This window comes from Lemur catta, chromosome 19 (genome assembly GCF_020740605.2).
Source record: "Lemur catta isolate mLemCat1 chromosome 19, mLemCat1.pri, whole genome shotgun sequence".
Classification (NCBI taxonomy): domain Eukaryota; kingdom Metazoa; phylum Chordata; class Mammalia; order Primates; family Lemuridae; genus Lemur; species Lemur catta.
In genome coordinates, this window is record NC_059146.1 from 15340569 (window position 1) to 15412657 (window position 72089).

The window sequence follows — 72089 nt, forward strand, 5'->3', positions numbered from 1 at the left end:
CATTTTCAGGGCTTTTAGCCTTAAGAGTGGGCGTGAGAAAAAGGTGTGGGTGGTTTGCAGCTCTAAATAGCCAAGGCAGGCTGTGAGCTGGCCTTCCAGAACTCAGGGAGTGCTTGTTTTTTTCTTCATTTCTGATTTAGGCTCCTCAGAAACCTTGTGAAGCAGAAACCATATGCAATAGAGATGCAGTCCCCATAAGTTGCAGATTTTACTCACCTGGTCAAGATGAGCTGCCGAGCAAAGTCTTGTGTTTTCAAGAAGAGACACCCCTGTTTCCTCATTTACTCTCTTAGCACTCTTAGGGTTTATTAAAGTAAAAAAATAGAGGAATACAAGAAAAACCCTTTTCCCATATTCCAATCATGAGTGATTAGGAAAAAATCACAGTCTAGATGGACTGGGGTAATTTACTATATTTGGGTTTACAGTATGTTAATATTTATGCATATTTGAGGAAGCTAGGAGAATTAGACATGACTAGAGATGAATACAACAGTCATGACATCAGATGGACGGGCGTTGCTTAGAATTGGGTGTGGGAGGAAGAAGGATGAATTGAAGAACTTTGGTAATTGTAGGGAAATGGTATCCTTGGAAAATATAGAAAAATTTCAAAGAAATAACAGTTTAAACACCTACCTGGGAAACCTAGAGTTTTGTTCTAGAAATTTCTGGGGCAAACTCAGGAAGTATCACCAACAATGACAAGAGAGAAGAGTGCCTACCTATGTACACACACCAAACTAACTCCCTAGAGACTATTTTCTGTAATTAATCTAATTGCACATAGTTAACAAGTAAATGATTTTTCATAAAATAGTTAAGTTGTGCAATTTAAATTGCTGGGGATAGCGTCGTAGAATGTAGCACAGCCAATTCATGTAAATTCACTGAAGAGAATCAATGCAGGGGGGTGTGGGATGAATTGCTCTACCGGGAACATGACTTCAGGAACAGAAACTCACAGGCAATGGTGTGTGAGTAGGGGAATACAAGTGTGCAGTTAAAAAAAAAACCTAAACAAACAAAGTAGGTTTGTGCTTTGGCAAAACAGGTTGGGGCTGGTTAGGACTTGGGTAAAGTTTAGCAATGGCCTTGGGAAATGTTTTCAAAGGTAATAATTTCCTTGAATGCCTGAATAATTTCCTTAATTACCTGAAGTGGCTTCTTTTTTACCTATTCAGCTAAACTGTACATGTGCTTATGTTAAAAGTCATGTATCTATAGTCTAGTCAAGAGTAGGCAAACTATAGCCCCTGAGCTAAATCAGCGACAGTTCCTGTTTATATAAACAAGGTTTTATCAGCAAATAGCCACACCCGTTTATTTAGGAATTGTCTGTGGCTGCTGAGTTCAGGCTACAACAGCAGAATTGAGTAGCTGGGACAGAGATTGTACGAACAGTAAAACCCCAAATATTTACCATCTGGCTCTTTATGGAAAATGTTTGTTGACCCCTGGACTAGCACAAAATGAATACATAATAATAACCTATACTAGAGTCCATTTATTTATTTTAAAGCCTTTTTACTTCTTGTAAAACAATCAGAAAGCATGTTTCCACCTGAGTAACAGCCTGATATCCACTCAGATAAATACTTCTGCAGAAGGGCCTGGGCCTGCGAGTTATTTGTTAAAGCGTTTTGCTCTGGAGTTTGAAAACGACTCATTCAAATGATTTCGCCAATGACATTCTGGGAAAATTCCTGGGTACTTTTTCTTACACTTTCTGCCAATATCAATCTTCATTCACCTTAATGGTTGAAAAGCCCAAATATTGTTCCCTTCCCTCCCCTTCTCTCCTTTCTCTTAGGATTCCTCCCTGAGTTAAAGGAGAAAGTCAAAGTTTATCTGAAGACTACATCATGCTAATTAAAATTTTCTAGAATTACTTCTTCAGATAAAATGTTGATTATATGTAATGATGCATAATCTCTAAAGTTTGGTCAAATTTACTTTTGTATGATTATTCTAATACAATAATTCTTAAATTTTAGTGTGGCATCGGAATCATCTGGAAAGTGAATGTGTTCCACTCCCGGAGTTTCTGACCCAGTAGATCTGGGGTGGGGCCTGATAATTTACATTTCTGCAAAGTTCCTTGATGCTGTTAGTGCTGCTGATTTGGGGAACCACACTTTAGGAACCGCTTTTCTAAGGTGAAGGTAGGAAAAACAAAAAAATTGTTCCCCATTTTCCTCCCAATGTTTACGTATATCTAACTTAGTGAGAAGTTAGAACCAAGGATAGTAACAGAAATAATGGAACAACTGGAAAATAACATATTTATGAAAGGAAATGAAAGAATTTGAGGATATTATACATAGGGATAAAAGGGCTGAAATATTTGTTAAGTAAGCTTATAGCATATGAAAAGTCTCAGCAAAAAAAGGTGGGGATAGATGATTGAAATATTTTGGAATCTTATCGTTAAGAATGTATGTAAGTCTCTGGCTTCTATGTTTTTGGAAGGAGTCTAGATTTGACTATGGTAAAAAGGAATTGTACCTACTATAATGCTTCCGAGAAGTCTCATGGAACCCAGACCCAAAGAGTAGGAGGTGGTGGTCTGTGGATGTTCCCAGAGCTGTCAAAAACTGACCACTCCAGGAACCTAAGGGGCATTTTCTTAGTTTTCTTTTCTGAGATAACAACAGTCAATTATGTGAACCTGTTCTGCTTGCTAAAAGAGAAAGTGGGCTGGCTTGAGGACTGCCTTTCTAGCTATGGCTGTTGGGAGAGGGAAACATTTTTAGACAAGATAGAAGACATATTTCAAGAAGTAAGCCCAGAATGATGGAGAGTTCCAAGGAGAAAAAAGAGAACCAAAGTCAATGTTGGAACGTTTGCAAGAGTAAGAGGAAAACATAAAGAAGGAATAAAATAAAAACTTGGCCTATTCACCTATATACCAATACCTCATCTTGAATTTGAACCATTCAAAGAATTGTAGCCATTAGCAAGATCAAGAAAAAAATTGTACTCACAGATGTTCTTTCTTTCAGATCAGTGAGGAATGGTAATTATAGCCTAAGATATTTATCTATTATTATTTTTTTTTTTTGGAGACAGAATCTTGCTCTGTTGCCCGGGTTAGGGTGCCATAGTGTCAGCCTCGCTCACAGCAACCTCAAACTCTTGGGCTTAACCAATCCTCCTGCCTCAGCCTCCAGAGTAGCTGGGACTACAGGCATGTGCCACCATGCCCAGCTAATTTTTTCTATATATTTTTAGTTCTCCAGCTAATTTCTTTCCAATTTTATTAGAGACAGGGTCTGGCTCTTGCTCAGGCTGGTCTCGAACTCCTGAGCTCAAACGATCTGCCTGCCTCGGCCTTCCAGAGTGCTAGGATTACAGATGTGAGCCACCATGCCTGGCTTAACAAAATCTCTTATCTTCTCCTTGGATTACTGTCCTCATCTATAAAATAAAATTACAAGATTAAAATTTCCTCATGGGATTTTAATGAGCATTAAATGAGTTAATATATGTGAAGTGCTTAAAACAGGGCCTGGCAAATGATAAATGCAATTAGTTTGAACAATAGGAAATTGCCACCCTTTTAGGACAAATATTGACAATTTCTAATGGTTCAGTCAGGTATTAGATATTGTTGATTTAGAAGACAAATGGATGTCACTGAAGGGTTTTGCCCTCCCTAATCGCATCCTATTTCTCTTTCTTTCCCGTGCTTACACCTCAACCTAATAGTTACACCTGCTGTCTTTGCCATTTTATCAGCTGCCTTGCAAATGGACTTATCTTCCCTTCAGTTCCTAAAACCAATATGAACACCCTTTAACCACATTCCACAGTAGTAATGCCTAACCGAATATTTCATGGAATCAAGAGATGATGAAGTATAAAACTATATTAGGGAAAACCATATATAAAAGGTTCTACATATTTCTTCAGCTACAGGGCCAGACTTACAAAAAAGGAGGCATATGTACAGGGGATTTTATAAAAATATTTCAGATAATTCATTTATTCATTCATTTATCCAATTAATTTTTATTGAGCACATCCTATGCATAAGACATAATATTAAGTACAACAAAGTATACAAAGATGAATGTGGCAGGTTCTCTATCATCAATAAGTATATTATATAGATTTTAATTTTAACTAATGTGTAACCGATAATGAAATATTTGGACCACCTAAAGCAAGGATAAATGGTTTTGTGAAAAACACTTATATTCTTGTATTATATAAAACTGATGCTAAAATAAACAGATTTTTGTCTCAGAAACTGTACAAGTTATCTATTGCTATGTAACAAATTATCCTAAATTTAGCAGCATACCCCAACAGACATTTCTTATCTCACACAGTTTCTGAGGATCAGGAATCCAGGCCTGGTTTCATGGGATTTTCTGGCTCAGGGTCCCTCCTAAAGCCACTAGGCAGGGCTGAAGGTTTGACGGAAGCTAGAAGATGCACTTTCAATATGACCACTCACGTAGCTCTTGATGGGAGTCCTCCATTCCTTGCTGGCTTTGGGCAGAAGGTCGCAGTTCCTTATCCAGTTCCTTAGGCTTTGCCCAGGGCTAATCAGGACTGGCAGTTGGCTTTCCCCAGATGGAGTAACCCAAGAGAGAGCAAGGAGGAAGCCACAGTGACTTTTATGTCCTAGTCTCCAAATCTCACACTGTCCCTTCTGCTTCCTCTATTAGAAGACACTAATTTCCCAAACAGTAGAGTTTTCAATGTTCTCACCACAAAGAAATGATAAGTATGTGAGGTGATAGATACGTTAATTAGCTTGATTTAATCATTCCACAATGTGCACATCATAACATCCCACTGTACCTTATAAATACATGCAGTTACTATTTGCAATTAAAAATAAAACGAAATAAAAAGAAGTCACTAAGTCCAGCCCACTTGCAAGGTGAGGAAAATTAGATGCCATCTCTTGAAACGAGGAGTAACAAAGACTTTAGGGATATATTTTGAAACTACCACAGAAATGATGCTAATGTTTCATTTGAATACTTGATTTGAACTTTTTTGCATCTAGTAGAACTCTGTGATTGCATATACTGGCTACTTTCTTTTTTGTTGACAATTTTTAAGTAATAATTTTTTTATTTCCTGATTTAAGAAGTAATAAATATTAATTATAGAACATTTAATAAATATAGAAAATGAGACAAACATGAATCGTTCATAATTCTACAGTCCAGACATGACCACTTTTATCAGGTTTTTGGTTGTCAGTGTGTTTGCATACACAGATATTAGCATACACTCATACACATATAAACACACATATTATATATACCTTATGGATATAATAAATATTTCAGAATATATGTGTATATATTCTTATTTTTATATATAAAGAAAACTTATCCCTATAATTAAAATTTATTTGGAAACAATTCTAATGGCTACATAACATTCTATGAGTAGATGTTTCTTTCCTTCTTTCATCTTTTTTTCTATTTTTTGAATGCTTAGGATATTTACTTCCTCTTGTCATAATAAATAATAATATAACAAATATCTTTTAGGGGTTACTATTATATATTTTATTGTCTCCCAGCTCCAAATTCACTGTTACTTGCTCCCTGAAAATGTTTCCTTTACAGCTTGCACGACGTCATGCTTTGTCAGTAGAGGGCGCTGGAGAAACAGTGCAGGAAGAAGAGATCTTTCCAGATTCCTAGGTACTGGCAGACCAGGATCCTGAAAAGCAGGCTTTTTCCCCCTATTGCTCTGCCCAGAGTAGTTTTCCCAGGGCTAGTTGCCTGTAAGGTGCAGCTTTCTCCAGCATTTGTTCCCCTACGTGCCTCTCCAGCTTTTGATCTGGGCAGTGGTGGGAAAACCTAGAGCCCCAGGCTAGGCTGTCCCTTTGCTCCAATCACTGCTCTCCATGTCTTCACCTCCGCTGGGTGCACACTCATGGAGACAGTCCTGTGAGGCCGGCCAACTAGGGAGCCACTTGCCCGACCTTTGTTCTACGCAGCCTCAGAGATGCCCCACCCCGAATCACAAAGAGAGCTGTACTAGATTCCTGCAAAGGAGGTCCCTCCAGCTCTCAGTCCCAGCAGAGCCTGCAGCAGCAGCCCTGACTCCTTTGTTGCCACCTTTTAGCAAGCCCCAAGTTCCTCCGCACATCTGCCCACCTGCCTCAGGTCACCTACACTCCAGAGGGTTGTACCTGCTTGCCTGGCACCCGTGGTCCTGCTCTGGCCTGGGCAACCCAGCAAACTTCTCCTATCCAGTGGGCTATAACCTCTGAATTCAGAAACCCCTGTTCCAAGCTTTTCGTTTTCAGAGTTCTCTCCCTCAGCGTTAGAGTTCTCTTTCCATCTTTATCTTTACTCTGCTATCACAGCTTAATAATTCGTTAGGTTAAATTCCCCCTATTTAAATTACTGCATGGGTTCTGTCTCCTGATTGGATACAGATTAATACAATTAATCACTGTTAAGAGACTTTTTTTTCATATATTTAGTAGCTATTGCATTTCCTCTTCTGTGACTTTTTTTTCCCACACCATTGACCTTGTTTTTTTTTTCTATGCAAGGCTTTTTTTCTTATGCAATTTATAGACTTTCTATCTATTAAAGATTAATCTTTTGTCTTGTTTATGGCAAGCACTTGACACTATAACTTTTTTATAGTGTTCTGAATTTTAACTATTACATTTATCCTATTTTAGTGAGATGAGACTGTTTTCTTATTAATTAATAGATAAAAGGATAAGCCTCTGTTTTACTCAGGAAGAGAGATTTCCTAGGATTAAAAAGGCCATAGTACACTTTTATCTTTATCCAGTTTAGGTTTTGGTCATACTGAGAAGTAATACCTTTGTCTTAAAAATATTTCAGATTTTAACATTGATAATTAATCTTCCAGCTGTGTTTATTATATACAACCTTATTCCTTAGTACATGTAATGTGATCAAATAATTTGATACAATGCTTATTAGGAATGCAAATGAAATTAGTTTAGAGAATGGAAGAATGCTATGTAAAACTCCATTTTAATATAGAGCTCATAATGAAATCATAGATGATACTTGCGGCATTTCTTCATTCTCAGTGTTTTTTCAAATGGGTTAAGCAGACCTGCAATTACCTTGAGAGCTGTCTTGTAGAATAAGAAAGATGCCAGGAGGGTAAAAGCTCCAGATTCTCTGCCTAGCTTCAGCTACAACAGCTTTGCTTTATCCATTCCATTGCATTCATTCAGCAACAAATAAGTACTTGTGGACCAAGTTTTGTTTTAGCTGATGCAATATATTAAGTATCTGTGGTGTATTTGTTTGGAAAAATAAAGAAAGAAAAAGAGTTCGACTAACCTTTTTAAAAAGGCTTAAGAATAGTTTGGGAAGTCAGCAGTAGAATAGAGAGAGAAGCAAAAAGAAGAACCCAGGTTGAGAAACTGCAATTCGGATTTTTTAACAGAGTCCATAATCTTTTCCTTCCCAAAGGACAGACAGCTCTGATGTTCCAGACAGCCAGAAGTCACCTACCCATATAAAGATAGTCCTAGATGTTATGAAAATGCCAGAGTTTTCAAGGAGCTGTGAAACGCTGTCGCCATCAGATTCCTGGACAGTGTAAAAATGTACTTCTTTTTTATTTCAAGAACTGGCAGCTTTTACTTCTGAGTCATTTCTGAGTCGGTTGATGATGTTTCAGTTCTCTTGAGAGTTCAAGCTAAAAGAAGATTAATCTGCCTATTTGAAGACACCATTTATATTCGAGTTCATTACATGTTTTACTATAAAAGAAATTTGGAATACACGGTATCCAGGCTTATTTCAGTTACTGAAACTAAATTCAAGCTCATTTTAGTCCAGTTGTGAACCCTAGGGAACCTCATCACTTCAAGGAGAAACAAGCTTTTCCGACACTCAATTTTCTATAGATTCAAGGTCATACATACTTGTATGAATGCAAGTACAGAGTTTACGCATTCATCAAATAGTAATATCTCTCTTTGTTGAAGCGTTTTAGCAACAGTGGCCTGTACTGTTAAACTGTAGTCTCTGTTTTCACTGCCCGTTTGCTCTGAAGACATTTCAGTATAATAGCTTTTTCTGTATTGAATCTGAAAATGAGAAGAAGAGAAAAAGTATTAAAAATTGGACACATTTTGTGCATTGAACCTATTAAAGAACCAAGCACCCAGCGTGGATGCTCTTGACTTACTTTGTTACTGTCCTTTCAATCTCTCTTTTCTCTTCTTCATTTAGTCTTTGAAGAATGGATTCCAAGAGTGAAAAATGAAAGTTAATGTACTGAGCCACCTAAGACAGGAAAAAAAACAAAAGCAGAGTGTTCATGTGAAAGGTGCTGAGTCAGAGGGAAGCAAAAACAGATTTAGGGTGACAGTATCCGTACATCACTGCTGATTTCTTCTGCATCTTTATCCATGAGGAAAATGCGAGCATTGTTTTTGGAAGGTCCCTGTAGGAGCCTCTGCAGTAGGGGAATGTCTGTCTCTTTTAGCCGTCTCTGTTCTGCAAGTGAAAACAAGAGTCAACCACAGTCAGGAGTTCACACTAGAGGAAAAGAAGGAAGACAATTTTCCCATTCATTTTCTTTCTTTAGTTTACATGGAAAGAAATAATACCATATATTTAAGTTTTTAATTTATAAGGACTTTGATTTTTTTATGTGCTTGGGGATCCAGCTCTCTGTTTCTTAAAGTTGTTCTGACATCAGAATGTGTTATTTTATTCAACTTCTGGCTCGAGCATTGTGGCACATTAAGTTATAACCTGGGCTTTTTCTACAATGTGACATTTAAAATTTTTCATTTTTGAGGTTTTAAAAAATTTCACTATCGCCTTATATCCTCTAATCTATCACGCTCTGCTGCTAGCACCCCACACATAGTCACAAAATGCCTTTCCAGTGTTCTGCTTCTAACCGTTTACCCCATCATCGAGTTCTAAATATGCTTCTCTACTGAGGAAGAGAGAGCACCCCCACAGCGTGTCAGACCCTGTGCTAAGAAAGAGGGAATAACAAGGTCAGAGAGAGATCGAGAGAGAGAGAATAGGTGTGCAAACGTGAATCCCATCACAGCCAGAGCAAAAAGTGAAAGCCCAAAAGAAAGAAGCCCAAAAGACAAGGGCACCTAGCAATTCCTAGAGAAGCCTCCATGGATTCCCAGGGGTGCTGGTCTCCATTCAGATAATTTAATGTCTGACTAACGAGAGAACTCTTTTGTATCATAAACTCTTATTATTCTTAGGTTACCTTTCCTGAAATTGTAGAATATAAATAATGGTCTAAAACCCCCTCCCCTCCCTCCCTCCCTCCCACCCTTCCTCCTTTTTTCCACAGAATGAAATAAACTGCCCTTCTGCCTTCCCGTGGGCAGAAAACTAACACGCTGGATCAGGCACAAAGAGTGATCAAATTTTCTTACCTCCTGTTGCAAAAATAATGTAAAGAGCAAAATCCTGGGGACTATTTTCAATCTGTCAATGGAAAAAAATGAACACACATGAATTCTTTGTTGTCATATAATGTATTCTAAGCTGACTAGATCCAAATTATGCATCTGTTTCTTCACTTCCATTTTTTACTTTCAGACCCAAAAGCTTCTCTGCTCCCCTGGGGATAATATAATTTCTCAGGGAATAGTTACTAAATGGTGCTATACACAAGAAAGAATCCTTCAGAACTGAACATCCAATTTAGATTTACATGTTCATAGATCTTTTTCAGAAGAGTGCATTTATTTGTCTGCAGTTAAATTATAGGTAAGATATATATAGCTCAGTTTAGTGATGAAGATTACCTTAAATTTTTGGAGAAGTTGCTTTATTACTTCTTCAGTTCTCATGGTACTGTTTATTCTGACCTTAGTTTCTGATCCAAAGGCTGGAGTAAAAATTGATGTCTAGAAAAAAATTATCATATCAGTCCTTAAAATTATATCAAACTAACAATAGTTAATACCTTGAACTTTGGTCTTCCCATGGGGCAAAAAAATACAAGGTCACCTGTTTAAAAATATTTGGTTTTTTGTTTTTGCTTTTCTTTGTTGTTGTTGAATATTATGTATTGTTTTAAGAAACTTTATATTATTTAGAGAGTAAGTCAGGTGAAACATCTTTTGAGGATGTTCAGGACATTTTCACCAGGTAATCACATCCCTCTTCAGGGTAGTTTAAGATTTCAAAATAAATCAAATATTATAACCAAAAACAAACTAAAAGCAACATGAATAGGCTTTTTCAAACTCACATGCCATGCCTTCCTACTGCTTGAGAATAATCATTCTAAATTGTTTTTAGTTTGAACCATATGAAGTAACTGCATTTTGGTAGGTCAGAAATGTTCCAGTGTTGGCAATTTCGTATGGTTCAGCGTATTTCTCAACTGAGTGTTGGGGTAAAAATACTATCAATTGAGGCTCTAGGAGAATGTTTCCTACAAGTTTTTCTAATCAAGAGTCAGTTTTTCAGATGACACTTGGTAAAAGGTTTCTATGATCAGATAAATTTGGGACATTCTTCTCAGGGATTAGTAATGTACCATAAAACCATCATAACAAATATATAACCATGGATTCTTTACTCACAATTTGATCATTATCTTTATTTTAAAATAAATAAAATCCCTTTTAAATATAATACGTATTAATAGCCAATGGAAAACACTGGCAAAATGAGAAGTTTGATTTATGGGAATAAGTAGGCTTGTGGCTGACTCTTTTTTTATGTAAATGTTAGTGTCCAAATGTCCTTTGAACCAACCTCTATCGTAGCCCTTACATTATTCTGACATTATTGTTGGCATGTTGGTTTCCCTTCCCATGCCCTGAGCTCCATGCTGGCTGAGGCATCAGCTGACTCATCTGTATGTTTCTAATGCGTGGCACAGTGCCTGCCACTTAGGTGAAGTTCACCTGTCCCGTTGGTTAAGAACTTGAGTTCTGGATCCAGACAAGAGTTCAAGTTCAGAGTTACTACTTCAAAGTGGTGTGATCTAAGACAAATTGCTTAACCTCCATGAACCTCGATTAACTCATATATAAAGTACAGAAAATAATGGTACCTGCTTCATAGGATTGTTTCAGTGATTAACGAGATAATTCATTAAACGTCTATTTAAAACACTAAATACCTAGAACATAGGAAGTGCCCAGTAAATGTTAGACATAGTACTACTATTGTTATTATTTTTAATTCTAAGTTAAATTGAGTGGTATTGTTAGTGCAATAGGCAACATTATTTTAAATTACATTAATGGAATTATCACTCACTTCATGGTTATAGAAGTGTCCATTAATAGAGGCCCTATGGTTCTGTCTGTCTTTTCTGCCCATCATTGGAGACTTCCTCCTTTTTCTCACCAGGGTGGCTTCACTCATGGTTCTATAGAGCAGTGGGGATTCTGGCTCTTCATTTGCATGTGGCTTCAGAGTGCTGCTGTGATAAGATAAATAGTCTGGGAAGAATAAAGATTATAAGCCCATATCATTTAGCTGCCTATCTCCTTGTATCCTGGGTGGATTTGTATATGTTCTCTATCAATTTTAGGAATATTGCTACTTCCTGGCTTTTAAAAAGCATTATAGTCAACTGCTTGGCTATATGTCTACTTATTAAATGGTGTTTGACACTGACTCAGCAAATCCTCCCCAGTGTCTCGTCTGAAATTCTTAGGTCTCATAAGAAATGACCATGATGATCACATGTTTGGTGTTTGAGCATTCTTTCAATCTTAATTTATTTTGAGGGGAGTGCATTACATGGCATTTCAAAATATTAGAGCTATAAGAAACCTGATACTCTATCAGAGTATGATCCCTTATAGTTGAGATAAAGTACAATGAGTTGAAGTGGCTTTCCACGGACACCATACTTATCAATGACAGAAGCAGGTCTAGATCTCTATTTTACTTTGGCCCTCAGTTCATTGGGCCTACCCTAAAAAAGAGACATTGGGCCTTGTTTTCCCTATAGAACTACAGAAAGATCCTTGAGAAGCTATTTATGTGGTATGTAGAGCCTTGGAAGAATTTTATTTCCATCTTTTATAAAAGCAAAAGGAGGCCAGGCATGGGGGCTCATGCCTGTAATCTGAGCACTCTGGGAGGCCGAGGTGGGAGGATTGCTTGAGCCCAGGAGTTCAAGACCAGCCTGAGCAAGAGCAAGACCCCACCTCAACTAAAAATAGAAAAAATTAGCCGGGCATGGTGGCGCATGCCTATAGTCCCAGCTACTCGGGAGGCTGAGGCAGGAGGATTGCTTGAACCTGGGAGTTTAAGTTTGCTGTGAGCTAGGCTGATGCCATGGCACTCTAGCTCACGTGACAGAGTGAGACTCTGTCTCAAAAAAAAAAAAATCATATTTTTATATTGCAAAGTAAGGTTCTTAAACATCATATAAGCACTGTAGTGACTTAGGTTACTATGCTTCTAAGAGAGTTTAAAAAAAATATATATATATATATAAAATGAGTTTATTGACTAGTGGCATGTAAAAGTGGTTACATGTCAGGGAAACAGTTAAGAGTCATACTTTACATGGATACTGACCTTCCTGGGAATTCTTTGTTTCAGACACTGGAATCTGGGTCCTGTCCATCTCACTAATACGATAAAGATCATCAAATTCTCCCCAGCGTGTCATTCTCCTGAAAAGTAATAAATCTTGTAAATGACATCAATTCCATTCATATGAAGGCCTAGGATGGTATTTAGATTTACAATATTAATATAATACTACTTGTGGGCCTTTGTAGATAGATACATCATAAAGTTGTAACAATTACATGATATTATTAAAATTATATTCACACCAGAGTGATCAGCATGTGTTCTAAACACTTCCTGTACTATTAAAAAAGCATGTCTTGTCATCTTGACACAATAATTCAGTTACACACTGCAACACAAGTTCACATATTATATATTCTGTAAAATGTCCAAATAGAATTAGTAGAAGCCAACCTGATCAATCGTTATAAAGATATTTCATAATATTCTTAGGAAAGTTTAAATATAAAAGTGTCCTTCTGCCAATATGTATTGAGTACCTATCGTATTCAAAGCATTGTTAGGTAGAGTGGCTCTAAAATAATAAGATATTGTACCTGTCTTTAAGGCCCTTGACTATCATGAAGGATGCAGTTCACAAGGGAGAAAAATATATGATAAACTTTTTTGATGGAAAATTGATTTCATACAGAATACCAGCAGTTTTCGATGCATTCTAGTGCCCAGAATAAATAAATCCTGACAAATGCTTATTTTTACATCTGGCCAACACTCATTTTTATTTTATTTATGTGGCCTTAAACAAGTTACTTATCCTTCCTGTGTCCCAGAGTCCTCACCTGTAAAATGGGGATGATACTAGTATGAGGTAGAATATGGTAGTCGTGAGGATTAAAATAATTAATTTGTATAAAATTCTTGAAGTAGTGCCCTGCATAGAGTAAGCATTGAATATGCATTATAAATCATTGTAATTATCCTCATCTTCATTGTCATCATCATCATCATCACCATCATCTATAACCATCTCATTCACGGTGGGGCAAAAACCATTAGGGATCGAAGCATTCCTGGATCCTTCTGGGCAAATGGACACTATTATTTGAGAATCTCTTTTATAATGTCTGTTTTCCTTATAATGAAAAATATTCACCTATAGGGAATTTGTGGCATTAACTCTACCCAAATATCATTGGTGGCAACAAAAAATACTTATTAATACTAATAGTAATGAATATTTAAAAAAATCATCCTTTTCGCCCTTTACTTTTGAATTCTTTTGAAGTCTTTTTGTGCTTATTATATCATTTGACTCTCACAATAGCCTTACGAAGTATATAAGGCAATTCCAATATATTTGTTAAATTTCTAGCCAGCTTTACTCTCCAGAATATAGCCAATCCAAAAAAATGTCATGCAGTCCAACGATAGGTTATAGTTTTAACTCAAAGGAGAACTATTAGGTCCTGACTCAGAATCTCATTACTTTTAAGGCAGATAGAGTTATCCATTTTCTCCAGTCGATAGCAGATTTGCAATCAAAAGGGGGCAGGTATAATTGTCATAGAAAGAGGGTTAGCAACAGAAAAGACAGAGTACTAAGAAAAACAGAAACTAAAAACGCAAAGCCACCTGATGTTTCCACAGGGGGGAAGATAAGAAACACGAAGAGAGCCAGACCCATTCTTGGTGACATTGCAAGATGTGGCAATTGTCCTCCTCACTTGCTTACAGCTTTGTGGTGCCACATGAATACAGGGGCCAAACATAGCTTGCCATATTCAGAGTTTGGTTCCTTTTCCTCTCTACCATCTACATCAGAGCACACCAGTTTTCAGCTCTGCATTGTATAATTTGAAGTCTCACCCCAACTGTGCACATGACTAAGCTTGAGGGCAGTTATCCAGAGTTTTCAAGAGAAAACTGGTTAGAACTTTATGTAATATCCAATATTAATAGCTTAACTTGCCCAAACACAGGACTGTTTGTGTTGCTGTGACCAAACTTCAGGATGTAATAAACCATTTGCAAATTTCAACTGTCGGGAAGTTTTCTATGAGTTGCCAAATAAAAACGAGGTAGAAATTTGACAGACAAATAGAATATAATCACTTCTCCACGTTTATTATAGGAAAAAAAAACACTATTGACATTATTCAAATGTACACCTGTCCAGTTTCTGCCGTTTATGTCATTCTGCCATGACTTGTCAGAAATATGCAAAATCTGACTTTGGAAAGATATTAACAATAGAAATGGAAAAATAATGTAAGCAAACATAACCTTAAAGAGGCTGTTCTTTTCTTTTTATTAATGAAAAATTTCCAAAACACTTGGACCAGATCTGAAAGATCAAAGTACTGCCCATAGAAACCTTCCCATAAATGATAACAAGTGGTCAGAGCTCAAACAAACTGATTTATTTTTAAGCTCCTACCACTCCCATGAAGTTGATATTTCCTCAGTGTGATTCATTTCAAACATAATTAAAATAAACAAGCATGACAAGACTGACGATTCTCTCAAAGAGTGAACTGAAAGACACACACACAAGATGGCAGCTTTTCTTGCAGCTGAATAGACAACTCCTACATCATTCACTCTATGTTCACCCACTGGGACATCAAATTTGTGGTCCTGAAAGAGCAGAGGTGCAAGTTCTGCCCCCAGATGCCCAGTATGGGAAAAGGAACATGGGAGAAGTTTAAGAATAAGGAAAAGTCCATTTCTTTATACAATTCAATATGAGGCTCAGAATTTAGATAAATGTTACCTTAAGGGTGGCAGCCAGAGTAAGGGTGTCTAGGACTGAATTGAAAGATAAAAAAAGGACCTTAGGTGACTAAGCACCCCATTAGAGAACCAGAGGCCAGGAAAAAGTCATTCCAAATTATGCTGTACCTGTCTGTCTGCCTGAATGTTCAGCTGATTCTTACGAACTATCACTGGCTAATAAATCACAACTGAATCTAATGTTGCTCTTGTGTGTATATGAGTCTGTGTGTATGTAAAAAGAGTGAAAATTTTTTTTCTGCTAATTCTTGCCCACCAGAAAAAGCTGATGCACTGCGAGTGTGTATAAACAATGCAAATCCAAATGGATTCTATAGAACTGCAGTCCCCAACCTACCCACCCGCTGCTGCAAACCAGCTGCTGCAGACAGTACCGGTCTGTGGCCTGTTGGGAACCAAGCTGCACAGTGGGAGGTGAGCAGCCAGTGAGCCAGCGCAGCTTCGTCTGTATTTACAGCCGCTCCCCACGGCTCTCCATCCCTCCCAACCCCCACTGGTCTGTGGAAAAATTGCCTTCCATGAAACCGGTCCCTGGTGCCAAAAAGGTTGGGGACAGCTGCAGGTGTGTCATGAGGATATTATTTTATAATCTGCTACAGTATATGAAGAGCCATCAATATTATCTTGTCTACTTGGGCTCTTGAAACTCATCCCAAAAGTCAGAATTGCTGGGAACATGTGTTTTGAATTTGAGAAATTAGAAAATACCTTGGTTAATAATAATATATTGCATATTTCAAAATAGCTAAAAGAGGATTTTTTAATGTTTTCACCATAAAGAAATGATAAATCTTTGTGGTGATAGGTATGCCAGTTTGCCTCTTTTGCTCCTTCTACAATGTATACATGTATGAAAACATCACATTGTACCCCATAAATATATATAATTATTATTTGTCAATTAAAAATAAAATACAACCTTAAGATATCTTGAGATAGCCTCAAAGTAATAATAGCTTAATGTGATATAAGTGTCTCTTTGACATCTTTCTTTAATTCTCTATACTTATTAAGTTTTCATGAATCAAAAAATTAGAATGCATCAAAAGGAGCTGGCTGCTCATAGAACTTTGTGATGAGTTCTTAGATAATATGAAGTATGATAGCTAATTTTGTGAATTCATATTTTGTACAGGTTTCTAAAAGCAGGGCCCCTGGGTAATTTCTCCTTTTAAGTGCTGCTGCTAGACATTTAGATCATCAGCCCCATCCATCACCTGGTACCTGAAGTGAGGGATGCAGGGTTTCCTTGGGTGGCCTAAGGCCACAGCCTCTCTTCTGCTCTTCCCCAAGCACTGGACCCTGAGCTCATTGGCAATGCTTAGCTTGTTGGGAGACCAGTCAGACAAGGCAGAGAGAGAGACAGAGTTGTCACAACAAAGCAGAGGTAATTCAACCACACGCTTCTGGGGGCTTTGCTCTACACTATAATTTGAAGTCCCACTTTGTGCCAGGCACACTGCTGGGCACTGGGATGCAAAATGAATAAGGCACACTCCCTACCACCAAGAAGCTTGCACTATAGAGAGGGGAGATAGGTGCATAAAAGTATAATTGACTGTGTGCTCTGAATGTGATATTGAAAATTTGTCAGTGCACCTAGTGCAGACTGAAGGATCAGAAACAGCTTTCTGGAGAACATGTTACCTGATCTGATTCTTAAAGGATTGATAGAAGAGACTCAGCAAATAGGTGTCAAAAAGCCAGTAGACTTCCAGGCAGAGAGTCAGGAGAGCAAGAAACTGTATGATATGCACAGGGAATTGCAAAATGTTTAGCATTGCTGGAGCATGATGTTTAGAAAATATTGGCAAGGTGAAAATCACTGTGGAGCTTAAATATTTTCTCCAAAGGAAAAGCAGACTTCCCTGAAGGTGATGTCTTGTTTTCCTTCATTGTGGCCAGAGATCAGAGAGGGAAAATTGTCCTGACAGCATTTTCTCCATCCTTCCCTCTGATAGAACTCCAACTCATCTAATAATGGATGGGAGGATGAATGGTATGAAGAGCAGGCTTAGTATCTCAATGTGTGCACAAAGGCGAGATGAGTTGGAAAGTTAAGGACTAAAAAGGATGGCAGGAAGGAAGAAGAAAGAAGGAAGGAAGGACGGGAGGGAAAAAAGTAGGAAGGGAGGGAAGGAAAAAGGAAGGAAGAAAGAAACTTTTGTAGGTATGATTCTTGCTGAGAATATTAATTTTTCTAAAAATTGTAAGAGGTAATGAAAAAATCAGTCCAAACTGGATATCAAGGTACCGTTGCATAAACCCACAAAGGGAACAGTTTTGTCTGTTTATTTAACTTCGAATGTGCTTTGCAGTCCTCTGTTGAATGGGATCAGGGCAATTGGATAGAACATAATTAAAAGCCCTTTGTTCCAAGAAGAGGCGAAATTTAAATTTTATCCCCTATAAATTATAAATTTGGGGGGAGAGTAGGCCGGGACTAACCAAATTCTGCCTTTCGTTGTGTCTTTTCCAATGAAGGAGCACCGTCCCCAGGAGAGACGCGATACAACAGAGGGGCCCAGAGCACAGGCTCTATCTGGAGCCTGTAAGGACTAAGTCCAGTCCAGTTACACCACGTGGTAATTTTGGGATCTTGCACCAATTACCTCACTTCAAAGAACACTGGTTTCTGAACATCTTCTTCATGGGGTTGCTGGGGCATTACTCAAAAGCTTAAGCTTCCCTCTTTGAGAGTGCATACAATAGAAGTAGGTATGCAGATCATCTTCCAATGAATTAAAACCATGAAAGACAGCTTACCCTCCGCTGGAAAGGAAGTCTGGTGATGTCAACATCATAAAAGAAGGGATTTGCTTCTCATCTTGTATTTTCAGCTGTATAGGTCGTTTTACTCCCCAGAAAATATCCAGCATTCCTTCAACAATTAGTTTGCCATCTTCAGTCTAAGGAAGAAATCAATAATCCCTCCAAATTGCTTTTATATTATTTATAAAAGGTAAATGTTTTCACTGAGGATGAACTGAAGATGTAGAAATTAAGTCCAAAAGAAATATTAATATGTTAAAAAAAATCAAGGGTAGATTATTTGCCTTCTGAAAATTTCTCTGAAAAATAATTCTATTTTTAAAACATTCTTTTATTTTTGAAAACAGCTATGCCAGCAAAGTTATAATGGTTATGGCATGTCCAGCAGAGGGCATAGTATGTTAAAATGTTTTCTGATCTCTGACACTTTGATTAAGTGGAATTTTAATTCCATAATTCTGTTTAATTTAAAATTAAAGCAAATTTAAAAACTATACTAAACTAGAAATCAGAAGAAACAGCTATTGAGAGATTTAGCAGCTGTTTCCTCATTTCTGAACAGAAAAAAATGCAACTCACAAAGTTATTATGCAGAACAAGTAAAATAATGTATATGAAAACACACTGTAAATGCAAAACCTTATAGAAATATTTTTGTAAAATCAGTAGTATTTGAAGGATTTATTTTAAATTAGAAATACTATAGTATAAAAAAAGAAGGAAACATCATGCAAACAAAGAAGTATTAGCAAACATGGATTGAACATTGCTTATACTGTGGATATAAGGAAGTATAACCAAAGCACATTCCCATAGGATTTATTTTCTATAAAAATATAATCTATTTTTCTCTTTTATATGTAAAAGTTCTTTTTTGTTGTTAAAGTAATGTGTTACTATTATAGAAACTTTGGAAAATATAGAAACTAAGAAGAGTCATATGCCAATCATCGAATTACTGTTATAGCATCCATTAACTACTATTATGAAAAATCAATTGTTAGACAAGATACATAACTCAATTCTTATTTGAGAGCATAAAGAAAACTCCAGACTCTGGAATCAGCCAGACCTGTGTTTGAGCCCTGGCTTTGCCACTTACTGGCTGTGTGGCCTTGGACTGATCACTGACCACTTTCAGGCCTCAGCTTCCTCTTCTGAAATATGGACATTGTAATAATCCCTAATTCACTGGACCTGGCACTCAATAGATGCTCAATAAATATTACCGCTTATTATTTCTTTGGCTGATAAACCTACTTTGGAGTTACTCCTGAAACAAAGTTTTGTTCCTTCTCCCACTTTTGAGTTCACATTTCAGATTACTAAGAGGTCAGTTATTTTCAACAAATATAATTTATTCTTTGAAATGGCCAGATGTGATGCAAATTAAATGGGTTAGTTATTTATGTATAGGATCCTTTCTTTGCCTAATTAGATCCCAATTAATCCTTTACATCAAAAACTCAGATTAATTGCTCTTCTGAGATTATCTAATTCTTGCTTTCAAGAAGAAATATTCCAACTGTTATCAACAAGGCTATGTTTTTTATATAAGGAATTTCAGAATATTTTCTAATATCAGAAAGTATCTCCTCAGAGATTAACTAAATAAACCATCCCTGAAGGCTTATTTACACTGTCTAGTCTCATTGTCTCAATTCTTACACCTCTTCTCTTCTGAATCTATTCTGCACCAACATCCTTGGTCATCTCAAGGATCCTTATATACCATTTCTAAACTAACAGCTCCAAATTTTATATCTCTAGCCCAAACTTTCCCCCTGAACTCCAGTTATCAAACAGCCTACTCAACATCAAACTTAATGTGTTCCTAATTGAACTCTTGCTCTTTCTGACATAGATATTGTCCTCCCTCACCCTTCCCCAGCTTGGTAAATAGCCCTTCATTCTAGTTGCTCTGGTCAAAAATTTTAGATCCTCCTTTCTTTTTTCTTTCACACCTAACATTCAATGCATCAGCAGGTCCTGTCAGCACGACCTTAAAAATATATACCTAATCTGGCCACATCTCACCACTTCCCCCACTACCGTTCTGGTCCAATCTATTGTCGTTGCCAGCCTGGATTACTGCAATAGTTTTCTAACTGGTCTACCTCATTCTTCCTTTGCCCCTCCACATACTCCCGGTAGCTAGAGAGATCCTTTCAAAATGCAAGTTAGATGTTGGTGACACCTAAACTCAAACATTTTCCTAAAGGAAACAAACTTACAGCATGAACTTTGTGGAGAGAGTTGAATGAAAGCATAAATCATTGTTTTCCTAAACTTTTACTTTTCCCTAAATTTTATATTTTTACAATTACATATATTAAAGATATAAGATATGGGACAACATTTAAATAATTTAAAATTAGGCCCATTTCTTTATAAAGGGAGTAGTGATTTGCTTCAGTATATTATTAAATTTGGGAAAATAATTGAAATGCCAATTGAATTAATCATGTAAGCTCAGTAGTAAAGGCCAGATTGCTTTGCAAATTTCTGTCTGTCCAAACTGCAGATTTAAGCTAGATCTTGGTGGCCTAATGTCCATGCTGTGCCATCAGATTTGAAGATTTAAAGTCAGGAGTAGAAAATTCTAATGGTAATAACAAACAAACAAACAAAAAAACCAACAAAAATAAAATGTGATAACAGTACTTTCAGCTCATAAAGGTATGAGATAGAAAGAAATGGTCCAATGAAATCTTTACTGTTTTATCACTTTAACTTAATGTAGGTCATTGAAAACTGAAGCATTCTTAGCATATCAACACATGCTGAAGAATTATTATGATACAGTACACATTGATTGACTCTAACTCGTTCATTTTAACAACCAGATTAAAAACTCAATATTACAGATATGTCAGGATTTACTTGAATGATCCACCATTGCTAGAGACTCAAGATATCTTCAAATTTTCTCAATTACAAATGATGCCTCAGTGAACAGCTTTCTGTATGCATCCTGGTGCATTTGTAAGGAAGTAGTATGATAGATTTCTAGTGGAATTGCTATTCAAAAGATATTCATACTCCATTTTTTTTTGAGACAGAGTCTTACTCTGTGGCCCAGGCTAGAGTGCCTAGCTCACAGCACCCTCAACTCCTGGGCTCAAGCAATCCTATTGCCTCAGCCTCCCAAGTAGCTGGGACTACAGGCATGCACCACCATGCCCGGCTAATTTTTTCTATATAGTTTTAGTTGTCCAGCTAATTTCTTTCTATTTTTTTAGTAGAGACAGGGTCTTGCTCTTGCTCAGGCTGGTGTCGAACTCCTGACCTCAAGCGATCTGCCCGCCTCGGCCTCCCAGAGTGCTAGGATTACAGGCGTGAGCCACCACGCCCGGCCCCATACTCCATTCTTAAAACAGAAGGCAAACATGTCATTAAAATTGTTTTAAAATGCTTTCCTATCTCACAAATGCCTAGAAAGTCACAAATGTTCCAAGCCCGGGATTTTGTGATGTAGTCTAAAAATAAAAATCCTAACCAAGTTAAACCTTCACCTGTTTCTCCCCAATATTTTTTTGTGAATCAAACCGCATTGTATTTCTTTGAGGAACTTACCTGATCATATAAAATATGTAGATTCTTCTGGTTCCCATAAAAAATGTTATAGGTCTTCAATAAAGAATTAAGTTGTTCTCTGAAAAAAAAAAAATACATTCAGTAACAATCTGTCATAGGCTTTGTACACTATTCTGGTGACGGTTACACTAAAAGCCCTGACTTCAGCATTATACAATTTGTCCATGTAACAAAAAACACTGTACCCCCTAAATCTATTGAGATTAAAAAAGATAATAAAATAAAATAAATAGCCAACAAGAAAACAAACAAAAAAACAACAAAAATAAAAATAAAATGCGATAACAGTACTTTCAGTTCATAAAGGTATGAGATAAAAAGAAATGGTTCAGTGGAATCTGTACTATTCTATCACTTAATGTATGTCAGTAAAAACTGAAGCATTCTTAGAACATCAACACGTGTTGAAGATGCTAATTCATAAATAAATAAGGGAACATAATTGAGGGCAAGAGTGGTGAGGAGAGTGTTAAGGAGGCAGCCATGGAATAGAAATTTGGTTTCACGTTTCTTTTTGTTTTGCAACATTTAACCAACCGAAATTAAGCCCCTAGAGCGTGCCTGATAGTGCTGGGGATACAGCAATGGTTAAGGAATGGTTGCTGCTCCTGAGTGATCTCACCCTTAGTGGCAGGTGGGCTCTGGCAGTGGGAACATTGGCTCCTGCCACACCTTGATCCCCTCCTGTCCCCTCTGCGTCTGCAGATCTTGAGATGTTTATAACTCTCCCCAGGATTATTGCAACAGCCTCCTAAAAGCCTCGCTGTATCTGCTGTCTGTTCTCAACAGCAGGAACTATTTCAGTGCAATCCTGATCATCTCTCTCTTTTGCTCAGAATTCTCCAATGTCTTCCAATTATTCAGATTTAAAAGCCACATTCTTACAGTGCCTTAAAAGGCTGCATGTGGTTTGGTCTTCTGTTACGTCTTCCATCTCATTTCCTGCTATGCCAGCTGCAGGCCTCCCTGATATTCCTTGAACCACTCAGGGCACACTCCCCATCCTCAGGACTTTGTACTAACTGGTCCCTCTGCCTGGAATGATCTCCATCTACACTTTCACGTCACTAGATCATTCATTTTCTTAGATTATTTAATCAAAAGTCACCTTCTCAAGAAATCCTTCCTGATCACCTAATCTAAAAGTTCACCTTCTCCCAACATTTTATATCCTGCTTTCTTCCTACACCTCTGTCCCTGAGTGACCATCTAACCCTCTCTATATTTTACTTATTTATCTTATGTTCTGTCTCATTCTTGCGTGTAGCTCCACGAGGGTAGGGGTGTTTGTATGTTCTCTTCACACTTATTCTGTGCCTGGAAGAGAACTTGGCACACAGTAGGAACCAAGCAAATTCTGGTTGAATGAAATTATCAGAAAATTCTCATTCCTAAAAGACAAAAAAAGCAAAAAACAAAGGTGGAAAAGCTTTTTTATGTGAGTAGTTTTATTAATATGAAAAAAATCCAATGGTAATAAAAGTCCAAGTATTTCAAGTGGAGTCCCTTTCGTCTTCAATATCTGTCTCCTTCTCATAAGAATATTAGCTTCATGAGGGTGGGGAGGTTGGTCTATTTTATTCATTCCTGTATTCCTAGTGCTTAGAGCAGAAACTTACTTATAGTAGGCTCTTATTCAAAAGACATTTGCTGAATACTGAACGATAGAATTCATACATATTGATTTTTACATGTTTGAAATCATATAAATGTGGTTTTTGCATTGGACTCTTCGGACTTGTAATTTTCAATGTGCACATTTCCAAAGATCAACACAAGCCACATAGTTATCATAAAAAAGATTCTACAGACGTCTTCCATGCTATTGTTCCATTTCCCAACTGGATTACATTAAATTTTTAATGTTAATGAACATTTCTCTTCTAAATATCATTGGGCACACTGATTTTGTTTCCCTGGGATCATTTCTGTGGGATATTTTGTAAAAATTATGCTACTGCTAAAGAGCATGAACACTTTTATAACTCTCATTATTTAGTGCAAGGGCACCATCCAGAAATTGCAGGTTCATTTGGGTTTGTAACTCTTGATGTGCTGAGCTGGGAGAGTTGTTATGACAGCAAATGAAGTTTTACATGATCATATTCCCTCAGCTTCCATCTCTGATAAAACTGCATTATATAGTGTGGTGCAAGTAGCCTTTGAAGTCTGTACCTCAGGACCATGTATGGTTGGAAAATGTTTCTGTACCTGAACAGAGCCTGACTAAATCTATTTCAACTGCAGTAAGTCTCCAGATGACCCAGGGGGTTGATAAACTGTGGTCCCAAGTTGCCTGTTTCTTTAAATAAAGTTTTATTGGAATATAGCCACTCTAATCTGTTTGCTTATTGTCCATGGCTGTTTTCCTGCTATAACTGCAGAGCTGAGCAGTTGTCCCTAAAATATTTATTAATATAACCTGGCCCTTTGCAGAGAAAGTCCGCCAACCCACAACCCATGTGTAATAGGATACAGAAATCTTCCATATTTCTCTCACCTTGATCAGGATATTTCTGATTAAGTATTAATGGCACTTTGAAGCATTTTGAAGTGTGGAAGAAGATCAGAGCTCAGTAAACTAAAGTACTGGAATGAAATTAGGTAAGCTAATGGCAAAATATAAAGTAAGGAATTAGAAAAGAAAATTTAGAAGTTGAGTGAACAAATTGTGGCAGTGGTGAATGCATTCCAAATATTTCTTTTAATCATGTATACCCTACCAGAGGATCTTTTGAAGATGATTAGTTTATGCACCCAATGAAAAAATGGGTCTAATATAATGTGGGAATAAAATATTAGCCTGTAACATTCTAATTTGACTTGTTGGCATCAGGGGCACAAGGAGCAAGGAGTTATGGTCAAATTGATCATCTGCATCTGATTCACATTTCCCTCTCTAGCAGAAGACCTGCACTAACGGCCTTCATTCATTCAGCCATGCCAGAGTTGCTGTGTGAGCACAGGCAAGAGGTCTCAGTCATATTTGGAGGGTGGGTGAGAGCTTAAGGAATAGATGCTGCCTACGGTGAAAGTTGGTAGATAGCAATTAAACAAGAAAAGAGTGCAAAGAGCTTACCAGGACATGTAACTATTTCTACAGTTTGTGAAGAGAGCTCAGAAGAGTTGGGACTCTAAGACTATAACATGTCAAATGGAGAATGGTGAGCACTGAGCCCTGTGAACCGTTTTAAGAAACTTAGAATTCACTCTGAAGGGATTGGGCAGCTGTTAAAGATTCTAGGCAGGGGAAAGACATGATGATACCGCTAGATGGAGTGTGGAAGACAGAACTCAACACAAGACAAGATGGAGGCAGCAAGATGAGAGGGATCATTGTGACATTATTAGGGCAGAGGTGCAGGAATGAGGCTGATGTTACAGGAAAGGTGATTGAATGTCTCACATATATGGGAGGATCCAAAGTCTATAAGGGACCTAAAGTAATTATAGGCACTGTATGGTTTAGAAGATTAAAAGGCAATCACCACAGTGTTATCTGGGCAGTCCCTAGTCAGTAAGTGGGACACTGATTTAATATACACTGTGACCGATCAGTGGTAATTTTAACAGATTTGTCTTTCTAGGATCCTCCTAAATGTTACATGTGGACCCCCTCCAGAAAGAGAAATAAAATATGTGCGCCTTCCCCCTCAACCCATAAAGAGTTTGCCACCCGGTGTAGAACGGACTGCTGAGCAATGGCTTTACAAAGCCTTAAAATGGGTGATAACAAGTGGATTCGATTAATATATCCGGTCTTCTCAGCTGACAAGCTCCCAGCCTTGTGATGTCTAGAAGCCCCAGGGATGCCCAAGAAATAGACACATGGTTCAGACACATTTTATATGTGACACACAAGGAGTTGATTTTCTAAGAAAAGGCCTTATGTTTTTGGAACATAAAATACTGCATCCCAATATATAACAAGGATATTGTAAACATCATCACACGCTATACAATAGGGATGGTGTTTTCATCGAACTGAGGAATACCAAACTTTCAGATAAACTGGACTTCTAACTAAATGAAGGCATGAATCGTAAGTTTCCCCAGGATAGAAGCTGGCACGCTGCCACAGGCAGTGCAGGGAGAGGATGCAGGTAGACACTGAGGGACACCCAGCATTCTTCACCCCTGGAGGACAGCTAGCCAGGGAGGGACGTACCACAGGGGTAGCAGGTGACGGGGATGAATGCTGAGGCGCCCCCAGGGCTCCTGTTCCTTTAAGACTCCAGCTTGGTTTTAATGAGTAATAATGGCCCCAGAGTCAACGGTAAAATGCTTAAATGTACTTTGTACTTTGTGGCCTGAATTGCAGCTGCTCAGCAGATGGGAATTACCCACATTCTGACGTTTGCCATGAATAATGGACTTGGCAAGAACTGAGTTTCTTAATCTTATCAGGCTATTTACCTGGCCAGAAGAAATAATTTTTGTTTGATTTTATAAAACTGTAATCTGCATGGGCATAGGACAAGATGATGGGTGGCAGGGAAATAGGCCTTGCAGCTACCAATATAGAATGGATGTCAAATATTAGTTGTCACAAAGTCTTTCCTCTTGTTTTCATAATGATTTACAGCAGCATTAATTGGATATCCTATTAATTCCCTGGAAATCAAAGAACCTTGTCCCACTCTTTACAAAGTGATTCTTACAACCTGGATCCACTGAGGGCAGAGCAGAGATATTGTTGTAACCCAACACGTACTTCAGACACTTCCACGTGATACAAATAAACTTCAGGGGAAAACACAACCCAAAGTAGCCACCAAAGGCATATTTGGCCCTTGGCCATGCTTGGCCATGTGTGCTTCCCGAGTTTGTGTGATTTCTGCTTCTTGGAGACTGGCTGAAAGATGTTCATAGTTCAAATCAGGCAGTCACTGAACTGAAGCACAAGGAAAAGCATTGTACTGTGTGTGTTGCCACACAGGAAAGTAAAACATTTGAAATGGTCTCTTTAGCAGATGAAAAACTGGGGCACTTTAGTTTTTATCTCCCTATTGATTTTGTTCATAATGTTAAATATTAGCAATGAGATGACTGAACAATGTCATATGTCAGGTTCAAAAAACTGAATTTAAAACTTTATATTTGTTTTTTATAAAATAACTATGAATAAAACATAAAGATAACATAAGTTGATTATTTGCTGGGAATTAAGGTTGTGATTTTTATGTTGTGTGCTGTAATTCTGAATACTTTACCGTAAGTGTGTAATACATTCATGATTTTTTTCCCATAATTTTAGGTCCCTAAAAACATAATATAAACTCTTGTATGTTTTTGGAAAGGTAGAATCAGGAAATATGAGGGCAACAGAAAAGAATTAAATAAAGCCTTAGCATTAAGCCATTTGCCAAGACAAACCATCGTTCTACGTTACTGACATCTGCAAGCAGTGGCAGAACTCTCTGAACCCACTTTATCCTGACGTTACTGTCCACTGAATTCTGGAATTAAAATTGCAAGCTTCAGCCCCTCTTCCCTAAACACCCATGGCTCCAGGTCTTCTTGCCTTTGGTCTCATTTCCCGGCTCAAAGGATGAAGAGAGAATGGCTTTTAACCTTTGCATAGAGACCCTCCTCAGCTAGCAAAGTAGGTTATTCACATTTCCATTGCAAATGAAGGGATTGGGTTCCAAAGTCTGAAAACTGAGAAGTTGCATAGAGGAAGGCTATCTTGATTGAAGTAAAAACGCAAACACTAAATTATCAGGGAGCTCTGAATTCTGTCTAACTCGCCTGACTTTAAAGCCCTGGGGAGGGGCACAGGTGCCAAAGGGGCTGCCCCTTTTAAAGAGGAAAAGTTTCTGACTTTTCTAGCAACTGTGCTAGAGTATCATTAATGACTGCTGGTGGTTGGGATGGCAGTTCCTCTGATCTGTTTGCTCCTGTCTTCCAAGCAGTTCTAACCTCAGACCTTAACTCCTTCAGTGCTAAAGACTGAAAAAAAAGGACCTAGGAGTTTCATGCAATCTATTAGTGATCAAATCAATAAGGTAATGAAAGGGGCAGTCTTGCAAAAATAACAGGAAAATACCTAATCCTACAATTTCCCCAGTAACAGCTAAAGATCAACCCTGTAAATTCTCTCACTAACAGGCACCCTGCAGGAGTTCTGTTTTGCACAACTTCTGAAAAGAGCTGAATAGACAGAAAAGAGATGTAGATCTCTCTCTTTCAAAATTGTTTTTTTTTTTTTTTTTTTTTTTTTTTTGAGAATCTGCTTTCACAGAGTTCCTGAGTAAATAGCAGGAGAACAACTCCAAACCTCAACCATATCTGGAGGACAGAGTCGCATCTCCTGCACTAATCCCTTCTCCAAGCAAAGGCGGGAAACCAACTCTCGGACTTTGACAACCTGCCCATCCTGCTGCTGTTTTTTGCTATCAACTGACAGCCATCACTATTTTATTCTCTCTTCGCCCCCTTAAAATCCACGGGCCACTTGGCTTCAGGGCTGGCTCCACTTCTCTTTCTCTGGGATGCCACCCCTTTCTCTTCTCGTTCACTCTCTCAGTCTCTCTATCCTTCTAAGAAGATAAAATAAACGTTTTCACTTTCATATCTCAATCTCTGCATGAGAAATCTTTTTCCACCTGGGCCGTGAGCACCTACTGGGCTTTCCACCCTAATAGTCATTTAACTACATTTGTCTCGTTTCCCGCACATAACCCCCTCTTGACTGCTTTTGGCTATTTTGGAACTTCTGTGTTTTCTGGGACATTCATGTTTTCAAGATTGCCCCTGTTAAAAACTGGCCCTGGAGCCAATGCATAGCTGGGTCCCCAGCTCCTAGGACTCGGATAAGAGCAAAAGGATTAAAGATTAAGGAATAATTTCACAGTATTAAAAAGGAACTTGAAAGGACAGCTAGAAACGAAACAAAGAAAACATCCAAAATGGTTTAACTATAAAAATTCCTCCGTTTAAGAAGGGCTTCAGTGACTCAGAACCGTGTCACTAGATGCTGATAAGAACGGAAAGGGAGATAAAGAGGGAGAGGCAAAGAATTGCATGCTTCTTTGTTTCAATGCCAGAGCTTCCGAAGAGAGCAGCAATGTGCTCTGGATCTGATATCCGACCATTTTTAATAGGATACCTTTACGAAGGTAAATGTCACTATTTGATATTTTAACACCCTGCCATGTTTTCCAACCTTAAATGAGAGGAGGCATTTACTTACTCTCTTTCCCTTTGTGTTTGGCTTCTAAGGGGTTAGGAAAAAAATAATTGTACAATTCACAACCTATAGTTCCAGTTGGTCACTGCAGTGAGCTGCTGCCACCCCAGATCTGTTTTCTGGTCTCTCAAATAGCTGCCTTCCCAGGGGCGGCGCATGCAGCTGGTGGACAGGAAACAAAAGATGAGGGAAGCCCCTGCTCTATGACCTCTTCCTCTAGCCCAAAACACACAGGAGCGTGGTCTCTGGTTCAGGCCCTGGCACTGTTCACAAAATCCGTGCCAATTTTTAAATTTTCATTCTAATCCAAAATAGGGGCTATTGCAGTTGTCCAGGCAACAGATGATGGCGGCTTGGACTAGATGGTGAGAAGTGGTTGGATTTTGCAAATGGAGTTGACTGGACTTGCTGTGGGGCTGGGTATAGAAATGAGAGACGGGATCAATTAGGTTGGTAGCTAGCTCATACTTGGGTCTTTTGCTTCTCATTCATCCATGGCTTGGCCTTTCGTTTGTTTTTCTGATATGGGCCTTGTAGATTTTTTTAGAAGCCCGTGGAAAAGTAAACGCAGGTGTGCCACACAACACCGGCCATTACTGGAGCAGATGCAAGCTCGCTGTAAAAGAAACCTTCATGCGTGAACAGCTGGGGACTCTTGTGCCTGCTGAGGATGGCTGGAGAGGCCCTTGTCTGTCACAGTCGGATGCCCCTTGTTCTCTTGGGAGGGGAAACGATCTGTCTATTCTATTTAACGAAGTCTTTCATTGACTTTACTGATAGGCCTTTCAGCCGCCTGGGCCTTCGGGGTGGGTACTGGAAGGTCTGTAATACAACAGGTGGCAGGGGATTCTCAGGCTGTCACCATGAGCATGAACCCGAGGTGGGAGCTTCCCTGACATTCTTTGCTCTTTGGTGATGCTGCTGTGACTTTCACCACGGATTCTCTTGATGGTTGACAAAAAATATTGAGCAAACTCCTTGTTTTTGTTCTGGGCATCCTCCATCTACTCTCCACACAATATACAAGGTATACAGAAGGTGTCTCATCCTATCCTCTGCTTTGCTCAACGTCCTTAAATGTCTTTCCATTGCTCTTGGGATAAACACCCACATCCTTATCATGGCGGATAAAATCCTGCTTGCTCTCTCTCCTGCCTTCCTCATCAGCCCAGCCACCTGGGCACCTTTCGCTTGCTGGAACTCTGAGCTCCCTGGCCATAGGGTATGGGTGCGGCAGACTTCCTGCATCAGGAATGCTCTCCCACCCACTCCAGGGGCGTTAGCTCCCTCCTCAGATCTCTGTGCAAACATCGTCTTCAGGGAGAAGGCTTACCCCTGTGTCAGGCCAGGCCCTTGTTCCTCCATAGAACTGGGTTCGTCTCTTTCAGAGCACTTACTGCAGTTTGCTTCAGCCCTTTAGACCTGTGGTTCCCAAAGTGTGATGCCCAGACCAGCAGCACCTGTCCCACCTGGGAACTCAGACATGCAAACACTTACCCTACCCCCGGCCTACTGAGTCAGAAACTCTGGAGATGAGGCCCAGCAACCTTCATTTTAACAAGCCCACCAGCAGGTTCTGATAAAGGCTCAGGTTTGAGATCTGCACCTTGAGATTGCAAGCTCCATCCCGGTAGGGCCCTTGTCTGTTTTCACTCCAAATTGTACGCCCTAGCTTCTCTTCCAGCACAGCTTCCGGCTCATGGCTTTCTCTCGAAAATTATTTGTTTACAAAATACTGTGTAGAAAATAAATCCTGATGTACTCTTCGGGGGCGGGGGGGGGGGGGGGAAGTCTTTTACCAGTGTGACTGACACATCCAGAAATTCAAGTAAATCTCATACGTGTAATGTATTTCTGGAGTCTTTGAATTTTGACTTCATCAGACTTTTTATGGAAACATTTTCAGCAGTTCTTGGGCAGACAGGTGATCTTATTGTTTTTAAACCTCCTGGGTAATTGTGAAGTCAATAAGCTTTACTGCCATAGCAAATTATTGAATCATATTGGTATGTTCAATGACTGTTTTGCAATATAAGCTTATTGAAAAATATCGGATACAAAGAAAGCTTAATGAATGTCCTTTTTCACATATCTGGAGGTGATGCTATTGACCTTTTTATGACATAGGAACTGATGTGATATCCAGTTTCTCATAATAAAAATTTCTTTTTATTTCACCAGGTCATGATACATGAATAATGTGAATTTTTAACAACAATCCCCACATGGAAAGAAAAATTCTAATTTTTAAAGGAGATGCTCAAAAACACGTTTTAACCCTTTGCCTCTGGCATATTTTAGAATCCTGACTCCTTGTAAAAATATGTTAGAAAGGGCTCACTTATCCTTTATTAAAGACAGAAATTCAATGTTCTTCAGGAGAGTGATGCCCTCTATAAACCCACCTTCAGGACTTGCTGGAGCACAAAGTGTTAGCTCTGATTCCTTTGATCAGGAGAAGACCATGGACATGAAACCTGGGCAGACATTGCCCTCTGGGACTACCAACCAGGTAGGAGGCAGCCTCTGGAACACTGGCTCTTTGTGTTTAATTTGTGCTTAGAGGTGCAGGTGGCTGGTTCCTTTGTTTCAGCAAAAAGTGCCAGCCAACATGTTTGGGAAAAAAAAAACTGTTTGGACTAATGCACTTTCTGCTAAAATTTATTACATCATGCCAATTAAACTTATTTACTAAGGACAGGAAACCACACGTGCCTTTTGGGCTGCTATTAGAAGAGTCATAGCCTGCAAGGTTTTATATTCGTTTCTAAGTAGCAGAAAAAGTCTAACAGGTTCTGAGAGTGAAATCTGGTCTGCATTCTAAAGCAGGATTTGAACTTCATTATTTGTTGTTGTTATTTTTTTAAAATACAGAGTTAGCATTTACTTACCTCTAAATTGCCCTGATTTCAGCCTATGACCTGAAATGAAAGTACTTTGAAAGAGACCATAAGGAACCTTTTTTTTTTTTCTTTTAACTCAGCTCACTTAGAATATGACTTCAGGCAATAAATCAGCAACTGGAACCTTAGTCATTTGAGCATGAAACCAACCTACGCCAATACCCTTCAATGGATCAGGGAGGTTTCTAAACTCAACAGAAGTAGTAAGATACAAATGTTATGTGCTATTAATATCAGAACCTCTTATTGATCATATGCAATTCTCATGAAATTTGCTGAAACCAATTATTTGATTACACAGATCCCATTTTACTATTAATCTCCATTATTTTCACATATTTCTATGCAGAAAAATAAAAATCCCTTAATAAATTGGTAATTTCTTTCTTGTTCACCACAACAATGCCTAATACATAGAGAGAGTTGAAAAATTACTTGTTAAGTGAATAAATGAGTGGAGGTATTTGCTACATTGGTGGTACATTGGATATCATAGTTGGTCAGTGGCATTGTTATAATTTCTGGTGACAGTCTGGCAGAGATTTCCCTCAACTCCAGGAATTTTGTTTATGTCAGGAGGTCAGAAGTTCTCAGAACTGAATCCTTTCCTCCTCTGAGCAGCGGTTCTCAGACTTCAGGATGCATCAGAATCACCTGATTAATTCTAGGGTGAAGCCCAAGGTCTGTACCACGAACAAACATCTGATTCAGAAGCAGATGGTCCATTGACCACATTCTTGAGAAATGGTTCTTATTCAATCTCAGATGTAATGCGTCCAGGACTGAACTCCCAACCTTCTACCGCAAACCTGCTCCTTGTGTAGTCTTCATAATTTCAGAAAATGTTAACCCCATTTTTCTAGACAAAAATCCTTAGGATTATCCCTGATTATTCACTTTCTCTCACACCCAGGAAATCCTATTGTCTCTTCATTCAAAATATATCCAGAATTTGACCATTTTTTTTCTACCTCCATTAATGTCACTTGGTCTATCTACCATCATCTCTACTGTGGACTGTCAGCTCCTTGGCAGTTTCTCTGCTTCCACTCATGCCCCTTCTTCAAGCTCTTCTTAACAAAGCAGCCAGAAAGATGTTGTCACTCATGTGTTCAATACCCTTCCACGGCTTCTGGTCTTACTTAGTGGGAAAGACCAAGTCTCACAATGGCCTGTGAAACCCTACAGGTGCTGGCCCCATCTGACCTCACCTTCTCCTAGTGTATTTCTGCTTCACTTTCCCCACGCTGAACCCCCAACCCTTACGGATCTGCCCCTGCCTCAGGGCTAGGGACTTGCTGTCCCCCTTGCCTGGAATGCCCCAGCCAGAAACCTGCATGGCTTTTTTACTCACCTTCTGCAGGTTTTTCCTCCAATGCTACCTTCTCCTTGAGACCCTCCTTGGCCATTTTATATGCAATCAGAACCCTTCCCACTCTCGATCCCCAGCACTCTTTAGTCCATTGCCTCCTTGATTTTTATTCTTCACACCTTTCAGCATTTATCTTAGGATATGACCCTACGAGAGTAAAGGTTTTGTTTGATTCATTGCTAAAAGCTCAGAAGGGTTTCTGCTCATAGTGAGCGATCAGTAAGTATTTGAGGAATGAATAAATGAATCCTTTTCTGACTCTTATATTTCATCCTTTTCCTCCAGCCGTGGTTTTAATTAATTCCCTCTTTGACCATATTTGTTCCTCTGCTTTCCTACTGCCCAACCCTACAGCATTCGCCTCCCCTTCCCTCTGTTATTTATTTGGCTTTGTTTCTTTTCCCACTCCCTGTAAGACTTGGGTCATGTTTCAGTGCTACTTGTCTTTTTACGATTTCGTCTTTCCGCCCCCCAGCCTCGGTTCTAGCTCGGCCAGGTTCAGTCGTCATCTTTACTCTCACAGTCTTTAAGCCCCTACTCTCTGGTTTCCAAAGAAACATAAGACGGTGTTTGCTGTGCATAAGAAAACAGTTGTGAATGTTGGCTACAGCAAGAGGGAGGCTGTAAAAATAAAGTGTGTCATGAGGAGCAAGGGAGGGAGAAGCAGTGAGGACAGGACACGCTGTTTTTGGCCCCTGGGCTAATTCTTTATGTGTATCATTTATAAGGAACCATAGATCCTTCACTTAATGCTGCTCTTCAGAATTACGCCAACGATTAAAACAGAAATGTAGCTTTAAATGAAATTAAATCACTATTAATGACATATGAGTGATTGTTCCGTGAGGATGCATGGCTTGGCAGTCTTTAGGAACTTACATTTTCAACTTTTTACCCTGTGTTTCAACTGGGGATTCGTACTATTGATCCTGTTGATCATATATCATGCTTAGAAAACTCTGAATGGTATATTCCAGAAATGACTGGATAATATGTAATATAGGTGTGTGGTTACCTGGTTATGAATGTCCTCTCATTGATGAAGATCCAAGAAGGGTACCGGTGAGCCATCAGAGTCCCCTTTCTCTCCTCTTTGAGATGGTCAGAAGGTAACCTAAACATCAGAATGATATTAATGATTTGTTCCTGCGATGCCTTCATAAATTAGTTTCTGATTTACATTGAATATTTTGTTGTGTCTCTAGTGTATAGGAATATTTTGGAGAGTTTTTAAGTGGCAAAAAAGAGAAAAACATGTATTATGTAAATTGAAAAACTGCTGAAACAGTGACTCAAGACAAGGAAGGATTGGACAATTGGGTAAGTCTGTTTTTGATGTATTTCTAGTAAGAGAAATATGATTCTGTAAGTTTGTGTGATTCTGTGAAAAGGATCATATTCCTTCTATTACAAAAACTCAAACCAAATGGGCTGAACCCTGCCCCAGTCAGGTGAACACAACTTCACATTTCCAGGCAGCAAAAATCAAGCTCTGACTAGAAGCCTTGATTAAATATGACATAACATCCTTCCAATCTCCCTCAGGCTCTGGAAATTGTGGTCCGATGTGAATAATCTCTTCCTTTATAATTCATATAAATGGCATTAGGGTGTGACCAGAGATTTAAAGTATAATATTTTCTGGTTGTTCCATTTTGCAGAACTTAAACAGTCAATTACCATTGCTCCAAGCCTACAGAATCTTAGGAAATATAGCTTGAATTAAAAGGTAGGTGGGAGAGAAAAAGTTAGTTTTCTTAAAAAAAAAAAAAACAACAAGATGGGGTGTATTTCCTCCTTTTTCCTTTCAAATCAGGTTATTTTGGTTGGGGAAGATGAGTGAAAAAGACATTTTATATCCTGATCTCCGGAATACCAGGAAAAAAAGCAAAAAGAATATCTATTCTCTCATGAAATCCCTGGCGCATCTTTTTCCTTATAGTACTTTGTTAATCTCACTAGCCATCTTGCTGCAGTCGCTAAGCTGAATGTTCTGCCACAGTCTCCCTTCTTGCTTTTATCATTCTCAGCATCAATCACATCTTTGGTCACAAACCTTCCTGAGATCTCATTAAATAAAGCCTAAGTCCCTTTACCTGACATCCAGGCTTTCTGTAATTCCACCCAACCTACCTTCCCAAATGCAAAATTGAAGCTTTTGTTTTTGGAGACAGAGTCTCACTCTGTTGCTAGAGTGCCATGGCACGGACCTAGCTCACAGCAACCTCAAACTCCTGGGCTCAAGCGATCCTTTTGCCTCAGCCTCCCGAGTAGCTGGGACTACAGGCATGCGCCACCATGCCCGGTTAATTTTTTCTATATATATTTTTAGTTGTCCAGCTAATTTCTTTCTATTTTTAGTAGAGACAGGGTCTCGCTCTTGTTCAGGCTGGTCTCAAACTCCTGACCTTGAGCAATCCTCCCGCCTGGGCCTCCCAGAGTGCTAGGATTACACTCTGGCCACTCCTGGCCACATTAAAATATTAATAGTAAAATTAAGAGCTCTGAGATGATGAATGATAATTATTTTCTTTTTGATTTCATACATACTTTCTAAATCATACACAAGGAGTATATCTTCAGTCTCACACACACACACACACACCCCAATAAAAGTAACTAAAAATAATTAGAAAGTATCACACTGGAATAACAAGCATGTGTTTCAATTATGAGGTAAGATTATATCAACGGCTGTACACATGGAGTTTTTAAAATATAGATTCTTTCAGCTTGAAGAGGCAATGGAAAGTTACAAACACAATTTGTAGTCAGCTCCAAAATAAAGCTGTTTCCTCAAACCTCTGACATGAACCTGGAGCGGAAAAGAGCAGAGCCACATGCAGTTACATTGCTTTGTGGAGACGAGACAAAGAATCTATAATTATCCAGTTCTTTGGAAAAGAGTTAATGGAAGTATGGTTTCTGGGAAACATTAGCCTCCATATTTCCTCTAAAGAACATGCTTCATTTGCAAAAATGGTAAACCGTCAAGAGTTGGAGTATAAAAACTATCACTTTATCAAGTGATATTGGTTACAATCAGGAATTGTTTTGAGATACAAATAAAAATGTATTGCAATCCTTAAATTGAAGGCAAGACTAAACAGGAGGATAGGGGTCAAACAACCGAACTTCTATGTGAGCGTACCATTGCCTCAGTTAGAGTGGAATCTAATTTGAAATGCCATACCTTTAATATTCTATTGCATATTTATAATGCATGGCGCTAATGCCATGCACTTTATTCTGCCCAAAGTGCCCTCGGGGAGGGGAGGCAAGCAGGAGCAGCAGGAAAAGCAAACTAGTATCGAGCCACTTAAGGACTTAAGGTGTCTTGCCACCACTCTGTCTCGCATTGAGCTGCTCAGTCTGCCGAGGGCATCTTCTGGAATTGCTGCTCTGCTGGAGCACAAGGATTCTCTGCTTCATCTGAGTTTCCAAGGGCAAATTTTCAGGTTGATTTCACTAAGATCATGACTCATTTTTTCTGTTAATGTATTGGCTGCAAGAGAATCAGTACTTCTCTTGAGCTCCTTCACTAGGCTCTGAGTGATGAAGAAATTTTTCTTTCATCATCTAAGCTACTAAGATAACACATCACTTAAAGAGAAGACACCTCCATGTTCAACTAGTGAAGGCAGTGGTGTTAGTTTAGTACTTGAACTTATGAAAGTGATGAAATCACTGTAATTGATAGTTCGTGAAGAGATAGACGAATTTTTGCAACAGAATGGCCCTCTAACTTTAGTTAGGGCAAAGGGGGAATATTCAGAAGTCTTTTTGCAGGGGTTGTATTAACATTTTCAAATGGTTTATACTTGAATATTTAAAAAAATCTGAATCTTTATATGAAGCCCATGTATCTCTAGTAACCTTGAATTCCCCACCCACATTGTAATCAATGAATCTGTACAAGCAAATGAACGGTTAGCATTGGGTTTCTATTTCAAGCAAAAGTATAGGACGCTTATTTTAGGAAATTAAAACAAGAGTCAGGTATAAAACTTTTAACCACATGCTAAAAGTTCATGTTACATACATGTTACTCTATTTTGAATATATTAATAATTGGAAAAGTTACCTTTTTCTTAATCATTGCTACCCCTCTCTCTCTGGTTGACCAATACATTTAATAGTTTATCATAAAATGTTATACACATTAAAAATAGTAAAAACATATGTATACTAAAAGTTTAACTAGGAAGTTAACTAGACTTTAACTAGGAAGATTTATACCCAGTTATGTTGTTAATCTCAAATTAATCTCAAATATGGATAGATTTCTCAATTAGGACTACTATTCCTTATTTAGACATGTTTATTAAGAAATATGAAATCAAATAACTTGGTTTAAAGAGTTATAACAATATATTCAACACAAAGGTATATTTCCTTTTTGAAAAATGTTTAGTGAATACTGATACTCTAATTTATTTTAAATTAATTTGATGCTAATGTTTTCAACTAAACTTTACTAAACACAGTCAGACTCAGAGGACAATAACATGGTAAGTCGTTCAGTTAGGTTAGAATTCTAGCCACAATTCTCCAGTCACTATCTAATTCTAAGTACGCTGGAGAATTCCAACTCTGCAATTTGAAAAAAGAATCCATTAAAACAGTGAATATATTAAGTTAGGATCAACTGTAAACCAGTTAAATATTTTATATTAATAAAATAAAAAGGTAAAATGATATCAGTGGAAATTGCTAGTTACAGTTAATATGTTTGTCCCCTCCTCAAAGTTAGGAACATTAATAAAGCTAATAGCAACATTAACAAAAGTGCCCTTTAAATAAAACTTCATAAAATAAAGCCATTTCCCTATAATTTACCCTTAAAAGATAAAGACTGACCAAACACAGGTATCATCCTTTTATGTTTCTTGTTCATAAACACAAATGGAAATCAATATTAGTTCAGTACAAACAATTCAATATGTGATACAATATAACGATATAGACTATATGGTCTAATTTGATCAAAGTTACTCAAAGCTGTCTCTCTTATAAAACTCAGATGTCATTGGTTCCACCATATGAGAGTCTGTGCAACTCTCCTACAATAAAATTGTTTTCTTTTTAGAAATAACACATTAATACTACAAATTGTCCAAAATAAAAGTGATTCAGTAAGAAACAAGTTGGAATTTGCCACCAAGTACTGTACTTGAAAAGTGGCAAGAAGCCAGGTCATTTCATTGCTGCTCAGAGAGATGGAGCTTGCCCACCTGCCACCTGCTGACAGGTCCTGGACCCCTCTCTGGAAACCAATTCAATTCCAACACCCACCTACTGTCTGGTGTCCCCAGCTCAGCTCACTTTCCCTAATACGGTCCCTATGGCAGAGCTGTTTATCACTGTTTATAGAACACTGCTTAAGTGTTCAATTCCCATCAAAGCCCTACGTGGCAGATCCTGTCATGATGCTTGTTTATAGATGACAAATGTTTAAGGCTTAGGGAGGTTAAGTAACTTGCAAATGGGCAAACCAGTAAGCGATAAAGCCAGGATTTGAACCTAAGACTCTCCCGCTTTGGAATTTATATCCTTAACGCACAGACTCCCATTTCATTATTTGTGATTGTTCTTTCATTGTTTGGTGAGATCTTAAATTGCGTAAAAAGTCCTTTTCAATTTTTTTTTTTTTATGAGGGAGGGGAGCATCTGTCTGTCGCTTTAGGGACACAAATAAGTTTAGCTGATCCTTCAAATAAAAAGATTTTTCCAATCTGATGACTCAACACAGTATTCTAACCATAAGAATACTCAGAAAAAGGGGGAATGATCCCCAGGAGTCCAGTATCCTTGCAAGAGTAAGCACCAGGCACAAATCCAGGTAAAATTCCAGGTAAAGGGCTCATTGAGCTATTTCCCTCCAGAAAAGGAAGGAGGGCTTCCCTGGCCACATTTACCTCCATCCCCTTCTCCCCACTCTCTCCCTGCTCCCCCTCTCCCCCTTCCCACCAGCTCACCTTGGTCGGGAAAGGGCATTCTGAGAAAATCTAAAGGAAAAGCGATGTCCTGGATTCAGGCTGCTCTGACCCAATGCACACATTCAACTTTGCTGCCTACGGGTTCTGCTTTCTACTATTGCCCTCACCCTGACCCCAGGGAGTGGATTGGCGGGTTCTTGTCCCTACCCCCATTTTTCACCTGTTATTCACAGCGTGAGCAGGAGGAGCCTTTTCACCATAGTTGCCGGGCTGAACTCGCTCTGGAGAGTTTGTCCCCGGGCTGGGTGAGGAACTGTGATTGAGGCAAAGGCGGTGCTCCCTGTCCGCCTGTGCCGGGCTTCACCGGCCACTCACCTGCAGGGGCGGGCGGGGCGCGTCTCCTCGCTGAGCCCGGGCTCTGCCCCTGCAGTGCCCCCCACGCCAGCGGCGATCTGAGCGCCCCAGGACCTGTTAATTATTACTCCTTTTCTCCACTGCAGGGAAAGGCAAGAAAGCTGAGCCACTCCCTGTGCCTCAGTGCATGTTGGGAGTGTTTACTTTCTTTCTTAGGAACAGCTGACAGGTGACACTCCTTTGCTCCCTGCCACACTTCTTGGAGAAGTGAATTGCCATTCTGGTTAACGCTTTAGCCGCGGAATTTGATCCTGATCTCTACTCTCTAGCTAGTCCATCCGGACTGCACACAATTGGTCTATGAGAAATGAACAAGTTAGGACTGGACACCATTATTCACATGGCTTTCCTTTTAAAATTTTCGGTTCCAATTTGAAATTCCTTCCTTCCTTCCTTCCTTCCTTCCTTCCTTCCTTCCTTCCTTCCTTCCTTCCTTCCTTCCTTCCTTCCTTCCTTCCTTCCTTTCTTTCGACAGAGGCTCACTCTGTTGCTAGGGCCAGAGTGCCATGGCATCAGCCTAGCTCACAGCAACCTCAAACTCCTGGGCTCAAGCGATCCTCCTGCCTCAGCCTCCCCAGTAGCTGGGACTACAGGCATGCGCCACCATGCCCGGCCAATTTTTTCTATATATATTTTTAGTTGGCCAGCTAATTTCTTTCTATTTTTAGTAGAGATGGGGTCTCACTTTTGCTCAGGCTGGTCTCGAACTCCTGACCTTGAGCAATCCTCCCGCCTCGGCCTCCCAGAGTGCTAGGATTACAGGCGTGAGCCACCGCGCCCGGCTTCAATTTGAAATTTCTTAATTTTCTTTTCCTGTTTTGTTTTTGGTTTTGCCAACCCATTTCCCTGCCAGCACCTTTTCCCCCAGAGAGGCAGGTCTCACAGCTGCGCTGGCACTGCTTAGGTAGCTTGCTAAGCCAGCACACAGGGTCCTCACTACCTTGAGACTCTGATTTCGCAGGTCTTGAGTGCTCTTCAGGCATCTATATTTTTGATCAGCTCCACACAAGAATCTGGTAGACATCGAATGTCTACCAGACATTTGAATCATTTGAAATGACTGTATGAATTGAAATGAATTTGAAAATGATCGTAGTAAAGTACAACAGAGAAAACAGTAATTTCGTTGTTGCCTATTTTATTGGATGTGGGGACTTCGCTTTTTCACAATATCTCCAATTTTAACAGGGCACCCAAAAGACTTAGACAGTGTCAGATGATAGATGCTGTGGAAACACAAACTGCTCTTATTTTTAGTGTCATTGGTATTTACTATGTAAAGCAACTATTGATAATTTTTCAAACATAATAGGTTATTTTACAAGTATAAACCTTAGAGTCCTCAAAAGGAATTCCATATGATTCCAACGAAGAATTCAGCCAGCAGTTGATGTATGGTGTCTCTTCCGGTTCAAATGCCAAATTAACAGAATGACTGACTGTTACTCAGATTTGCAGGTTACACGTTTGGTACAGTACTTTCGGATTTTATGAGTGTAGAAGGTCAGTTAATCTATTTCACCTGTGGTGTGTGGATACCAGGGACTATGAGGTTTATAATTCTTTGGGCAAATGGCCTTATTGGATCACAGTCAAAGCTTTTACAGTCATGTAAAGACAGGTGTAACTTGGTAATACTTGTGGCTTTGATAATAGTTTGATTGTCCCCCACGGCTGTTGGCCCCACAGCTCCCTGGTGTGGACCGACCTTTCAATGATAACTAACAGGACCTGCAGAGTTTACAGCTCTAGGCTCCAGGATGCCTTGCTAGTATTTTTGCTCCACCTCCATTGTCTGTACCGTGAGGGGATCATTTGCTTATTTTCAGAATCAGGGCAACATTGTTTTGCATCTTTTATCTGCAAGCATCATTGAAGCCCTTGTTCTGATTACTGCTTTCCAACTGATTTCCTTTAGTTAGAGCTCAGTGACTTGTTTTTTGTTTTTGAGTGCTGCATCCTTTTGTAAGTTGGTGATTTTTATTTTGTAGCATAAAAAGTAGATAATTGCTTACATGCAATGTTGAAAATTTGCAAAACACAGACATGCAGAAGAAAAAAAATCACCTGTAATTTATCTCTCAAATATAAACAGTTTGTTGAATGCCTTTATTGGCATATTTTCTCTGTGGATATTTACCAAAATGCTATTGTATTAGGTTTGTTGTTTTATAACTTGATGCTATCATATCAAACATATTATGAACAATTTACCAAGTATTAGTAAGTGTTTTTCGGGCAATGTGACTTTGACTATCTGAACTGTGTTGGACAGATTTTCTGCTTTAATGATCTATCCAGCCCAGTCAGTGAGGTATTGAAGTCTCCAGGAATTATGATGCTACTGTTCATCTCTTTGCTTAGATTGAGTAGGATTTGCTTTATGAATCTGGGTGTTCCTGTGTTAGCTGCATGTGTATTTAGGATTGTTACGTCTTCTTGTTGAATTACTCCTTTTACCCTTCTATAACGGCCATCTTTGTCTTTCTTTACCACTGTTGATTTAAAGTCAGTTTTATCTGAATGGCTACACCTGCTCTTTTTTGGTTTTTGTTTGTGTGGCATTTTTTTTTTCCATCTCCTCACCTTGAGTCTATGTGAGTCCTATGGGTTAGATGTGTTTTCTGGAGACAGCAGACGCGTGGGTTGTGTTTATTCATCCTTTCAGCCAGCCTATGTCTTCTGAGTCAGGCTTTCGGTCCACTTAGCTCCTATGAGGACCGCAGGAGTCCCCAGTGGTGAGGACTGTAGGTGTGCAAGGTGGTGATGAGGTCTGCTGGAATCATCTTGCTGACCTTTTCCCTGCAGGGAGAAGTCCCCTGTGATTCCGAGCTGATCCTGACTGGGGGATAAGGAGGCAGAGGCAAGGTGTTTCCTCCCCTTGTCTGTGTGGCCACCCTGGGTTTCTGTGCTCTGCCAAACTTCTGCTACTCCCGTGATGTTTTCAATAAAATCTAGTTGTGGATTCGTCGCTTTGGCTGTCTTTGTTGTCGGGGATGAGTGCAAGGGGCTTCCAGTAAGTCATCTGGTTCCAGCCAATTTTGATTGGTACTTGATTCTGCTTCTCCATTGCCACTCCCTCGACACACACACACACACACACACACACACACACACACACACACAATCACTCATACACTTGTTAATATCATATAAGATGTCTCAAAGTTTTAGGACAGAATGAATAAAATAAATAAATAAATAATACTAATAATATCTTGTATGGAAAGCTTAATTCCGAGTGTCAACAGCTTGTAAGCAATTAAGGTCAATGGGCTTGCATCTGAATACCAGCAGTCGCATGATAGTGAAAGTCAAGGTATAGCCTGAACATTATTTAGGGATATTATAGTGTTATGATTGTTATAGGGATGATATTTCCAAACAAAAAAATTGGGATATTCGGTCTGATTCCTGGAGAGAATCCATGACATTAGGATTTTACTAGGAAATCATGGATATGTAAGTGTTAAACAAATAACATACTCTCATTAATGCAGACTGTTTATGGTGTAGTCTGTATTTGGCCCTTCATTCTTGCACTGATGATAAAGGATACAGTGTTGACAACTTCCATCATCCCTCATTTATTCAAACCATCCTGGTGCTCAGTAGTTATATTTGTGGGTACGAAGTGTGGGTAGGTATGTTTTCTTGTTTTGTTCTGCGTTTTTAGTTTTTCCTTTAAAATTTCTCATGCATAATGGCAGACTTAAAATACTATGAACTATTGACTATTTTTTTTTTAGAAGGATCCAAAACAGGATGTGGTTGAACTTGTGTCGGTTATAGCCACAACATGCAGCTCCTGGAACACATCCCGTTTGCACTTGGGGATCTTTTCTGGGCTAAATTCTTGCTATGTCACGTAGATCACAGCGTATTGACAGAACACTTGAGTAATCCTTGAACTACATTATATCAGACCTACCTTTCCTTTAACGTTTTAGGTACGCTCACTCTTTAAAATAGACCACCGGCACACAAGTGCATCTGTCCCTGCAATGCCCAGCAGGCCTGGAGTTTAGCGGAGGAAAGAGTTCAGGAGAGGGAAAGGGCTGTTTGTTTTTGTTGTCGGTCTTGGACTATGTGGAAGCCTGTCAGTGAGGAAAGGTAGGTTGAAAACTCGTGGTTAAAAGGAAGGAGGGAAGAAGTCAAAGAAACTCCACGTTCTAATTGTTCTCCCCAGACGTGTTTTGAAATGGGACATTCCGTTCCTCCAATCTGTCGTTTTCTATCCTGCAGGCAAAGGTTCCAACCTCCCAACATGCTTCTGCAAGCAAAGCTCTGAACAAGGAAGCTACTGCGGGAAACTCTTTTCCAGTGGTATCAGTAGAATTGAGTTGAATTGCAGAATCGGGTAGTCTCACCGTCCAGTTGCTTTTAAAGGACTCCAGAGAATAAAGATGGAAGTGCTTTTTGCCGATGCTTGACTAATTGTACAGTTTAACAAACATAAAGTCTTTCTTAAGGCCCCAAAACATAAAATTGCATATAAATTATTTTATGTAAATTGAGTACTATTCCTAGTCATGCATATAAATTATTTCAGGCCAATACTATATTTGAGGGGAAACTTTCAGCCTAAGAGAGACAATGTGCTCTGATAGAGAATTCTAAAAGGAATGTTTATCCTGAACCTTAACAAAGCTGAGCCCTTTGCACATTATTCAGTTGCACGGAAGCTGTGAACAAAAATGGTGATAATATCTTTCTGCTTCAAAGTGGCGTTGTCAAAACAAATACGCATTTGTGTCTATAAAGGTATTTTTCATAGTTAGTTAATGGTCTGTGTGACTTTTCAAGAGGGGTTTCTGGCTACAGAGCCTGTTTGATTCGTGAAGGAGAGGCTTGATGGCCAATGCACACCTGAAAACTCTCACGGGGAACTTAGGGAAATCAGGACACGTGACTTCAAGTTCTCCAGGTTCAGCTGGCCCTGGGGGACTACACGCAGAACAGAGCACTGGTCCCCAAACTGTAGTGTGCGTCAGTATCACCCAAGAACTTGTTAAAACACAGGCTGTGAGGCCCCAGTCCCAGAGTCTGATTCAGTATGTTCATGGTGAAACTCGAGAACCTGCATTGCTAACAAGTTCCCAGGTGATGCTCGTGCCCTTGGTTCTGGGCCTAGACTTTGGAACAGGGTATTGACCACTGTTTGCTGCTTCTCTCTTTTCCACGGCTGGGTACAAACTTGTCCTGCATCCTCCCTGCTGGACCCTGTGCCTGGGGCTGGCTCCGGCCCCTGCTGTGGTCGACGTGAGAAGGGGTAGACAAGGATGCATGAGTCAGTTTAGGTCTCACCCTTCCTAGTGAGCTTTGCTTCTGCAATCAGGAGGACCGATATTTCTTCTCCCTTACAAGAGGCGAGGACGTCACTGAAGCACCTGTACCAAGGAATTGCTGGCGTTAATTAATTAATTCTTCAGATGAAGAAAGGGAGGAAACTGAGACAGGGCGTGGGTTGAGCCAATGGTTCCGAAACTTCAATACATACCTGGGACACTCACTAAAAATTCGGATTCCCCACTAAACCACCATGACCTCACAGCAGTCCTGATTTATTAGACCTAGGCCGGGTCAAGAAAGAGCATTTTAAACAAACACCCAGATGGTTCGACTGTGGGTAATCAGAGGACTGGCTTTGAGAATTCTTCGGTTACATATTTTGCCCAAGTTCACCCAGATATAGCATACCTAAAACAGAATCATGTCTAATTCTTTCAAATATGTTCTTGAGTGCCTGCTGTATGCAAGTAATACTCTAGGCGCTGAAGAGCAACATCGAAGCTCTTTCAGATATAACATGCTGTCTCTTTGCAAATGAATCTGAGGCATTCTTGAGGTGCATTACGCTTTGTCGTGCTTCGATTGCAGCCCTTGTTAATTAAGAAAATGATAATTATGGGCATCCGTTTAAAGATAAAATAGCAAATAGTGTTTCTCTAAGTAATCAGATACCATATCGATTTCTATAATAGGACACAATTTAATCGAATGCAATACATTAAAGTACAATACAGCGAAACACAATACAGTGTAACAAAATACTGCAGCGCAGCCTCGTTGTAGCGGCGGTAGCGCCAGCTTCATCTCAGATCGTGGGCTGCGGCGCCCTCTAGTGGCAAAAACTGAAATAGCCGTTTATGGCCGCTGCGGCTGCATCTCCCATTGAATGAATAACTGTCAACAGCCTATTATAGTATTAATTGAATGGAAAGGAGTTGAGGTCCAGCTGGCTGCTCTGTCCTAAAGCAGAGGTCCTGGATTAAGAGACTTACCCGAGCTGCCACCTGAGCCAGTAAATAAGATAACTAATCCTACCGTCCACAGCACTGATTGTTTTTCACCATATTCTTTTAATTTGTGACAAATAAAGGAAGAATAGTAACCAGCTTCATTCTCCAGCCTGCAGTTAGGAGACTGGAGTGGCAAATGCAGGAGTGTTAGAAATTCTGTGAAGGATGAACATAAAGGAAAATAGAAAAACAGGATACATAATAGAATATAATAGAAATAAAAACTCTATATACTTTAATATAGAGTCATCTCCCCCTCATTATGGGAGAGCCCCTGCTCCTATGTTGTTTGGAAATAGCAAGGAGTATGTTAATGATTAAAATTCCTTATTCTGAAAAATGTGCATGCATAATTATAATTTATTCAAATCATATTTACTGAGCGCCTAGTAAACTTCAGACTGAAATAACAGACACACACATGCAAGTGCAAGCACACATTAAGCCACTGTATCTGCTTTTAGGCTCCTTTTCCTCCCCTACACACTTGCTGAGGGTGGCAAGGGCTTTCTTGGTGTCAGGCACTGTGTTAAATACCTCATCACGCTGTCTTCATTGAAGCCTTATAATCAATTGATGAGGTAGGTATCATTAACATCATTTTAGGAAACTCAGGCTTGGTGAGATTGAATGACAGGTCCAAGGGCACACTGCAGGTAGGCAGCAGGACATGATTTGGATGCATTCATTAGCAAGGTGGTGGGATATTTTGTGGCATAAAAAGGGGGTGACAGTTTGGAGCAGCCTGTTTCACCGTGGCTTCACCTGGGGAACTCATGAAATGACTTGTTATTCCTCTTTCCCAGTATGAGCTTCCTCCTCTCGTCCTCTTCTCTCTCTTCCTTCCGTCCAGTGTTCACAGAGCATCTATATTCAGTACCGGGCACTGGTAACAGACTCTGAAGTTACAAACATGCAGGGTCATTTAATGAGATACTGATTTATGTTTCCTCATTTTTTTTTTTTTCCTTTTTGAATTCCAAGCTTTGGTGCTCGTTTGTCCTAGGAGAGGTGGAAAATAGAAGTTGCTAGAGAAAATCTTCATTGAGAGTTTTGCTTTCTTAAAGCCTAAAGTATTGAAGAGATTGTGCTGTGAGAGGGAGGAAGGGGAAAAATATAGAGCAGAACTCTGGAGCGTAGGAAGAGACAGAGGAGATATTTCCCCAGACTGCGAATGGGACAGTGTCAGTGGATCCCGATAGCAGCTGTTCCTCAAACCCTGGCAGCCCCCAGAGGGGCAGGAAGGAGGAAGTGTTGGTGCACCTAGAGGTTGTAGACATGGGCGCTTCCAGGCTTGACAGAGATGCCCAAGACTCAGAGGACTATATAATTTATTATCCAAACAGAGACACTGTTGAGAGTTAAAGGGGATGCTCTTAACGTTATACCAGAACAATGAGCGTAAATAAGGACTATCTTGAACAGATTGGCACATATGGTCACCCTGCCTATGATCTTTTTGACTCAGAAACAGTGGAGCCCTTGCTTTCAGGGTGTGAGGGGCTTTGAAATCGAGAATTTCAGATTCCACTATGCTGACTTTTCTTTTTGTAAGATTTTAGAAGGTGATTCTGAAATTTATGTGAAAATGCCAGAGCTATCCAAAAATGTTTTGAAAAAACAAGAATAAAGGTGGAAGATACATTATTTGACTTCAAGATCTACTATAAGCTACAATACAATCAAGACTATGATAATGGCAAAAAGACAGATAATAGAAAAGAATAAAGACCAAAAATAGACCCCCATATTCATGGTCAAAATATCTTGACCATGGGGAAGAAAGTATTTTCAGCAGCTGGTAGTGAAACAATTGGGCGTTTTATACACAGAAATGAACCTGGATCACTATCCTGTATTATATACATAATTAATCAGAAAAGTATCAGAGATGAATTAAAACTACAAACATTTCTAGAAGCAAATGCAGAACCCTGAGTTAGGCAAGGATTTAATAAATAGGACACAAAACACACAAACCATAAAATTAAAAACTGATCAGACATCATAAACATTAAAAACTTGCTCTTTGAAAGACACTGTAAAGAGATGAACAACTAAAGACTGAAAAACTAGTTGCAAAACACACATCTGATAAAGAACCCTTATCTGACTATATATAAAACTCTTACAACCCATTATTAGGAAACAAACAACCCATTTTAAAAATAGGCAAAAGACTTGAACAAATATTTCACAAAAGAAGACATACAAATGGCAAATAAGGGCATGAAAACACTTAACATCACTAGTAATTAAGTAAATGCAAATAAAATCACAATGGGATACTGGTGTCAGTAAGCAGCGGATGTGATTAACATAGGGAACAGCAAGGTCAGAGTGGCAGCCACAGGATCCTGACCTTCGGGAATTATGGTGGTGCTGGATAGAACACGGTAAGTCCTAGGGGTGAATAGCTGGGCTGCCAACAAGGGTAGTACTAGATTTGTACCATCAGAAGAAATGAAGACTGGATGGTCAAAGGCTCGAGGGCAGTTGCAGCCATACAGTCTAAACTCTTTGCCCAGTGTCCAGACCTAAGTACTAGAACCCATGAATCGACCCACCTGGGAGTCATTCCTTTGTTTCCAAACATATAATTGGGTTAGATATGCTGGAGAGTCGGCACAAATACTGTTAATATATTATGTCCTTGGTGGGTGGGGAAGGCCAGACAGAAGCACTAAAACTATCCTCCTCCCCCCACCTATGCCTGGCCAAAATACTATACAAAAAACAGGACAGTACCCTAGAGGAGGGATGGTAGATGGAAATTAGTGCCACTCTTTAGCATCTAAAGGGGGCGGTGGTCTCTGTCACATTTCATTAGGCAGTATGGCCCCTGAAGACAGCAGATGGCACTGGCAGATGGTTATCTCCACAAACTCAATCGAACTGTAGCCACCCCCAACACACACCCCCCACCCCCAGTGCAGCCGCTGTGCCAGACACAGCAGATGAACCTCACCTCAGGTCCGCAGGGCAGAGCCGCTGATTTGGTGAATGTGCTCTTCTGTATTTCTATCAAAAAAAGCTTCCATTTACCTGGAATGGACAGTCAAATACGTTCAGAGTTTTTCCCCGAGGCTGTCCCACTCACTGTCGTAATACAGTCCAAAGCAATCTGAACTGTTTGGACATCTCCCAGCGTATCACATTGATCCACTGTGTCAATGACATCATGCTAATCAGGTCAGATGAGCAATAATTGGCTGGCACTTTGGAGGCTTTATTAAGACAAATATGTTCCGGAGGGTAGGAGATAAACTCTCTTCCTTCTCCCCAAATATATTTTAATGTATGTGTATGTACATATATATGCATATTCATGTATATATTTATATACTTCTTCTTTTAAACAATTTTATCCTAGAACTGCTTAAGGAAAGATGACAATCCGGTTTGCCTGTGGCTGGTACACTTTTTCCCATTTGCTTGTATGGGGATTTTGATACTTTGAGGTTTCCTTTGAACTTGAGTAGAGCTGATCCAAGTATCCTATCAGGCGTAAGCAAAAAGACCAGTGGATACCAACAGGAAACTTGCTGAGATGCAAATGGCGCATGGGGTGGAGAGGGTCTGCTATACTGGCGAGGGCTGTGGTGGGGTATCAGAGCCACGTGGGGGAGCCAAGTTCTGCAACCCTTGATAACCGAGGTTGGTGGAAAGACTGAGTCACAGAGCGACTCTGAATTCCTGAGAAAAGCTTCATGGGGAGGAAGATGGTTTTGAATAAAATGAGAAACAATCTGTTTGGTCATGTTTTATTTCTCAACACAATTTCCTGCTCTTATATACCTATGACTGATACCATTTCTCCCAAATTTTCAGGAAATGAATCTTATGTTCCTTGAGTTTGACATAAATTGTATTTCATGCACTTACGTAAGTTGGTGAATAGCAGTATGATTGACTCAGCGTGAATGCCTTTATTCATATTAGCCTATTGTGATGAATTTCAAATTACGAAACCTAAATTAGCAACAGAACAGTGATCAGAACACCGAGCTGGTCTAGAGACGATTCTGTATCTTTATCTTCAGGAAGATGTCCACAATGAAGGCCTTATTCAAATCATAGCATGTAGAAAGTAAATTGCCCGTTTAAAATCATTTCACGTAACAAAGCCTACGGTATTGGTATCTGTGTATCAGCTAAGAGCTTTCAGTTGCAGAAAACCCAACTCAATGGGCATAAAACAATAAATGTGAATTTGTTGGCTCATGAAACTGTAAACCAAAGGAAGATCCAGCATCAGACACGTTTAGGTCAAGATCTTGGCTCTCTTCATTCTGGCTTTATCTTCAGGCTGTCTGTAACCGCTTGGGCACGAAGATGGCGCTCACAGCAGTGCCCTGCGTCCTTGTCCGTTCCCAAGATATAAAGTGCCACTTCTCACAATCGCCAAATGATACTTCCAGATCTTTGCTCAGCTTGCACCAAGATAAATTAATCAGTGTTGCAAAGCGATGTGAGAATATGTTGATTGGCCTTGGCCTGGAGCTGGAAGTGGGTCAGTCCATTGAAACATCATGGTTACTACATAACTATTAGATGCTTGCCACAGGCATTTCCTTAAAGGAAAATCAGCGTTCTGTTGAGGAGGGAAAGAGAGAGAACAGGTGGAGGTCAGGCCTGTCCAGGACCTGCCATGTTAATTGTATTCCTATAGAAAGTGATATTACATCCTACCTGAAAGCGGCAGTATTGAGCTAAAAACATGGGCTCTGGATTTAGACTGTGGCGGTTCCATTCCTAGTTTCTTCTGTTACTAGCAACGTAGTTTTGTGCAAGTCACTTAACCTCTCCACGCCTGGGCATCTTCATTTGTAAAATGAAATTAGTAGAAACTTGTACAGTTGCTATGAGGATTCAATGGAATAATTCATACAAATCACTTAGCACAGCACTCTCTTTGCTTTATAAGTACTTGCAACAGTACATTTGCAGGTGGAGTAGCTGTTTGATGGACTCTCCAAGCATCACTCTTATATGCTTGGGCATCTGTGTGGTGCCCAGGATGATCTGGAAGCTTCTCTTCCCATTCTTGGGTCATTTGTGTCAACTACCAAATTTGTTTTAAGCAGACTCAGTTCTTTGACCTAGAGATTGGAGTGTGGCCTGATGCTGTGGAAGTGGTGTATTTGGTACACCGTGGTGTACATGTTCAGAAAGGTTCCCCATGGGGAGTTGTCTTTGCAATGTGAATATCATTTTAAAATAATTTGAGAAGAGGGTACAGCAGCATTTTAATGAATGATGGTCTATATGCTTCTGTTGGGAAAATCACCACACAAGGCCCACTAACCCCATACAGTGCGATAATGTTGTGATTAGTCCCTGATTACTTTCTTCAGCTCAGGTAATTGGAAGGCTAAATATACTCACATGGAAATAATCAAGTGATTTTCTTTTGGCCAGTAACCCTTTTATTTCATTTTATTAATAATTAAGCTTCACCTCATAAAAGACTTGGGGGTGAGGTGGGGGAAACAGGAAGAAAGGAGGTGAAATAACTCTAGTTATTCATTTTAAAACTCACCCATGTGAGGGCTAAAATCAGGACTTGGACTGCATTCGTTTGGGGAAATCTGCACAAACTTTGCAATGTATGAAGCAGACAAATTAGGGGGGATTGCCTCAAAAATGATCTATGTATTTACTGAAGTGACAAACTTGGTGAATTTGAACTATAATTTCTGTTTATATGGAAGCAGTTATGACAGGGGAAAGAGCTTCAGCTTTGGAGACTGGAAGACCGGTCCCCAAATCCTGACAGCACTGTCTATCAGACAGTCACCCTGGAAATGCCTTAACATCTCTGAGCCTCAGCTTCCAGATCTATGAAAGAAGGATGATAATACCTTCCTTTTGCAGAGATTGAGGGATGAAATAATGTACATGATTGTCTAGTACAGTGTATGAAAGATTACGTGCACAAAAATAATTCTTATTTAGAAAGATTTATGGTACATATACATTTTCAAGGAAAGACCTGTTATATAATGCAAAGCATTAGAATTCCATGACCCGTTCTTAAGCACCCTGCACCTGATCATCAAGAATTCTCCTGTTACAGGGTCTCAACGGCTTCAAGTCTAAAACACCAATTTCCGCATTTCCTAGTGCCCCGGAGGAGAACAAATAAACCGAAACTGCCACTATCAGCCCACGAAGCTGGCAGCTCTCAGCCTTGGCAGCATATTGTAATCGCTTGTGAAATTTCAAAAAAACCCCTCAGTGATGCAGCTCTACTCCTGAACAATTAAATCAAAAGTTCTGGATTTGGACCCAAGTATCAGTGGTTTTTTTTTTTTTAAAGCTCAGCAGAAAGTCCAAAGTGAAGCCAAAGTGATCAATCACGGCTCTAAGCTTTTACTTCTGGCGCTGTAATGTGCATGTGAGTCACCTGGGGGCCTATAAACTAGCAGGTTCTGATGCTGAGGTCGGAGCTGGGGCCTGAGATGCTGCATTTCCAACGCCAGGCGATGCCCGGGCTGCTGGGTCCTAGCTCAGGTCCTGTTACTATCCATCCAGGGGACGCTCCCTGGTGCTGTGACGCTTGTTTACTCCCTTCTGCCCCTCCTGCCCTCTCCCTCCTCCCACTGCCTTCACTGCCCGGTTCTGGGAAAAAAAAAAAAAAAAAAAACCTTTCATAATCAGTACATCATTTTTCCTCGGAATTACTTTTGTTTCTGGGGCAGACCTCTGTCACTTTTACTCATCGGACTAGAATGTCGCTCCTTTCTCTAGGAGTGTTTCAAACCGTTCCACCCTCCTTCAAGTGCTTTTGACTTGGGAGCATCATACACCTGTTTTCAGTACAAGATGGACATAATTTCATCAGGAAAAAGAAGTTTTTAAAGTATTTAACATAACTAGGACACTTTCAGAAATGTATTTGACTGTTCTGGAAAGTTTTTAAAAGCAATAATTTGGCACGACCAAAAAATCAAGAAGCGTTCTTATTCAGGGAGTGTTTGTTTAGGCTGAAAAGTGTCAAGAATTGTTGATGCTTCTGCCATTTGGATTTATGTCCCTAAAGCAGCTTTAAACCAGACTGTCTTGTCTGGGTCGCTTGGCTAAACTCTGCTAGTCAGAATGTTGCTAGCCGCTCTACAGCTGACCTTGGGTTAGGACGTATGAAGCAGACACTCTTGGACAAAGCTGGGACTTGCCCGGTGTGTTACAGGGACAGTCACTTTAGTGGTGTTTCAGGACACCCTTCAAAGAGGGCATCCAGGATACTGAATACCTACTGCTTACCATCTTGGTTTTTTAGTTCTTTAAGCCTGGCAAAGAAGATGAAGCTGATGGCTTTTGAGTCAGACATATCTGGGTTTGAAACCTCAGCCTTCCTCTTTGTCCTCTTTGAGCCTGGGACAAGGTACTTTGTTTATTTGCATAAATAATTGCTTATGATGACTTCACATCACCAGAAGTCATGAGATGGTTGGTTCTAAGAGTGGCTCAGCCTGTTAGTGCTGACCATACTATCGAGGCTTTACTGATCCCATCATAGTGACAATGTCACTCCTCATGGTTACAAGATGGCTGCGGTACCTCCATGTGCCACATCTTCCCAGGGCAATATCCTTAGTAGAAAGGGAATGTGTCTATCGTGTACCTCTATCTAATCAGGGAAGAAAGTCCTTCCTAGAAGCCTCCCTATGTAACCCCCTCTATGAACAAATTTCAATGACCCTTATATATTTTGTTAATAATCCTCTGCCTTAACTAATAATTGAACTTTTGAGTTGTTTCCTAGAATTAGTGGATTTTCTGCCAGACAAAAGAGCTGAGATTCTGAAGTCCCCAGGGGAGACTTCCTGACACCAAGATTCACTATCGCCTCCAACCTGCCCCCAACTCACGTAGCCCCTTGTTAGTTATACCACGACCTGGCCAAGGCATGTGGCCCCTCCATGATCTCTATCAGTCAGGGAGACAGATTTGAGGCAGCTTCTCCTGTTCTCCCAACAAGATGTCTGTTGTATTAAAAATTCCTTCCTTCCTTGGCAATCCTAGTTGTCTCAATAATTGGATCTTTGTGTGACCAGCATCCGAACCTCTGATGGTTCAGACAACACCTAATAGACCGCCTTCCATCTAACTGACCAGAAACAGTCACAGGCTAACACTTAACCAATCACTGGCAAAAGAGAATAGGGTTATCAGGAAGGACTTAGATCGGCCATCATTCATTCCTGAGGGGCAGGATTCACATCGCCACCAGAGAGCCCATGGCCAAATCAGAATCCTCTTAGAGGGGAAAAAGGGGATAGGCTATAGGATTGACAACTGCCTGTCCCCACGCAGGGGTGGGGGACCTGCTGCCATCTGATCTCAAGATTGGTTTTTTTTTTAAGCACCAAAGGAGGCCAGAAAAGCTTCATCTTTCTCTGTTCTATCCCTTTTAATAAGAGGATTTGTTCTGTAAAATTTGGATTCCGTCAAAAGGCCGCACATAAGGACCTAGAATGCCACAAGTGGCCTTAGGCCACAGGTTCCCTACCCGAATCCCTGACGTAGGCAGTTAGACAGTGGCCCATGGGGAAGCACCAACAGGCTTGTTACCCTGACCTGACTTATGTCTTTACGTGAGATGGTCTTTAGCTTGCATCATGGAGATTTTGTTTCTTGTAACAACAGCGGTTCTTATTTTTTCACCATCAAAAACTTTAAAAAACGTTTTTACCTGGCAATTAAGGACAACATGATCTCTGTCTTTCTATTCAAAATCTAAGGCTAAGGGAGTAAACTATTTATAAATAAGCTCTCGAAGTTAACATCAAAGTAAGTCTGTGTCAGAGAGGAGAAGAAGACAAATTTTCCTCGTCTTTTATTAAAATGTCACGGACATTTTTGGTTCCGCCAATACCATATTACCAGTTTTTTACTGGAAGCGACGATGTCTTACTTACGTTTATATTCTAGGAAGCTAACACATTTTCTTACTCATCGATTTGCAAGAAATCTTGCATTGAAATCATCTCCAAACACATGGTTTCACCCAAAGTCATTTGGAAAAATTACAAGACAAATAAGATGCTCATATAACTTGACATTAATGAATATTTCTTAATTTTCCTATTGTTATACTGCAGGCAGTTTGGCAATGTCCTTCCAGCCTGTTGTTAAGGCACCAAGTGGTGTTGGCAGTATCGACTCCTGGATTGGCATTATTTGGCACATAGGTGGCGGATTAGTTTATTTTCATAGCACGGAGCACTCTAATCACGCCACGCTTGTTGGTGCACTTCAGTCCCAGAGTCCATAGCTGAGGGACATCAGCAGGGCAGGGGACCAGCTCATCCATCTTAAACCACAGTGGTGGCGACGTCTGAGTCAGAGCAAGGCACAAGTGCCCAGGAGCCACTGGGACTTGTCCGGCTGGTTTTCACGGGTTGCCCGATGAACTCTTGACGGTCAACTCATTTTTCAGCTTGAAAAGATGAAATCAGTGTGTAATACTAGAAATTCCTTGAAAACGCAATATTTAAAGATATTTGAGGCAAGTCTGACGGAAGTGAGAATCAAGAACAGCTACCAATAAGGAACTTCAGAATGCAGCCTATGACTTTTCCACCCTCTGTCCCTGTCACCTGATGGAAGACTTCACATTCTGCAGAGGCAGCCCGGGGTGGGGGGCTCCAATGCTCCAGAGACCTTTCTTCCTTCCTGAAACGTGAGCATCACAGGCCAGAGGGGCGTGTGCACCCACCAGCACCTCTAGGCGGTCATCCTGCCCTAGCATTCTTTTGATGGATGGCATTTCGGTGAGGCCTGGCCATTCTGGCAGGCCCTGGCAAGGCCAATTTGTGCCTTTCCCCTCTTCCTTCTTCTTGGCAGCTCCTGAAATCCTCCCTGACAGGAAGCCCAGGGCATGAACTTCCTCACCGAGGGCTCTTTATGAGCAGGAGTTGCCTTGGGCTTGAAGCTGACATTTGGGAGTAACACTGAGTCAGAGCGTGCGATCCAAATCTCAGGGTCTGGAGCCACGTCTCCCAGGTTTAATTCCCGGCCCTACCACAAGCAGCTCTGTGACCTCAGAGGAATGGCGTCACCTCCCTTCATCTCCTCGCTTCGCTTTCCTCACCTCCGTCACAGGGCTGTGATGAAGATCAACAGTATCTGCCATGTGGAAAACATGTCTGAGCAGGACTCTCGTCATTGGCCTCCCTCCCAACTCAGATATCCGGTATCTCAACTTTAGCAGCTCTAGACGGGGCATGTACACACGTAGCGTCAACTTAGAAAACCGCTGGGCTATGCAAGATGGTGCTAAAATAGTCCGTATGGCTGCTTGGTTGTGCTCACTATTTTGCATCCGTATTTTTGTTTTAAATTTTTCTTAAGTATCTTACAATTTCTTTATTCTCACATTAAGATGCAAGAGTTTCTCTATTAATTTCTTCAAAGATGCAAGGCAGAAGTGCCACATATATGTCAGATAAAAAGTGGGCTATTTTCAAATTTCAAAAATGACACCTATTGAGAAGCAAGCCCTGTACAATTCGAAACAAATGCCCAACCAATTTATGCACGAGGCCCCTGGTTTCAGGGGAATTAAATTCTAGGTTTGCTTTTATTGCTTTCGGTGTAGTGATCTGATCCCATTATCACATAATCTCTCCACCTAACATCCATTTGACTTTGGGATGACTGAACCACATCACTGCTTCTCACTGTAAGGAGGATTGCAAGGTAAGGATTACTACCTGGTTAGCTGAAAACAGAGGTTGTGGTATTGAGGAATTAACCCTAGTTAGTGATTACGAAGACTCACAAACAGGTCATAGGCAGTTTGGATTTTTTTTTTTAGCTGATAAAATATCCAGTTGGCATTACTGAAGTAACAAAAGAGTCTCTGATGGTTGGAAATCAGGGCAATGTGGGCAAAGTGTTGGTCAAACACAAGCATGTACCTTGATCTAAAAGATAGCATTTTGGTTGTTACTCCGGCCGTTGAAAAGCTGCATATACATGGCATGTGCACAGCTTCTTGTAGGCTACTTGGACTGCACTATCTCAGCAGGGCGGTGCCTTTAGCTCGAGTAGGTAGTTCAGCAGTTATTAAAAGTACTGGCTCTAGAACTGGACTCCCTGGAATCAGATCAAAGAAAGCACCAGCACACTTACCTGTGGTGTGATTTTAGGCTGGTTCTTTGACCTACCTAAGGATCTATTATCTTGTCTGGAAAATTGATATAAAAGTAGTCCCTACCTCGTTAAACAGCCGTGAGCATCAGATATAACAATGTACATCAAGTGCTCAGTTCAGAGACCGTACAGTAAGAGCTCACTGCGTTTTAGCCTTTACTACTTTTTATTATCATTCAAAGACAATTCCCACCTTGATCCTGCGTCAGTGAATACTGCAATGATGAGAAGAAATCTCCTCCTGATTAGTACTGAGATCTGCTTTCTTCAGGAAACTCTGATTGTGTTTCCGTTAAGTGCGTTTAATACTGGTGAGATCAGAAAGTCCAGGAATTGGATACCCACCCTGTTTCTGTCAGAACCTGTGAGTCAGGTTGAGACAAGTTGTCACCTTCTTATACTGTTTCCATTTAATGAGGCCATTCTCCCTCCATTGTTTTCTTTGAAAGGCCAAGGAGTTATTGAGAAAACTCTCAGGGCATGGGAGCGGGTTCCTGGAAGGAGGAGTGACTTGCCTGAGGGCAGGTAGAACGGAGTCTCTGCACACCTACTAGGACTGCTCCCGTCACAGCCGACCTTAATGACAGCTACCTGCTGGCACCTTGCATGCCCTACCTTGCTTGATCCTTGTAAAACCTTTTGGGACAGGACTTTCCTTATCTCATTTTCATATGAGGAAACTAAAGAGAGGTGTATAGTTCGTCCAAATCCACATCACTCATAAGAGCCCGTGTGTGTTTTGAACGCTACACAATGTGAGATGCAAGAATTTTGTGTCTGACCGTTGTTGTCCCTCGGAGGCTTGTAGGGTGCTTATACTTTTGGGAGGAAAAATGCTACCTGCTGCTGAACTTTGCCTTTTTCTTCTTTTACAGACTCACTAGTTTAAGTTTTTCACTGTCCCCCGCTCGTAGACACTTTGGCTGACCTCGGAGGGCAGCCAGCTGGGCTCAGCTCACTGCAATTTTCTTGTTTCATTTTTAGAAAGCTGCAGAGCGATTCGAACCCCGCCTGGCTCTTTGCTTAGTGATCTTATATGCTGACGTTGATAGGCCCATACTGGAGGATCTTCCATCCAGGTGAAACTAAAGACCACACACACAAATCTGCCGTAGATGTTCAGAGACTCATGACAAAGAGTTTTTATTTTGTGGCTCACTTGGAAGTATGGAGCAAGCCCCTTTGTAATAAGCTGTCTCTGAAACCAGAAAGATTGTGAAGGAAGTCTGAGATCCTATCCTCTGATACCAGGGTAGACTGGTGTTTCTGCAGCTCTGTGTTTGCTGGGGTGTTCCTGGTAGCAAGATGCAGAAAGATGCACCCCGCTCAAGTAAGTTTGTGAAAGTCTGTGTTAATATTAAGTTAAACAAGTCTCTTCAGAGCCTTTGTTTGACAATGTTCATTGAGAATGGCCATGAATTCAGGAAACTTAAATGACTCTAGAATCATTATTTTATGGTGCATCTTGTAGGACTACTTTCCCATAGAACACATTTTGAGAAACCTTGGTAAAAATGGATTAGCGTGTGGGCTCAAGGTTAAATCCAGGCTGCTTAGGTGCTATGTGACTTTGGGAAAGTTATTTGAACTCTCTGTGCCACCACTCTTTCTTCACCAGTAAAATTACTATACTAATGACATCTATCTTGTAAGGCTTTGTGAGTATGCTTATGGTTAGCGTTCCATAAATGTTAACTATTATCTTTAAAAGATGATACTTCAATTTTGAATTTTGGGATTATCCTCATCCTCATGTTATTTAACCTTATTTCCCCTTCTGTTTTCATCTGCTAAACTTGGAGGTGAAAAAAGAAGCCCAAAAAACAAAACAGAAAAAAAAAAAACCAAAAAACCCAAAACCAAGCCTTGATCATTGCCTCTGTGGCAAGCCATGCCCCAGCCTGGTATTTAAAAATAACATGGAGCTATGTAAGCATTAAGGACAGCAAGAATTTCCTTATGTGGTAAGGGGGTCCTTTTGGGTCTTCTCCCAGCTCACACGCACTCATGTTCGGAGTCTATAATTCTGAGTTGTCAGGACTTGGGAATTCCTTGTCTGGGGCTCAAATTTCCTTCCATGAGCAGGCCCTCTAGCAGGGCTGTGGTGACAAAGGACTGGAGCAACCCTTCTCTGTTGCTCCTTCCTCTAAGAACTAAATGCAAGCCTAGATCTAGACGTTGCAGTTCAAGATGTCAACTTGGCACTTTGCTAGTTTTATTAGAAAAAAGAAGACAATCAAAAAATGTCAAACTGCTTATAATAATGTTAAGACTTGTGGTAAATGAAATGATGAGGTAGACATAGAACTGTAAATAGATAAATACCACTTCTTTCTTTTTCATTTCCATGGCTATCCCTGTGGAATTTGTGGAGTGAGAACCCACTGCTTTCTCAAGGATTGTTGGATTGGACAGACTATAAGCATCCTCTTCAAAGTTGTCTTCCTTCAAAATCATCTTCAGGCCTTCAAACTCATCTTCCTTCCAGGATGTTCCAAGCAAAATCCTCTATATCACAACCAACATAACAAACAGCAATAAGAGTGAAGATGGGGGTGAGGGCGGGGTGATGGTATTCCTGTATAAGAAAAGGAATGTGTTGTTCAAGCAGGAGACGGAGCCCAGAAAATCCTGCTTCCTGATCCATGGGGAAATGTGAAGGGCTAGGAGGTCTCCAAGCCCCTCACCCTGGGATGTGGATTTAGATAGTATCCATGGGATTCAGGCAGCATAAATGATGCCAACATGCAAGCATGCTAGCCAGGTAGGTGGAATTAATTATCTGGAGTACTCGGGGTGAGGATGACAAAAGGAAGGGGAAGACAGCAGCAATAAATTGAAAGGAGAAGAAATTGGTAAAATCATTAGGACTTCAGGATTGATTAGTTATTGAAAGTCAGAGGGAGTAGTCAGGAATAAGTCTGGTTCAAGTTAACTATGTTAGGTGGATGCTAATGTTATCAAAGGATAAAGAGTGGGTTTCGGGAGGAAATAATAAGGTCAGATTCAAACACATTGCACTTAGGTTGCTGGCTATCAATTCCCAAAAAGGCTACCAGAAAAACCTGTCGATCAGGCAATGCTAAGTTTGTTAGAACCCTGTACAGTGGTAGTGGTATCTCGAAGTGCTGAATTATGGCATTTTAGAGCCTGGGTTGGGTGATATACAAGGAGGAGAATAATGGGGACCAGCGGGGACAGTGAAGCAGAGGTTTTGAAGCCAAGTCTGCATGAGAAACTGCCAAGTCTTCATAAATTAGCTGTCCGGCTCACAGTCTCAACTTCCAGAAAAGGATATTTCCTGGATCAAGCATCTCAGTTGTTTTGCTTGACCTCAGCACTGTTTAGTATATAGACACAAGAGTGTGTGTAGTCCCATGTCCCACTATAGTTTAATATGGGGACCAAGTGCTTCTCGAGATGTTCGTGGGAGGTTCATGCAGATGAGTCCACCAGGCTGTCTAGAAACTGAAAGTAGAGATGGAAATAATGGCTTCCCGTCACCTGAACAGAGCACACTTGCTGACACAAGCAGGAACTCCATATATTATCTTACAAAGACAGGTGTCTTCTGTCAAGGATCCTTCAGGAAACTAAAACTTACAGATGCTCCCAGGGTGTTCATGACTTGCTATCCAAACCCAGGAGGGAGAGAGCACACGAACACTGCCTGCTTCCTCCTCTTTCTTTTTTTTCTTTTTTTTTTTGAGATAGAGTCTCACTTTGTTGCCAGGGCTAGAGTGAGTGCCGTGGCATCAGCCTAGCTCACAGCAATCTCAAACTCCTGGGCTCAAGCTATCCTACTGCCCCAGCCTCCCTAGTAGCTGGGACTACAGGCATGCGCCACCATGCCCGGCTAATTTTTTTTCTATATATATTTTTAGTTGTCCATATAATTTCTTTCTATTTTTAGTAGAGACGGGGTCTCGCTCTTACTCAGGCTGGTCTCGAACTCCTGACCTTGAGCCATCCTCCGGTCTCGGCCTCCCAGAGTGCTAGGATTACAGGCGTGAGCCACCATGCCTGGCCCCCTCCTCTGTTTTCATTCTCTTTGGGGTCTCTCAAGCCAGGAACTTACACTGCATATGTATTGTGACCTCCAGAAGAGATTGTGGAAGAAAAGAATTTCTAAACCATTGTTAAATTTTATTAGTATTTTTAAAGTTTAAACAAACTTCCCAAACTTGACCAGTGAAGCCAGACCAACCAAATCAAGGTTGGAAATATTTTTTAAAGGGGCGGATGGGGAAATAGAGGTTACCACATATATAAGCTACATTCTCATCAAGGCTCTATCCCAAAACTTTAGCCACTTCTTCGTTATTAGAACAATTAAATGTGTAAAATACGCTTTGTAAATGTTCCCTCTAGGAAAATTACAAGCTTATAGTCATCCCCAGAAAATAAGGAACAAATAAGCTTCTGTACTGCCCATAATCTGTAATTCTTTCCGGAGAGGAAGTTATTATCGAGCCTTTGGGAGAAGTAGCAGAGGAAAAGCCAGGTGGTAGAAAATGGTCTTGACAGTTTCTTTCTCCACCTGCCCAATGGTTTGACTTGTCATAAAAGATGATCAGATGTAATGAGTGCAAGTAGTTAATACAGTCAACAGGCATTTATTAGGCACCTACTATATGCTAGGCACTGTTATAGGAGCGGGGACACAACAATGGACAAATGAACGTTCCCCACGCTCATGGAGCTTACGTTCTGGTCACAGACACAAGCAAACAATAGAAACAAATGAATGTAGTTAGATGAATATATATGTCAGGAGATTATGGGAGCTATGAAAAATATATAGCAGACGAGTGGATAGAGTTCAATAGGGAAGGTCCAATTTAAATAGGGGGAAGGGAAGCCTCTTGGATTACATCACATTTGAGCCCAGACTCAAAGGAAGTGAGTGTGCATATATCAGGGTGAAGAACATTTCAAGCAAAGGGCAAGTGCAAAGGCCCTGCACCCATTCTCTGTGTATTAATGACATGGTCATGCAAGGAGTTGGGCTTTCATTTCCACTGAAATGGTAGTAGCTGGTGACAATACCGTGGGACTAGCCAGAGAGTAGTATAGAATGCACCAAGGCAGGCATTGGTAGAAACTTAGGTGGAATCTAAATGTCCATCAGTGGATGAATGGATAAAGAAAGTGTGGTATATATACATAATGGAATATTATTCAGCCATAAAGGAGAATAAAATCCTGCCATTTGTGACTGCATGGATGAACTTGAGGGACATTATGTTGAGTGAAATAATCCGGACACAGAAAGATAAATACTGCATGATCTCACTCACGAGGAATTGAAAAGAGTTAATCACATAGAAGTAGAGAGTAGAATGGTAGTTACCAGAGGATGGGGTGGTCGGGGGGAGGGAGTATGGGAAGATGTTGGTCAAAGGATGCATAACTACGGTTAGATAGGAGAAATACATATCAAGAGATCTACTGTACCACAAGGTGACTATAGTTAAAGATGATATATTATATTCTTGAAAAACCTAAAGAAAGTGGATGTTATATGCTCTTACCGCAAACATAATAATAACTATGTGAGGGAATGCATTTGTTAATTAGCTAGGTAAACCATTTCACAATGTATATGCACTTCATCATATATATATATATGTAAACATCATGTCATACATGATAAAAACATACAATGTTATTTGTCAATTAAAAATATAAATTAAAGCAGGGAAAAAAGAAAAGAAGAGCTGTTGAATTTATATGTATGTAAATCCAAGCATCCTCATTTGAGAACATCGTGTATGCAGCAAAACTCTTATTTTATTCACTGACTTAATTGCCAGAAGAGCTCTATGCTGTCCCAGATTTTAGACATTCAGGTTGAACATGCTTTCTGGGCTCTGGCCCTTTCAAAGCCTCCTCTTCATCATTGGCTGCAGCCTCCATATAGATACTCATACACCACCTATTTTTCTTTCAGCTAATCAAAATTTGGTGCAGATTCGCTCTCTCTACATGAACTATTAATAGCTCTGTTGCTCCAAGGTGTCCTCCACATCTAAGTACATAAGGGTAGTGAGGATATAATGAAAGTAAAGGTCTTGACGCAAAGATTGTGATTTGGAAAGGTTTAAGTTAGCAGCAATGCCCCCCTCCCTCACCTCTCAAAAAGAGCTCAATGTGTGTTACTAAAGAATGAGGGAAACCGTTGCTAATCGTGGAAATAAATACACAACATACAAATCCTCAATGTCGAGAAACATAGTTCTCGGTGTCCACGGTCAAGCTAATGCTTCTTCCAAATTAGAACCTCAATAAATATTGGTCGAGTTGCACTGAACTTCATTTAGAAATCCTGTGGCAGATTTACCACTCTTTGTGTTGAAATCATCCTTGGCAAATAACATTTTTAATAAGTCCTCCCAGTGAACAACAGCATCTGTAGAGAAGATGTTGTAAATGAGATATTAATACTTCTTAAGAATATGTAATGTCTTTATTCTTGTCCTGACAGCTCAGTGTAGATATAATCTTAATCATTTATTGCCTAAGGAAAGTTCTACTACAACGACACATTTTTTTTTAAAACTTAATGAAATCTAAAAGATTGCTATGCTTGTTTTATATTCTGGAATGTGAGGCCCAGAGAGGTTATATGTGGTTGGGTACCAAGTTCCTGATTCTCAAGTTGGGATTTTTTTTTTCCATTGCAACATTCTGCCCTTCACGGTTTCCCATTATTGCTTCATATTCCAGAAGCATCTTCCCTTTTTGTCAACAGTAAATATAGAGATAAAACATACACCAGTAAATCTGGAATTCTAGAGGGAATGGATTTGTTTTTACTAGACTTTTGGGCCATAATTTAGCCCAAGGTTGAGACTGGGTGAAGATAGAGGTACTGGTGTTCCAAACCAATAGTTATTTCAAAGGGAAGATGCCTGCTTTGCTTTCTGATTATACTCATTGGCCAGGTCACTCTTTTGACTGAATTTGTTTTTGTCAGCAGATAGAACTCTAGTAGCCTTTCTAGCTCGAGAACAACCTGATGGGAGCTCTCCAACCAGTAGTCCCAAGTCCTGTGCAATGACAGAATAACCACCCAATTGGTATTTCATGCACACAGGTAACCAACTCCTTTCTTGCTAGTCACAAAGAATGACTTCATTCTGTTTGTTATTCTTTTATTTGCATTGGCTACTGAGGTAACAAAGCTGCTATCTGTGTTAGCAATTGTTTATCTATAGACAAAAGGACACATCTTAGGTAAATAGAAACCTCTCTCCTCAAAAAACAACAAAGGAAAAAGATTTTGACTCATTGCTTTCAACAGAGTCTTATAAAGGCTAACTTTTAATATACATGACTCATAAAGAACAAATATATAGTTAAAAATGAGAAGGAAATCCCTCAGTTTTAAGATGGGTTTTTGTCACAAATCTATTTATAATATATACTCGTTATTTTACATGCGAAGTTCAATGGATAATTATTTAAATCTTCCCTTCTTCTCAGTGATCTCTCTTTTTTGTTTGTTTTAAAAAAAAGAAGCTCTGATACCTCAGATGGAAACAGACTTATGGAAATTGGCAGAAGTTGGGTGGTGTGGCAGTAGGTACAGAGTGAGCAGTGCTTTGACTTCATTTTTTTTCTCAAATATAAGATATTAACACTCTTTGCAAAGCACAGTTATTACTCCACCCAAATTTTACAGTGGAAAATGATACTCATTATAGTAAGAAGCAAACAAAAATGTTTGCATAATAATTATATTAACCAAAAATTAATAGACAACTCCATTGAACTGTGTTTGGACACCATTTGCATAAATCTCATTCAGCACTAACATTTATCTCTTTACCAATTCATGTTGAACATTGGATTCTAGAACTATTCTATTTTTCTTGAGATTATTTCTTGATATCTTTCTTTTTCTTCTTTGTTCTTAGATTTTAATTGTTTTGATGAAAAGCAGGAGAGGAAAAAATGGACAAAAGAAATTGTTAGCACATTCTTTTAAAGAGCCTACTATGTGCCAGGCTGTCTTAGGGACTAGGAAACCAGAAAACCCAGTCACTGAACGTTTGCATGGGATTGGGGGGCAATAGACAATAAGTAAATGAACACAGCAATTATTCCACACAGCGGGGCTTAATTTAGTTTGGGGGCTCAGAAAAGGCCTCAGATGGTGATGACAGTGAGCTGTGACTCGAAACCATGCACACACACCAGGAACAGAGCATTCTAGGCAGAGCACAAGACTCTAAGTCAAAATGCTTGAGGGTGGGAAAGAAGGCATGGGCAGCTGGAGAAGAGTCAGTGCCACCTGAGTGGCAGGCATGGGCCAGAGTGTGAGAGCCCTGAGGGGACATGGTAAGGAGTCTGTACTTTAGTTACAGTGAGAAATCATTGGCGATTTTTAAGCAGCACAGCAATATGATTCTATTGATTCATTTTTTTTTTTAAAGATCACCCTGGCTGGTGTATAGAGTGGAAGCATGGAAACTATTAGGAGGGTGTTGTAATAAATAACCCAAGTGCAAAATGATGGTGTGTAGAATAAGGGAGCTGTGATGAGGATGGAGTAAAGCGGACAGGTTTGAGATGCATTCGGAATGTAAAAGCAAGAGAACTTGTTGCTGGATTAAGTGGCATTGTGGCAGGGAAAGGGAGGAGGTGGGGATAAGCTTGTGGCTTTTGACTTGAGCAACTGGGTGGATAATGGTATCACGCACCACACCGAGGAAGCCCTGTGTGCGAGCTGGTTTGCAGAGAGAGCATCAGGAGCTCTATTTTGGCCGTAAGATCTTGGCCAGACCCCTAAGACTTCCAAGCGGAGCATCACTGATGATAATACCTTCCATTTATTGAATATACCATATAGTTTTACATTTTTATTTGTGTGACTGATGAGTTGATTGCACGGGCAGATGGGGAGAGCTGGGTGAGAAGAAGACTTGAGTGAAAAGGAGGGGACACAGAAGCGGGAGGAGTTCTTGCTCACGGATGTGACGATTGTTGGTGAAGGCCACGCTGCCCAGACCTTCTTTCCCACCCTTTGCCACATGCCTCTGCGAAGAAGTTCACTCCTTGTTCCTCTCTCGTGTCTTCCTCAGACCATCTTTCTGGGGGCTAAAATGAGGGACTTCTCAGAAAAACAGTGATTGGCCCATATCTTCTTTTTTTTTGTGACCCTAGTTTACATTTGCAACATTATCACATTTGATTTATATGTCATTCCACTTGTCACATTAAGGCTTCTTAGTCTATAAACTTCTGGGTTCACTGAGATCTAGGAACCAGCAAAAGAAAATATTTATTCAAATAGTCCAGCATTTATCTCCTTGATATTTATATTTCAGTGAATATAACTCAAGTGATTCATTTAAAGGATTTTTTTTTTAAACCACAAAGTAACACTGAAGACAGATCTTATGAATGATTTATTTTCTTTCAGGCACTCAGTTGCCAACTGAATTTTAATTTCCAGAAGAATGCTATTTAAAGTTACCAGATAATATTTATGTCAGTGACTATGATTTTTTTTAACTTTTTGTTTTCAAATAGATTCACAGGAAATTGCAAAGATAGTACAAGGGAGTCCAGTACTGTACCCTTAATCTGGTAACAAGTATTATTTCAAAAAACTCTAATGTATTTGCCTTTAATTAATTTGAAAGGCAATACCTCTGTCACAGTTAATTGGGTCTTTTGGTGGAAAAAAACATACTCATTTCTGTTGTATATATATCCAGAGTGGAATTACTGGGTCACAGGTTATGCATAGGTTGATTACTGGCTTTTTATTTAATAATTATAAACGTAATACATGTTCATTCTGTAACATTTAAAAATCTGATAGCAAAAAGAAGAAAACAGTGTAAACTACTTATAATCCAAGAATTGAGATATAAGTATTATAGAAATTTATGTGTAAAGTCTTCTTTTGTGGGTGAGAGGAGAACATTCCCGGAAAAGGGACAAGCTCACAGAGTGGTCCAGACACCACAGAGAATGTGTCACTTCGAAGAGCAGAGGGAAGTTCCATCTGACTGCATCTTAGAGCGTGAGTGGGCAGTGTGGCTGAGGACCATGCAGAAGTTGGTAGGGACTGTTAATGGTGGCCCTTATAACTCTCAACTCTGCTTCCGTCTTTATCCTAAGACTGGAGGCCATCATGGAATTTGAAGATGAGAAACAACATGATCAGGTTTGTGTTTTAGGAAGATCGCTTCTGCCTACAGCGTGGAGAATGGATTGGAGTGCCGCAAGACTTGAGGCAGGAAATGAGATTTTCTAATGATCCAGGCAAGGAATGGTGGACATGAACAGGTGAAATGTCAGTGGACATTGATAAGATTTAGAGGGTTATTGATGGGATTTGTGGGGTTGAGAGATGGTCAGAAAGAGATTCCAGTGTTCTTGCTGGAACAATGAAGTAGGGGGTGGTTCGACTGACAAACAAGTGCAGGAGAAGCCTGGACCGAAGAGGGAGAGGAGGCAATGGCTTTGGATTTACTTAGTTGGGGTGAATCATAAGCCATCTAAATAGATATGTCCAGGAGACAGCATATCTGTAGTTCTTTAACTTGGGAGAGAGGTTTACAAGTTATTAGCAAATCAATGGTTACTTGAGTAAAAGGAATTCGAAAGCAAAAAGAAAAAGACCACAGACAAAAGCCTGAGGATCAGCAATTTAAAAAAAAATGGAAGAGAAAGAAGATTCTGCAAAATAAACTGAGGCAGTGTAGCCACAGAGGAAATAGCATAAGCAGAATTGTGCAATGTCAGGGAAACCAAAGGAAGACAGATTTTCAGGAATGGGGGTGTAAGCAGCAGGGGCAAGTGTTCCTGAGAGGTCACATGGAAAGGAAGAAAAAGAAGTACTAGGTCTGTATACGGGCCCACCCTATCTCTATTTTAATCAATAGGAATATTCATAGACCTCTAGAAGTGTAAGTTTTTCCAATGCTGAGAGCAATTATACTTGCTACTGCCTGGGTGGTGAGAATCTCAAATGATATTTTACTAGACAAAAGTTATTGATAAGGTTTAGAGACTGATCATCACATGAGTAAATGTTAGGAACGGAAGGGCCGTGGAAGGATGTCAGAGATGGGCTGGCTGGGCCCAGAGCACTCTCCAGAGTGGACAGTGAGGGAGGTATGGGGTTTTCCAAAGTCCGAACTTCTCTCAAAGCCGCTTTAGAGGACTGGTGAGGAGAAAGGACGTTCTTATGAGTTCATCTCCTGGGAGTGATCACCAACAGGAGGCGAAGAGGAAAACTGGTGTCAACACTGGATTGAAATGGAATCGAAGGAGGTGGAAGGATAAATTCTCGAGGAGAGAAAGTAGAGATGACTTGCAGGATGCCTCCTTCTGCATTTGAGACTAGTCGACTTGTAGGCCCTTATCATATGAGTGTTGCAATGAGGCCAGGCACATATCCAAGTAACTTTAATAGAGAGCACCGTGCCTCATGCTATAAAAGAAGCACAGATACTGCTGACAATATCTGTAAGGAAACACTCATATATCTGAACACGCATCACAAAAATCTTCTTGATAATAATAAGCAAATAAAATTATAGATTCAGATGATGTGAAATTCAAAGGTACCTTCAAGATCATCTTAAACAAATTCTTATCTCAAACCATTTCAAAAGCTGACTACCATGGACTACACACGATATAGGGCCTCCACCAATAATATACATCTTAATCCACAACCTGGGGCTTAGTTTATAACTACTGTTTGGTGGATACTGTTATATTTACATGTTAAAATTTGAAAAGCTGCTATTTTGCAGATCTCTCTCTGCAATATTTGATTTTGTGTCTACGGTACTGGGTTACTCTGTGGGAACTGAGGACATTCCTACCAGATAAGCATTCTGTGTGTGTTTGCTACTGAAATAGAATAGTGTCTATGAGGTGACTTCATTAAACAATCAACAGAAATGCTCAGGCATAGAGACACTAGAACACTTAAGGAAGCAGATGAAGGCTTGTATGTATTTATAGTAAGTATACATTTGAGAGAAGTACGGAGTTCAGAAGCCCAGAAATGAAAGCCCAGAGGTCTGAGTGTGGACACTAGAATAAAAAACAACTCTGGGATAAGTAACAGCAGACAGGGCTGATTTGTAGGTGACAAGAGAAGAGAAATGGAAGAAATAAGGAAGTATGGCATTTCTTTGACAACTTTATTTGCTGTTTCTTTGTAAAATCTTTATTTAATCTTGATGCTTTCACTACTTCATTTAGGGGGAAAAAAGTGTTGGCAGACTGAGCACATTGGTAATTCAAATACCACGAGGAGGTAAGATGAATAGAGCCAGCTGGGGGGTTGTTGTTTTTTTACAATGTGGTCAGAAGACCTCTTAGAAGAGGGGGCATTTGCACAGAGGACAGAGGGAAGCAAGGAAGATTGTGCAAATTAGGGGAAAACTCAGAGGGAGTGTGCTTAGCACGTGCCAAGCCTATCTCCCAAACACTTATTGCTTTTGCTCCAGAGTTCTTCTGCCTCTTCAAGCCTTGTATGATGAATATGAATCTCACACTAAAAACTTAAGTATATGGGAAAACTCACATTCCTTTAAAAACAATTAAATGATATTAAATTTGATCCTTACTCCCTCTTGTACCAGCATTATAGGATAATTCATTTCAGTAATTAATGGGCTCCTAGGCTTCTACCACCTCACCTCCCAGATATTCTAAGGTTCCAGGAGGCGTAACAGAGAACATGTATAGAATGTCCCTCTGGTCTTGACATCCCTAAAAGACACATTTTCTAAGCCCACACACTCTGTTGATGTGCAGAGCTGCAATGTTTGGAGCGCAGAAAGCTCCAAGCCTGGAACACATATCAGGAGACCTTCCTTGGGATTCATAAATCTTTGCTGAGTTGGAAACTCCAGATCTTGGGTCTAACTTTCCTCTGTATAGAATAAAACTGTTTCCTCAGAGTCCTGTCACCTCTCTGGGGATATGACAGAATAGGTTTGGGGTCTTCACTCCTAATAGAAAGTCAGACGTTTATGTTTTTACTAGTCTTGGATAATGGACCTTCTCTCCCCTTGTTGGATGTCTTTCCCCTCAAAGACACTCTGCTCTTTCTTCCTCCCCATCCAAGATTGCTATGATAATCTTCTCAATTGCTTTAGGCTTTTACAAAAAAGAAAATGCTAATCTTCAGACATCGTCTGCTTTACACCCAATAGATTTGAAGCTCCCCTAAGGCAAGCGAGGACAACGGGTGCAAGGAGCACAAAATATAAAATAGCAATTCCATAAAGTATTGCCCCGCACTCAGAAAGGCTATTAGGATGCTGATTTGAGCCTTGGCCCTGACCTATGTGCTATTTGGTTAGTCACGTGCTGAGGTAGGGCCATAAATACAGCACACTCTGGATTTCTCATGCTTAGTCCTGTAGTTATCTCAGTAGCACTGTATCTTATCTAATTAGAGCTTTGCCACTAAAACTTACTGTGCTACCCAATTGCACATGGCAGGGCTAACAATGCAGTCTCTCACTGGTGCCTGGAAGAAAACAATAGCCAATTCCACTGGCGTGTTCTTGCGGGACTGCAGCCAGGATGGCCTACTTCCCTAATGCCCTACTGACCTACTAAAGCCTTTGAGGCTCTGAACTGTGTCATACAATCACCCAAATATTAATAACGTCTATTCAGGAGATTAAGCCTCAAAGGAGGAAGCACATTTCCGCTTCACTGAGTTGAGCCATGATCTCGATGTAATGGCGCTTTCAGTGAAGACAAAGGTGGCTCCGGGAAAGGAAAACCTCCTAATTCATGGGGCTCACAGCATAAGACTCATAACAAAGGGAAAATTCTTTTTGACCTTATGAATAGACTCATAGAGTTCCTTGGCTCTTGAGTTTCTCCAGCTCTGAGGTAATTTTGAGCTCCATGACCCTGGCTTGAGGACAGCCCCGTCAGCTCTCCCTCTGTGCTGCCGTTCCTCAGCCTAGGCAAGGAATAGGGCTCTGCACTCCAGATTCACTGGTTAATTTCACATCCATTTTCCAAAAGAAATTTCTAGAAATCAGAAGAAATTTTTTTTATTCCATTTTCACCCTAGTCAATTTGCTTTCTCTGGAGCCTGCTCTTACTGGCATTTGACATGATAAATGCATTTGACATGATTCAACAATGGAAGCATCTTCTTCGGGACAAATATGACAGAGCAGATGAGGACAGCACTGCACTCCAAACATCCTGCATCAGCAAGGCAGGTGGACAGCAGGCAGAGGCCCTATGTCTTAGCAAGTTCTCTTATTGAGTTAAATCTAAAATGGCCCTGTCATTCGGTGTCATTTGGTGACTAAAATCTCACAGTAGAGTCATTCATCATTTATTCTGTCACTGCCGTAGGCCAGTATAGTTCACACACATTCATTATTGTAACGGTCCAATGTTTGAGCTTCTGGTTTGTTAAAATAAAAATTTAAAAGTAAAACAAATCCAGATATGTTTTATAAAAAAGTAGACCTCAGTATTTCCTAATACTCAATGCCTGGAAATGGGGATCAAGTAGTTATTTTAAAACTGTCCAAAACTTACTTCCTGAGCTTCCATAGCAAAAGCAGATTTCTTTTTTTTTTTTTTTAATCTTTGGCATACTCATTCATTGTTCTAGGTGGTACACCCTCCAGACAGTTGATCTCAATTCTGGGACTTATTCTTTCTCCTCAGGTATTTAGAAATGCACCAAAGATTTCAGAGTGGGAGATTATGTAATAGCCTGTTTAGCACCTCAAAAGGGAAGGTGTACATGACGGTATAAAATATGGCACCAGTTTTTCTCCTCCTCCCCTTCCTTCCCCCTCTCCTCCTTCTCATTCTTCTCTCCTTCTCTTCTCCTTTTTCTTTTCCTTCTCTTCCCCTTCTTTCCCTTCCTCTCTTTCTTTTCTTTCTTCCTCCTGCTTTTCCTTCTTTTACAGTTTATCAGTTTCTCCTAGTGCACGAGGAAACTTGGGATTCTGCGTAGGGTAGTCATGGTGGTGAGTGGGAGGTCCTTTACTCATCAAAAAAAGTAGGTAGGAGATGAGAACTTTGAATTAAGGAAAAAATTGGTAGTTTCGTGTTTTTAAACTAAACTCTCCAGTGTTGGTGCTTTACATTCAAAAACAAGTTGACTTATATATTGACTGTC

General features: G+C 40.0%; 1 protein-coding gene and 1 long non-coding RNA gene across 3 annotated transcripts; both read right to left on the bottom strand.

The window, feature by feature from the left end:
- Positions 1–5314: 5314 nt before the first annotated feature.
- On the bottom strand, positions 5315–34233 carry RASSF6 (Ras association domain family member 6). The gene is made up of 10 exons (XM_045532455.1): positions 34133–34233; positions 21630–21708; positions 18048–18190; positions 12528–12625; positions 11250–11434; positions 9779–9880; positions 9404–9455; positions 8368–8486; positions 8176–8273; positions 5315–8074 (listed from the first exon to the last, which is right to left on the bottom strand). Exons 1-10 carry the CDS (start codon positions 34186–34188, stop codon positions 7999–8001), a joined length of 1008 nt encoding a protein of 335 aa, XP_045388411.1. The 5' UTR covers positions 34189–34233; the 3' UTR covers positions 5315–7998.
- A 9776-nt stretch (positions 34234–44009) lies between these two features.
- Positions 44010–48872, bottom strand: LOC123624132. 2 transcript variants are annotated; one of them, XR_006730068.1, is made up of 4 exons: positions 48741–48872; positions 45171–46671; positions 44971–45043; positions 44010–44860 (listed from the first exon to the last, which is right to left on the bottom strand). It is a non-coding gene; the product is annotated as an uncharacterized LOC123624132 (long non-coding RNA). The 2 variants fall into 2 exon arrangements; XR_006730067.1 differs by having other exon boundaries at positions 44010–45043.
- Positions 48873–72089: the final 23217 nt, after the last annotated feature.

Coding starts and splice junctions, on each gene's coding strand:
- RASSF6 (XM_045532455.1), bottom strand. CDS start 34,188: ATGGCTCACCGGTACCCTTCTTGGATCTTCATCAATGAGAGGACATTC. Junction 21,709..34,132: donor GAGAGGACATTCATAACCAG/GTAACCACACAC, acceptor TTTTTTTTTCAG/AGAACAACTTAATTCTTTAT. Junction 9,881..11,249: donor GACACTTCTATAACCATGAA/GTGAGTGATAAT, acceptor ATTTTTTTCTAG/ACATCAATTTTTACTCCAGC.